Below are 71,280 nucleotides of genomic sequence, written 5' to 3' on the forward strand. Positions count from 1 at the left end.
CTTTAGCCTTTAGCCCCCCACATTTTATCTGAAGTCTGTGATAGGACACAAATCCAGTCTCCTGCATGACGTGAAACATGCTGTGCTATGTTCTGCCGTGGACACACTTCTCCCTGCAGTGGTACTGAACATTAGCACTGGACGTAAAACGTGGGGTGCAGAATGTAAGTCCTGGGGGTACTGGGTTATGTAAGTGTGCAGTTCAATTTCACTTCTAAGGGAAGTCATTGTATTCCTGTTCTGATCATTGTGTATTTCTAAATGCTGAAATCTCAGCTGATCAGTTATCATGATACATGTGTGTGATTTCTCTACCCTCACTGTGAATGCGTCCTTTTTGTACAGGGTTAGAATTAGGAGAAACAATATGGCTATAAAAAGAGATAAAACACAATGTTAATGTACCGATGTATATATGATTTAGATGCAACACTATAGTTTCTTCAGGCTCAGGTCCTCTCATGGTTCACATCAGTTCTACAATAAATTTATAATCAATCAAACTGCATTAAATCAAAAGAGGACGACACTGAGTTCATCACATCTGATCTTCAATAGAAAGAAAAAATATCTGCTTTATTCACACCTCGTCTCCCACCCCTGTCTTCCCTCCACCTGGCTCATCAGTGTGTGTGTGTGTGTGTGTGTGTGTGTGTGTGCTGGCTGTAGGTGGGCGGCTGTGCGTCCAGCTTTGAGAGGGTAATCCATCTCCATCACTTAAATGATTATCCCCATTAATCTGCTGTAAACTAATAAAGTAAACACCCCTCTCCCTCCCTCCCTCTCCTCCCCCCCTTCCCCGCCTCTGCTCTGGATGGAGGTTCATTAAGTCTTTAGTACATTAATACGTCTTCATGTCCCCCCAATGTTTCTATCACCTGGTGCTTGGGGCCCCCAGAGGCCCTGGTAGAGATTCTTTCTCTTTCTCTCTGTCTGTGTGTATAAAAAGGGCAGAAGAGAATGAAGCTGCTGGTGTGTGTGTGTGTGTGTGTGTGTGTGTGTGTGTGTGTGTGTGTGTGTGTGTGTGTGTCTTTGTAAGAGCATCACTGAGTCGAGGTGATGAGCTCAGTGGATTTAATTTTGCGGTGCGGGACTCAGATGGCCCCGGCGGTCGCCACGGTAATTTGCCTGATCAGGTTAGAGAGTCGTTGCTGTTGGTGATCAATCATCCAGGTTGTCACGGCGACTAGGGGCCCGGTCGGCATGGAGCCGCTTGTAATTGGCACTAGATTGATGTGGCCATGTTTCCCTAGTATGTCGAACAAAAGTTTGGTCAATTAAAGGTTGTTAAAATTACAACCTATTCTACACACACACACACACACACACAGGTATGAGCTACTTGTGTGTGTGTGTGTGTGTGTGTGTGTGTGTGCGCGCTGCACACACAAGACACACACACACACACAGGTATGTGAGACTTGTGTGTGTGTGTGTGTGTGTGTGTGTGTGCGCTGTACTTACAAGGAACACACACACACTCAGCTGGTAGTGTTTGGCTGTGCTGTCCCTGGGAGGGAGATTGACAGTGACAAGACAAGTGTGTGTGTGTGTGTGTGTGTGAGAGAGAGAGAGAGAGAGAGAGAGAGAGATGGGACAGTGAAGCAGCAGGAGGTCTGGTCTATTTTAAACTGTGACACTGTTTATGTTGTTGAGTGATGCCACGCTGCCTCTACTTATTACTGACTCAAACATATCATAATTCTATCACACACACACACACACACACACACACACACACACAGATAGTGGGACAGCTGGAGGTTTATGCTTCACGTTAATCATGTTGTGTAATTACAAAGTTTTCAGACCCTTTTGATCTGACTGTTGAAGTGTATTTTTCTTTTCAAATTTGAGAGAACAGAGAGGGGATCTACAGAGGCAGCTGTTGCGGAAGAGCTGTATAAATGAAAATGACAGAATGTAGTTCAGTTCTTTTTCATATTTTACACAGTGAAAACTGTGATATTTATGTCCTTCAATGAAAAACGAAGCACAATAACAAATTGCATCAAGCTGTTTTAAGGTGGCGCAGCATGGAGGACAGAAATCTCCACAGTCAAACACAGACATGGTGGTTGACTGTACAATAATCCAGTCCTTAACACACAAACATGATGTATTCTAATATAAGAATCTCTTTAGTAATAATCTTTAGTCTCTGAGCCATTTGCTCCACGTACTGTTTAAAACTCCAAATTCCCAGGTATTCATGCCGCATTCCATTAGTATTCATTGTGAAGATGGTTACAGGTAGATGTGAACTGGAATTATGGTTCTTGACAATAAAAGTAATTTTGTCTTGTTTTGTGTCTGAAAAACAAATGACAGATTATAATCTTGATATAGTCTTGATAGAGCCAAACGCACATCAGTCTGTCATCTGCATAAAAACAGATATATATCTGTGTTGGGGTGGTTATATTGTTTATAAGGAGTCAAAATACCCAGCACAGACCCACAAACATTGCAGCTCAGCGCCCTGTCTTCTCCAGTGAATATATATCATTCAGTATAGCTGTAGTGGTTGTAATTGTACTATGATGTGGTCTAAAACCTGACTGCTGTGGCTAGAGAACACACTTAGAGGTAGATACGTTTCAAGGATCTTTAGAAGGAGAAAGTTTTTCTCATTTTCACAGTAATTGCTGATGTTACCAGTGGATCTACCTTTGTGCAGGGGGTGCAACCTGAGCTGCCTCCATACTGCTGGAATCTTATAGGAATGAATGTTACATTAAATATATGGGTAATGCAGGTAGAGATAAAATGAGCCCTAAGACTCAGGAGATGATGATCCATATTGTCTTTACCTGCTGACTGAATTCTGCATGACTGAAGGGCCTAAAGGAAAAAGTGCTGTCTGTGGTAAAGGACAGGCAGGTATGGTTCTTCCTGCTGGGGGAACATGCTGTGGTCATACCTACAGGATACAGGATAGAGACAAGCATCAACTTCTGAGGCTGAAAAATGAAGCCAACATTAAGTACCAAAACCTGCAGTTCCTCTAACGACCACTAGAGTCTGGCTCCAACAGTGAGTCAATCCCCATAGGCTCCCATGTTAAAATGTCCAACTTTACAGCAGAAATAAACATGTTTACAGCCTGGTACAAAAACAGTTTTGGTCTCTAGAGCTAATTTCCTCCTTCATGACACCTGTTTATATAACTCAAAAAGCTTAAAGTTATGTATAATTGAGGGCGTGGCCTCTTTGAGTGAATGGTGAGTGATTGTATGCTTCCCTCAAACCAACATGCGTCTCTGCTCCACCCACGCCCCACCTCTTTGACCATTTTTGGATTACCTTGAAGTCAAGGACAGAGACACGATGGTGACGTGGAGCAGCTCACTCTGAGCTTCAAAACTGCTCTTCAGAAACCTGTGGGTGACGTCACAGAGGCTACGTCCATCTTTATTTACAGTCTGTGGATACAGGTTGACGATCAGTAGGATCAGTGACATGATGTTAATCCAAGAGTGACAAGGACGAGATGAAGCAGTTGCGTGTTATGGAGGCAGCATGGCCTAAGTTGGTGGGGTTACAGAATTCAAGCTATAGGCTAAAAGTTTATTTCTTCTACTGAGATGGAGACGGTCACAGGTGAAGGCCCTCTCTGAACAGAGCCACAATGATTGACAAAGTGGGATGGCTAACCTGCAGCAGGACCTGGACAGCAAGGGGAGGAAATGCTCATCAAGGACATATTCATGTTACAGTTTCAAAACCAATTAGCTGATCTTCATGTGTAAACTTTAAAAACTGTAAACTGTGTAAAAATTCCCAAACTATTTCATTATAGGTTCCCAAACTTGTCCACAAAGTATTTCAACACTGCACTTGTCTATTGAACAAAAGCTTTTAAACTGATGTTTGTATCCTGGGAAACTGCTGGAACTGCTCTCAAGGAGCCCTGGCAGTTTGTGCCTGTAACTATGGGAATGCCTGTCACAGCGGCCATGATGCTGGAGTGAACTTTCCAGGTCGAGGTCGGGGGTTAGAAGCCATCATAACTCCTTGGTGAGTATGTTTCTCCAGCTTCCTGGAGCTGGTCGGAAGCGCTTCACTACATGCCTCTCAGGCCTGTCACACTCAGAGATATTTATGAGCTGGAAAGCCCAGAGTTCACACACTCTGTCAGACAAACTGATGCTGCTCCATAAATACATGGTAGGCCAACATGGGATGTGGTTCCTAACTCTGCTTCTTAGGGCCCAAACTGTAGTTTTCACCTGGACTAAATCAGTGAAAACCAGTAGTAAATACATGAATGAAGACCTGTATCGGTAAAGTATTGTTACTGCTAGCACTAACAGTAGCAGTACATTTACTGTGCTGTTACAGTAAGTAAACAAAAGCTATACATTTTTTTCTGTTAGCATCAATGGTAACGTTGCTAGCAGGAGATCACTATATTTCAGGAACTCAAAGAATGTTAATGTAGCTGCATCTGCTTGTTGATATTTCATTTGGTGAATATCACTTTTGTCTGGTTTGTATATAAGGGCAGTTTGTTATCGCACAGTTCAACAACATAAGGAGGTGAATATGTTTTTCATACCTACCTCATTTCAAGCAGTGGTCAACAGTGATTTGCAGCGCACAAAAAGGTCAGAGCAGCTCAGGGTCAAAGTTCAACAAAGCTAAACTTTTGGTGCACCACCACTACACTTGATTCACTGCAGACATCCACTGCAATGCACCACAGAATACTGTGATACTACGATACTGTGAACATGCCTTTAAACACCAGAAGAAGTTTCAGGTAAAAAAAAAAAAATTAAGGGATTTAAGTTCTGCTTTATAGAAATGACATCATTTACACCAGTGATTCATTAGTCAAGTCAGCACTCAACATCATCAGTGAAGTGATCGCTGACTTTAATGAAAAATCAATGTGGTCAAACTGTCAACAACTCATGTTGGTTTTTAGGATTTAGACCACAGTCCCCCTATTAGTGACCTCTGGCCTGGGGAATGCATTATGTCAACGAGGGTCCTCACAGCTAGAGTAAGACAAGAATGTGTATGTGTGTGAAGATGACGTGATAATGTTTGTGAAAGGTGTGTTTTAGTGGAACGGGCAGTTGCGGAGAAACGTGTCAGTTGCTAACTTGAGTTTTATTTTGTGTATTCACGACAGAGAAAAAGAGAAATGTCAGAAATAACAACTTGTGCTTTGAGAGGGAGTTTGTGCTGGACCTATTTTCTTGACAAACCACAGTGTATCCATATTTTCAGTACTTGTTTTGATGACAAAGACGTGTGTCTGAGTCCACACAGGGAGCTGCTCAGTAACTCTATCTGGCTGCTGGATGGCAGTGTTGTGTCTAACACCATCTGTTTACTGGTTACTTGCTCCACGTTGGCCTCTGATCTGGACTGACCCGAGATCTGCTTGTTTTAGGTCCGGACAGTCCATTAAGCCAATTAGAGTTCACCTCTGACCTCTGAGACAGACACACACACACACACACACTCTCACCTTCTAATATGTTTGTGTGTTTCCTCTGTCTGCCAGTGCCTTTTAAACCCTCCCCACTCCCCACATGCACACACACACAAGCACGCACACACACACACACGCACGCGCGCGCACACACACACACACACACACACACACACACACACACATATATAAATATTTTATAAAACTGAAAAATGTTAAAGTGGGTTTCAGTTGAACTGTTTCCCTGAAAACCATAGAAACCACAACGGTGCACACACAAGACAATGGAAAAACAACAGTGACTGCTGCACTTGAGTTTGTCAGTGTGATTGCAACATAATGAAGTGACAGAGTGAGTCTTGGCCGGACTTAGACAGATCTGTTAAAATGGTTTAAAGAGGAGGAGGAGGAGGAGGAGGAGGAGTAGGAGAGGAGAGGAGAGGAGAGGAGAGGAGAGGATGTGTTGCAGCCGCAGTAGGAGGAGGAGGAGGAGGAGGAGGAGGAGGAGGCCTTGGATCAGTTGCTGCAGCTTCTCTCTGCTCCCTGAGTGAGGCTGAAGAGAAGCTGCAGCTTGATCTGGATCTGAGCATGTCATTAAGGCAGCAACACACACCCCTGGGGCTACACAGGCACCAGCCAGTCTGTTTTTGAAGTGTGTGTGTGTGTGTGTGTGTGTGTGTGTGTGTGTGTGTGTGTGTGTGTGTGTGTGTGTGTGTGTGTGTGTGTGTGTCGGAATTGTTTGAAAACGGTTTTTGATGATTGTGTGTTTAAATTCTTTTTGTGTTTCCTTTATTTGTAAATTACAAACATTAAAACACAGACTAAAGGTTTGCTACAGGTTTGTTCATGTGTCTGTTGCTGTGACTGAACATCATGACGAGTGCTTATACTTTAAAATGTGGAATGAGGAAAATATTGTCCTTTTTACTGCACTACATTTATCTGACAGCTGTAGTCACTGGTTATTTTACAAATTAAGACTTTTGCGTACAAAACATATGAAGAGTATCAAATCTGATGCACACATTACCTAACAATATGAACCAGAACAGGTAAAAGATCATTTGCTTGACAGAAAATGAATCAGGCATTACTTTGATAATAATTAAAAAAAAATTTCATGCCAAAATATCAAAACATTTCATGCTTCCAGCTTCTCAAACGTGAGGGTTTATATTGCAAATATTGTGAAGGTGTCACTGTTCTACAAACTAAACAATCAATCACATCAATTCATGGAGAAAATTACCATAATTAACATTAGTTAATCCATAAGCCAAATGTTTAGTGACAGTCCTATATAAAATAGTTCAGTTTGAGCTCCATGTCAACCAGGTGCATCAGTAATAATCTAATGATTTAAAATGTAATAGTAAAGAAAAGCTATTGTTAGGCTAAGCTATTTCAATTCAGGACTTTTACTAACTTTTACACTGTGGTATTAATACTCCATAATACTTAATACTTCAGTAATCTGAATGCCTCCTCCACCACTGCTCTGTTCACATTACAGTTTAGCTGAAGGACTGTGTCTGGGTTTTAGTTTCCCAACAACTTCAACTTTATTATCATCCCAGAGGACATTTGGTTTTACATGCAGGTTTAAACACACCAACAGGTCCTCCAACACCACCCATAGAAGCGTTTCCTGAATTACCACACGAATGGTGGCAGGAGACACACCGCAAATAAACTGTTAAAAATTCAAATATATTAATGAATTAAAACACATTCTATCTCTTTGATGACGTGACAGTGCTGTACTAAAGGTTCGGTCAGGTTTAGGCAACTGGATACAACCTGGTGTGGGGAAAGATCATGCTTAAGATAAGTAGTTTGTTGAGGTTTGAAGACCTTTGTTGTCATGGTTACAATAATGAACACGTGGCTGAGGTTATAGAATGATTGTTAACTATCTACAGGAGATGAATATTGGTCTCGCATGTTAAAGCCCAATGTTTGGTTGACCTGTCGATCCAACAAACACTGTTTTGTGGTCGTTAGATGTTGCTGAATAATAACATGTAACTGTGGCTCGTGCTACACAAGCTGCTACACAGACAATGGAAGGACAGTGTGTAACACACGGGTCATACACTGATGACATGATGATATCGATGTTGTTTCTTTCACCTTTAGAAGAAGAAGCTTCTAAGAAACACCAAACACAAGAGAAAACACATCTGTAGGTTTCATGCAAAACGGATGCTGTCAGATGAAGACAGGTCGTCCAGGGCTCAGACTGTCAGCAGGACCTGAGTGCTCCTGTATGAGTGCAGTGAAACCAGAGAGAGGAGTCTGAGTCCAGCAGGATGATCCCATCATCTCCCAGCTGCCTGCACTGGATGGATGGATGAGAACTGGAAACCAGAATAGTCACCACTCATCCCACCCAGTCTGACACGGACGGCAGGAAGCACACACTCGACCCGCACAGCCTCCAACAGGACGGAGGCACCCGTGATGCACTGGGAGGATAGTAGGGGTTGTTGGGGCCTCAGGGTGCTGACAGGGGGCTACCGTTCCACCGGACGCAGCCCACCTGTTAGCTCCGTCTGTGTGTGTGTGTGTGTGTGTGTGTGTGTGTGTGTGTGTGTGTGTGTGTGCGTGCGTGCGCGTGCGTGTGTGCATGTATGCGTGTGTGCATGTGTGTGTATGTGTGTGTTTTCTTGAGTGGAGCTTCATAAACCCTGAGTGAAACCAGTTTGTGCTGACAAAATACAATGCAAGAAAAACTGCAAAACTCAGGGTAAAGTACTCAGCTCAGTGTCTCTGTGTTAAAGCTGAAAAATAGACTAACGTCCGAAATATTTTAAAGGAGTGAAATGATAAGTTCTTTATAGCCACGTCTATCGGGGACGTCTAGCTCACAACAACATGGGTATGATTCTGTAGTTTCCTCAGTCCCACTAACACAGCTAACTAAATCACACACTGTAGCTTTATATAAAATATAATCTTTATTTATAGAGCCCTTTTCTAAATCCAGGTTACAAAGTGCTTCACACAAAGCAGCAGAAGAAGACATGCAGGTCATATAAGGCAACAGAGCTGAAACAAGCAAATCAGAAATACACTTAAAGTGTTTTAGTATGATACTGTAGTACAAATAAACCAAAGGCAGTGTCACCAGCAAGAGGATGATCAGTAAAAATAAAGAGCTGAGGCATCGGGACAATAAAAACACAACCAAATGCAGTTTCACCAGTAAAAGGGAAACCCACAAAAAGCTAAAGAGAGACACATTAGTACCTTAGGTAGGTTTTAAGAAGAGATATAAAACTGATTCTGTGGCGCTGGTTTCCTCAGGCAGCTCCTTCCAAAGCAGTTTACCTTCACTAATCCTGAGGCAGCAGTGAACACGACAAACCACATCTTTACACTCACACCAACACTGAGCGTCTCCTCACTAACAAGAACTATCTAAACCTGAACTGATATATGTCACCCGTCTGAGCCAGAGAGATGCATTGTTGCTGAAAACTACATCAGTGAGTCCCACTGTTGCACTGGGCGACATGGTCCGTCATCACCATGAACACACACTGTAGTTTATTTTGGATCAGTCACACACACATCCTCCTGCTGCACCAACTTTTCCTCCTGTTCGTTTGATTAAAAAAAACTAGTCAGGAGCTGTTTTAGGAGATTTCTGAGTTTGTTTTAAAAAATGAAAATATATATTTGTGCAACCTTGTCTCCTACAAGTGTTTCAATAACTCATTTGCAACAGCAAGTAAGTTTTTATAAAAGCATAATTATGACTATATTATTTTCTATGAACATAATGAGGATATGTTGTTATTGTGTTTAGTGAGAATATATCAGTAAAATTTTCACAGACAACATGTTTGTTTTCCATCCCAGCATTATTCAACTGCTCATGGTTCGGTTTAGACTCTCACTGGTTTAATACACTAAAAGTTCACAGTGACTTCAGACACAACCTGTTTATTATCATGTAACCAACACCACCATCTTTTTCTAACATTTGTTGTGTAAACCACAGACAGGACTGCGGATGTGAACTTGGTTCTCTGGTTTCTCATCCCTCCTCCACCACAACAACCTCCTGGTGACTCTGCTGCTGTTAATACATGTTGTGCTTCGTTTATGCCAAAAGAGGTTTTGCAGTATATGAGCGTGATTTCGAGGAGACAGGGCTGATTTGTGAGGTGTTTTTTTTTTTTTTTTACATCTTCAGAAGGAACCGATGGATCTGGGGCCACAGCCAGAGGAGGGAAATCAGAAAACACTGAAACAGGCACTAACACATTGTTGGTTTGGGTTTTTATGTGGGATTTGTTGACAATAAGAAAATAGAATTACCCCAGCCTTTTACTTTGAGTAAAACTGATTCTCTGGCACACAGAGGAGCTACGATAGCAAACTCAGGCACAAAGTTCATCTATTATAGGATGTAAACAGGCAAAAATCTCTGGCACACAAAATGAATCTTTGACTCTTTTCTTCTTTTTTCTTTGAATAAATAGAAAATAGAACAAAAAGGTAGTTAGCAGTTAGCAGACGGTGTTAGCGGTTAGCTAGGTAGTGAGTTGTTGTAACTGAAGAGGTAAAGAAAAGAGTTGAAACCACAGCAAGTCACACTGACAAACATCCCAGTATCTGTCTGACACACTATTAAAACAGCGCTGTGACTTTTATGATGTTTTCCTTTCGGACAAAAACTCAGACGAAGTTCGATCACTGTTAAAATAAATAATATGTTAAGCTCAGAGGACCTCTGTTTTTATGGTTACAGTATGTTCCAGAGAGTCAGCTCAGCCACGATCACATTCACCACCATGTGTCTGCTGTCAGTGTCCCACTATGGGACGTGGTGTCAACACGCTGGCAGACACACGGAGAGGTGATTAGTGTTGTGCTTATGAACCTTTGATTCTCCACATGATCACACATATAAAAACACTTGCCGTTCCTCCAGCGTTCAGGCTGTTGTAATTATCACAGTGACATTCACACACGGTCACATTAGACTGATGCTTGTCATAGTGTGTCTGTGTGATAGATTGTGTTTGGTCTAAAGAGGACGTTTCACACTGGCCCCGCTGATGGACTTCAGTATCACAGCTCTGTTGTTGTGTCTATGACTTCAGGCTCTAATGACACATGTTGCCCTCAGTTGTGACCACAGAGCCAGGAGCCGACTGAGTGCTGATAATAATTGTGTAAATGTTATTATCAGTTGCTGAATATGTCACCATTTATAATGCACTTTAAATCTCCATTGATACCCGTCCAACAGAGATGGTTTTAGGTTTGGAGGCTCAGGATCAGTTCATGTGACCTCTTCTTACTGACTGTGTTTTCTGCAGGTTATTCATGTCTAATGTCTAATAATGGAATAAACATGGAACATAAATCATCACACAGCTCAGTAACCTTTACACAACACACTCTGACGTAACGATGTGAAAATGTGTGTGTGCACTTTACGCAGGGAAACCACCATAATAGATCACAGTTCGCAGTTTAGTGAGGGACTGTGATGTCACAATGTTCACAGTGTTAATTAAACTGTGAGGTCCACACAAAACAGTCAAACAGGCAGATCAGAAATACAATTAAAGCATTTTAGTATTATACTGTAGTAAAAATAAACCAAAGGCAGTGTCACCGGCAAGAGGATGATCAGTAAAAATAAAGAGTTGAGTCATCGGAACAATAAAAACACAATCGAATGCAATTTCACCAGTAAAAGGGAAACCCATAAAAAGCTAAAGAGAGACACATTAGCCTTGAGTAGTCTATGAGATTAAGTCAAATTAAATCAAATCGAGAAAAGCTCTATGATGGAAGCAGGTTTTTAAGAAGAGATATAAAACTAATTCTGTGGAGCTGGTTTCCTCAGGCAGCCTGTCTCATCTGTCTGACACCGTCCCTGTCTCACACTGTCTCACCCTGTCTCACCCTGTCTCACACTGTCTCACCCTCTCTCACCCTGTCTCACCCTGTCTCACCCTGTCTCACCCTGTCTCACTATGTGTCATATTGAGTTACCAATGAGACAGCCTCACTATTACACAATAAGTTACATGTCCCACTTGGTGTATTCCACAACAGACCTGCTGTGTTAGGATACAATGAGACAAATGAGTGAAATATTTAAAAATGCTTGAGCCAGCTCTGTGTTACAGTTCTCATCACTGTCCGTCTCTGTGTCTCTAATCATGTGAACACTAAATACTGGTCCTCAGTGTCAAATTTTGACAAGAATGGGACCAGAACCACAGTTCATAAATGAATCTACTGTAAATTCTCATGGAGATGCTGGTGATTAATAATACTATCAATAAATGAAAATAAATGAAGGCTGGTGGCTAATATAGGGAGAGGGGGAAATTACTGCAACAACAACAGCTCACCTGATTACTTCAGTGTCAGTTTCCACAGCACAATCCTGTCATACTCACCACTCTGCTGCTTCTTCAGCAGAAACACCTGTTTCACTCACCTGTTAATTCCAGTTCGTCCTGTCAGTATCATTGAAACACTTCCTGTCGATTTTTCAAATTAAAAGGCTAGAAACAAGAGGAAGGATGGAGTCACAATCACAGCGGTCTTTCATTGGATGGAGGAAAGCAGGAAAGTGAAAAGACTGGAGCTGAGTGAAAACAGTGTTTCTGTCAGAGAAGTGAAGTGAGAGCAGCAGAGTGGTGAGCATGACGTACATTACACAGGTAAACATGGAGGATGGAGCTAACACTCACTGGGGAGCAGGTGAAATTAGGAATAAAATTGTGTTTCTCTATAAACCTGTTGTAAATAAAGACCTGCCTCTCTCTGTGGCTGAGTAGCATTGAGTAGATAAACTATTTGAATATTTTACTCTCTGATGAAAACCAGTGATTGCTCATGTTACATGGGGACGTATCGGAGGAGCACTGTGTCTCCTGTCTCCAAGCTCATGGTGGAGTATCCACATTTAGAGTTCAGTCACTCTGATTGATCGATGCCAACATGGATCTTCCTCTGTGGAGGTTCACACAGCAGCCATGTGTAATCGCAGAGTCAGAGATCACAGTCAGAAGAGGTTTCCTCATCAACATCTACAAGCTTCATCTTCCGCTCCGAGAGCTCAGGCCAAACATCAAGCATTCCCAGCTTCCTCCCCGTTCCTTCTACACAGAGCCAACAGTTCCTCCCATCAGCTGCTCAGTCTGTCCTCCCCGAGAGGTCAACAACACTGGGCTTGACCGACACCAGGCCTTATATGGGTAAAGTATGGAGAGTTGTGGGTCAGTGGATCTATTACTGAGAGCCCTGGTTTGGATTCTGTTTGATGGTACAGACCTGTGGTTTCTCTGGGTGTCCTGGGACAGGTAGGGATTCATGTCAGTGACCACGACCCTGGTTCGGGCCTGTCCATCTTACATCACTTCCTGTCAGCTCTCCACTGTCTAATAAAGACAAGATGTCCAACCAGTCCTCCAACCTGAACAACAATACAGGATTTGTTCCAACCCTCTGATACGACCCATAACAGTGTCTCGCAAAGCGGCAGCCCCATGGTACGAGGTGTACCTGCCTTCATCGCCATGGTTACTATAATAACAGTCATGACTTGCTTAGGTTTAGTCACAAAAACTACTTGGTTAGGTTTAGGAAAAGATTGTGGTTTGGGTTAGAATAACTACTTCCTTAACATTATTAAATTATTATTGTTCATTTGTTATTAATTGTTTTTATTATCATATTTTATTATTGTTATTATTATTATTATTATTATTATCAACAATGAGCTAATGGACACATGAATTTCCCCTAGGGGATAAAAAAAAGTTTGTATCTATTCATCTATATATTAGACGATGTTTGTTGTCATGGTTACAATAATAACAATGTGGTTAACTTTCGTCATGGATAAAAGAAACAACATAAACTGCTACTTTCACATGGGAATTCGTTTTGGGAAACAGTTTTGTTGACCCATCCATCCACCACAACCTCCTTCTGACGTGGACTTTGGCTCTCTTTATACTACCGCACTTGTCCCTTTGCTCCTGTCATCATTACTACGACCACTAGATGTCGCCTAGCAACAAAACCGAACTATGGGTCATAATAACCTGCTGCACGGACGACCTGTGGGCCTGTTTTTACGGGACAGTCTCAAAATCCCCAAAGACAGGTGTGCTGGTCATCTATCACATTACTACATTACACATTCTAACGTATGACTGCATGCCACATTAAACATTAAACTCTTTTGATATTTTTGATATTGTCCTCTTTGAGCCACTCCTCTTTCTCTTTCTCCTTCTCTTTCCCTTTCTCTTTCTTTTTCTCTCCACTCCCTCTGCCTCTTCATGTGCTGACTGGTTTCCATTAATCACCTGAAAATGGGATTTCTGGAAGTCCTTGACGTTCAGATGATAAGTGCTGTGATAGGGAGCTGTCAGTCTCACAGGAGGAAGGAAAACAGCAGCCCTCAGCCTCAGAGAGGCCCAGAGAAGTAATGAAGACCATTACAGTAGCGATGTTTTCCACGTGAGTCAGTGGACAACAAGTTAGCTGATTACTTTTTCTCTGAGGTTTATAAGAGACAGAGAAAAGTTTTTTATGTGCTGACGAAGAGGATGAGGTCATTGTAACTTTCATGATTCCTCCAATGATCTGGACTGTCTCAGGGCCGCGGTAAGATCAGCTGTTGGTCCTCTATTGACACACCACCCCCTCCTGCTGTCCTGTGTGTATTGTGCATGAACATACAGCAGACCATCCAACCAGCATCACGGGCTGAAATATCCATAACTGAACCCGGTTTTTGTGAATAGTTGTTTCAGGTTTCTCGCTGACATGGCAGAGCTAAACTCACGCAGCACACCTCATCATGTGTGATGAAATATGATCTGTGAGGTCCGGTTCTAAAAGATGTAACAGATTATGGGTTCCACTTTCCTGAAATAGGGCACAGACGTGAAGGCAAGAAAACACAAATGGGCACGAGCAAAAAAATTTGGTCGACCACAGCAGCGGACGACCAGAGAGAGAGAGAGAGTAGCACAGAATAGGCAGGTGGAGTCAGTGATGACCAATCACATGAGCTCCTCTCATCCCCTTTAAAAGCACCAATGGAGGGAGAGAAAACATTCGTCTGGACAATTTAAAGTTCCAAAAGAAACACACAATGCCCTGATTATCATTATACACTGACCCAAATCCTCCGTCAGTGCTGGAGTTAACAGGCAGCCGACTGTGCTGATGCAGCAGCTGCTGGAAAAACAGCAGGGCCGGTTGTAGTTGTGTAACTGGTCACCGGAAAATGTATTTAACCTTCGTGGTTCTTCTTCTCTCACTCATTTATGTCTTTAAAGCACAACAAATATGAAAACTATCGAAGTATGAAATATATCAGTCCGGATTTTAAAATGAAATAAAAATGTAACAGCTCTGACATCTTTAAACAAACAGATACCACACAGGGTTTTGGAGATTTCCTAGTTAGTGATTAGGAAGATGCACAAAGTCGGTTAACGTTAAATCTTGTCTGATGAAAAGATTTAAACATGCAGTGAAGGTGGAACAGCATCCACTGAAGTTATGCAGGGTGTTTCTGCACAGATGAGATCATTTTATCCATTTTTATCATTTATTACCTCTAGTCATCCTGCACCCTGACAGAGCCCACTGATCAATCCACTCGTGTTCCTCAGCCTCATTAACTATGTATTAACTAACATTAACTAATATTTTGATGCACATCAATCTGCAGTAGATGACAAAAAACGTGGGGCAAAACCTAAAGAGCTCACACTTGATATAACTGAGAGGTGCTGTTTCGTGCATCTCTGCAAAGTAAAGCCACGAAAATTGCCATGTGTCTGTGTTTGTGATAAGAGGTGGTTATAGTAACGCAAACGCAGAAATGCCAAAATAAGCACCAAACACCAGCAGCAACTATTTTATCTTGAGGTAAACAGTAAAAATACACACCCTGCACCCCACCACCAAAGCAGGGTGAAGTCTGACAAACACACTGCAACACACAACCACAACAGCCTGTTTCCCTGACACTGTGTACGCCCATGTATGTAAGTCTTCAACGTGTGTGTGTGTGTGTGTGTGTGTGTGTGTGTGTGTGTGTGTGTGTGTGTGTGTGTGTGTGTGTGTGTGTGTGTGTGTGTTTCCTCCTGGGGGGGCAGAGTCCATGCAGTGCAGGTTCCCTTCGGCGTCTCGCCGTTTCCCTGTGTTACTAAACAGGATGATCAGTCCCTTGTCTCAGCGTCTCTGTAGCTCAGCGTGTTATTTCAGAGCTGACAGAGAGAGGCTCTTTTTAACTTCTGTCAGTCTCACAAAAGAATCCAACAGCTCAGAGTTCACTTCCTGTTCAGCCAGGACCCAACAATCTGCAAAGGTGCACACCAATCAGGACACATGCTGAGTTCAAGTTCTCATCCCAGCTCTCATGCAGTTGCAGCTATCCTAGCTAAGCTTCAAAAGTGTTTACCTGTTCTTACAATGGTCACACCTGTAATCACAGCTAATTTTAACATTTACATTTTCTAGAGAGAATTTAAAGCTGAACCAAAAAACTGGGGACAAGGTGACAACCAGGGCAAGGTGCTTGGCTATAGGCATGAGAAGGCCACCACATTGGGTGGGACTGTGACCTTCACCAGGGCGGGGACAAGGTGCAACGGGGCATGGTACAGTGGCTCTGAGAGCTCGAGGCACTGCACATAGACAAAACACAAGAAAATTCAGAAAATATCAAACAGGCACAGGTGACAACAGAGACGTTACCAGGGGGCATAAAAAAAGTGATGTACCTGCTAGAACGCACTTGTTGTTTAATGCTTTGTGAATTTCTAAGTTAAAAGCACTGACAAGTTCATCCCAGCAGGTTCATCACTTTTTCATGTCCCCTGGAAACACTTGTTACTTGCAGACGACAAGTGAGTATTTGCAGCATGTATTGTCAAATTGATTTCTGAAGTTGCATGTGTTTAAAGTTGCAGTGCGTTGAGCTCTCAGAGCTGCTGCGGCATGGCCTGTTGCTGCCAACACAGGGGGGGGGGGGGGGGGGGGGGGCGTGGCTGCCACAACCCGGTGGTCAGGTCTGCGCTGACGCCGTGTTGTTCTCACAGTTTGTGCACTAACTTCATTACTGAGATCTGCTCACAGCAGGTTGAAAGCAAATCTACAAACTGGCCTCTTTTTCAGTTACACGTGTTTATACTGTGCTGGACAGTAAACGTTGTTCATTACTACAGATCACTGCACGTAATCCATGATGGAAACAGCTCTCAGCGTGTACTACTCCACCAAGTTCCCCACAACCCCTCTGACCAGCGGTTAGAGAGAGCCCGTCTTGCATTGAGAGGGAAAGCTGAAGGAGCTGACGACAGAGAGATGGAGGTCAAGGGTCAAGGACTCAGCAGGTAGACCCCCTCCCCCAAACACACATCTCACTCCTTCAAGAAGGGAGAAAAAGACAAAGCAGGAGCCACAGGTTGAAACAGGGAGTCACAAAAATAGTTAGATGGCTCAGGAGACGTCAGTGTGTCCATACACACAGTTCAGCACATCCAAATATACATATCAGTATGTGTTTACTGCCAACTTATTATTGTGTGAACAGAGACTAATATTAGAGTAACATCAAAAACAGTGTCCATGGTTATTCATTTCAAAGATGGTAATGTCTGTTCATTGGTCTTTATACATGCACTGTTCACTACAGGTGCTGTGCTGATGGAGTGTTATCTGCCCACACAGACATTTTTGTTGTCTCTGTCTCCTCCGTCTCTATAAGCAGCTGGACATGGGGTCGAAATGGAGATTTTTGCTGTTCATGTGAAACAGTTGGAGCCTTGTATGAATTGAATGTTGATGTTGACATTTCTTGATGGTTCCATGCTCTCTACACTCTGCTTCAGGCCCACCAGGCTAAAACTGCAGCTCTGCAGTAAATCCATTAAGAGACTGTCTTTCCAAAACAACGACAGCAGGTTGAAGAGAGATTCATTTTGACACACAAGACTGTGGTCAAAGACATGACTGGTTATTACCATGGCCATGATCATTACTTAACCCTGGCTGAGTCTGACTCAGAGCAGTGACAGATCAGACAATGTGTCTATGAATCATTTTTGTAATTGATTGATTAGGAACAGTTTGGGAAGGCACTGATAAACGATCATATGATCAGACCAGGACACACACACGAGCAATTATGGAAGGTGCAGTTACAAAGGACTCATGTTATAATATGTTATGTTGGATGACGTGTTGTTCATGAAAGTTCTGATGATTTATTTTTTTAGTTTTTAAGTGTTGATCTTTAAGATAATTTTGCTGCTACTGAGAGAAGTTTCTAATATTTTGTCCATTTTAAATACATGAGTAAATATGGAAGAGGAATAGATACATGACAAAAATTTAATTGGAAAAAAAAAAAAGAATTCTGACTTAAATCTGAGAGAAAAAAAAATCAGAATTGAGTTTGAAGTCTGATTTATGAGGGGTTTTTAAAAAATCTGTGAAATAAATTACAATTATGAATTTAAAGTCAGAATTCCGCGATTAAAGTCAGATTTTTATTTACTTTAAAGAAATACATTTTTCACATGTAGCCCTATTCTGCTGTAAAGAAGGGCAGACATGCTGTAATATTAGATACACTTCATCACAACAAAGTTTAACAGCAGCACTAAACAGCCATCAGTGATCATAAAGGTGCAACAACTCTAACTGAACCTTCATGCAGAGGTTCTATTCCATCAGGCAGAGCCAGTCTGAGCTGAAGGTCAAACCAATAAAGCTATACACTTTAATGTGAAGCCATGAGAGTCAGCAACAAAGCCCACTGACCTGGAACTGCAGCCTGTGTCTTTTTGTGAATGTGGAGTAGTGAATTGTTTTGTGTGTGTTCTTTAGACATTTCCAATGTCTGTTTTTCTTTTTCTTTTTCTTTTTTTTTTTTTTTTGGAATTATCCTTTGAAATGTTGTTAACATTATGAAGATCCCGTTCCTGCCCCTAGAACATGAGCATGGGATCATCCTACAGTTTCCTGTGTGAAAGAGTTTCTTATGACTGACAGAAGAGTGAGCGGTGAGGTGTTCACTGCTCAAGAGGCCTGCGGCTCTGACAGAGACTCCGCTCCGGTCATTTTGTGGCTGCAGAGTTTAGGCTGACTTTCTGATGGACCGTGGCAGCTTCAGCCACCGGGATTTATTCGCCATGCGGAGCTTCTGCTGTTTAAATCAATACGCGTCTCCATTTAAAGCGAGGAGATAAGTTTGTTTTAATCCCATAAGGACACTGGAGCCGCTGAAATGAAAATGCTCGCTCGATAATTGAGTTTGAAAAGATGCCACAGCCAGTGTCACCGTCAGGCATATTAGGCCTCTGACCACCCCGCGTCTGAATAGACACATACACGGCTTCCTGTCTCAGAAACCCGACACTGGAACCATCTTCATGACAAATTAATTATCAGTTAATGATCGCTCAATTATTATGGTTATGTCATAATGTAGCCAATAGAATCAGCTCCAGATTAGATTACAATCCACCTTTAAAAACAATTAATTATAATAATAATTATTATTATTGTTATTAATTTACATGTTACCTTCATTTTGCCCTTTTTGGGAGAAAAACAAATAATTTATTTGCCATGTGATGATAATAAAACAGAAGACCTATAATGTGTTCCATAAGAAGCTGTTGTTGGTGAGTCACCTGGTGAACCTGTCTTTAACCACAGCTCAGTGTTCGCAGCCACATTTCTCCGCCATTGCATTTCATCTCAGTAATTTTTCGCCGCTCTTCCCGCTCCTTAATGCTCATTATTGGTCCACATTTAAACGAATAGGTGCAGCTCGGTGCGGATAGGCTGCTGTCTGCATTAAAATTTGATGTCGGGTCAATTGACCAATGGGAAGCGTTGAAAGCATATCAAATATTAATACTTTAATGCCCCGTGTTAAGTAATTACGTCCCAGTGGCTTTTAGAGGGAGAGAAAATCAATGAGCCACATGGTTGAATATTTCATTTAACTGTTATGCAGTCGGTGTGTTTGTGTGTTTGCAGCAGCGGCGGCAGATTAGCTTGTCGTTAATGGGAAAAACGCGCTGCACAAAAACGCAGCTCGTTATTTATGATCTACGATTAAACATAGTTGCATCCATTTGTTCCGCTGGCCTACAATAAATACCCCTCTCATTTAAATCCGCTGCACAGCCATTGATCATTTCCGGATTCATTAATATTTTTAATGAATGTTGCCTAAAGTCAAATAATGACTTATTACTTATTTGCATTATTAAAATGTCACTTAAACTCTGCGGCGGGTTTTCAGTCCTGCAGAAACACTGGCGAAATGTGCAGCTCTGCCCTGGTCTCACACAAACAAATGAAAACGCATCAGTGTTTTTGCAGCAGTGTCATCACTCTAAACATGAATTAATAATGACTCCAGCTCACAACAATATACGAGTAGCGCACATTAAACATCAGTCATTTTTTCACTGATTTATATCGGAACATTTCAAGCCATTAGGCCAATTTATTAGACTCCAAATTTCTGCAGCGCGGATGAACACAGACCAAGTTGCAGCCTAATAAATTATATTAATTATCCCCTTTGAGGTGTGTTGTGGTGGTTTCATTGAATTAATGCTGTTTATTTGCTTGAGCTGAATAATGTCAATAACGTTAGCAGCTTTACAGTGAGCTCAGTTCATGGACAGATGGCCCGTCCATAACTGCCTATTGGAACAGCATGCATGCAAATGCTGAGTTATTTTAACCAACCAACTGCTCCATGCTGCTGGGTTATAGGTTATAGGTTTGACCTATAAATATAGTGACCCAGCATGTTGCGTTGAAGATGCAGCCAGAAATCGTGGGCTGCATCATTCTTCGCAGTCGCTATTTTTATGCATTTTAGGCTACCAAAACACAATGAGAAACATTAAATTGAAATCAATTTTATACATTTTTGTACAACTTTAAACATTTCAAATGGCTAACATGATATGTTTTGGTTGTAGCAATAAAATAGTGGCTTGAACATTATGCGCTTGTTTCATCGTTTCATCATTTTATATGAATTTTAATTGAATTTTAACATTAACAGCAGAAGTTGACTGACATTAAATAGCCTAAAATTCAAATCCCAGTGACAGTGATAACCCAGAATTTCGGTTGTTTTTTTTCAACCCACTTTTTGGTAGCTTTAATTCATCCACATTGTCATTTTTGTCCATTTTTTTGGGTAACAGACTGGCTCGGTCTCTTTTTGACCCAGCACTGGGTTACCACAGTAACCTAAATTGGGTTACTTTTAGCCTTGCAGTTTATAGAGTGTGTAAATGTGGATTACATGTTAAAGAGATAATCTGCTAATTCTGGTTTTAATCTAGTCTGTTATATATGTCTAAACAATATGATCTAAGGTTTACAGCCTTAGTAGGTACAACAATAATAATTTATACATCACATACTCAATAGTAGGCTAAATGTTGGGAGACAAAAATAAAGACTTGATCGGGACATCCCACCCAAGCCCCCGGTCCTCTAATCCATACATGGTTAAAATGATTTATTGATATTTGATGGTAATAACGCTCATAGAAAGATCGTTGGAGAAAAACTTCGGTCGGTCATTTACATTGACACTTTTACATTGAAATTGTTTGTTGAAATTCATCGTGTCAGAAACCTTCAACAAAAAAAATGGAAAAAAATAACTTCAGAAATTGTCCTCCTATAATAACCCAGATATTCTGGACGGAGTAACGAGCTCTGATAGCAGAGAAACCATTGTCAACAGAGAACCGACCGACTGACCGAGGATCAGCGGAGACGCTTGTTGGAGGTGTTAAACTAAAGCTGAGCAATGGTTTGTGTGTGTGTGTGTGTGTGTGTGTGTGTGTCATTGATCTTGTCCACCTGTTAATCAGTGTTTTATGAAGTGCACCAGAGCTCGCGCAGCGAGTCTTTAGGCCTAAAATCGGGTCTTAGTCTCGCGCTGTCTATTTGGCACTTTGATTGATATCCTCCCATTGGGGGTGGGAGGACGAGGGGGGAGGATGGCCGGAGAAGCATTGAGTGGGCAGTGCAGTGGCGGGTTGGGGAGGGGGTGCAGTCCAGCCTTGCTCTTCTCTATGTGCACACACACCTCTGCGCCCACTAGATAACGACCGGAGCTCGCGCAGAAGAAGAGTCCAGGGAGCGGCGCGTGGAGCAGACAGTGTTCCTCGCGCCGGAGCCGGGGGGAGCTTGCGGAGGCCATGGACCACATCGGGATACTGGGGGCGCATTTGCAGCAGCACGCGCACGTGGAGCCCATCAGCTTCGGCATCGATCAGATCCTCAGTAACGTGGAGCAGAGCTGCATGCTGGGAGCGAGGATGCACGAGCCGGACTACGGACACCCAGCTTACAGCGGCGGCGCGAGCGGCTGCGGGAACGGCGGCGGCTTCGCGTGCGGTAACACCGGATATAGCGGCACCGGCAGCAGCTCGTGCGGGATGGCTTCCCTTGGCGGGGCTTATCACATGAACATGGGCGTGAATGTGAACGGAACTAGTGTGAACGCCGCCGGGGTCATCCGCGTCCCTGCACACCGGCCTCTGAACGGCGGGAACTCCTCCATGCCGCCGATGAGCGGGACCATGAACAACCTGACCGCGCTCACCTTCCCCTGGATGGAGAGCAACCGACGCTACACCAAAGACCGCTTCACAGGTAGGCTGTGTAAAATGAAAAAAAAAATCCTCCTATAAAACTATTTTTAAAAGGCCAAAATTTATTGTCTAGAAGAAAAAAAAAATACAATAGAGGCCTCAGCTTTTTGTCCTAAATCATTTCACTAGGTTCAAAGCAAAAACACACAGAGAATTTCACTTCACAATTAAATAAGTGATCAATAACTCATAAATGATGACGTCTAGGCTATTATTCAGTCCGTGATTATTAGGTCCCCGTGTAAAGATGCTTTCAGTCTGTCAACGTCTTTACAATTTCTCTTTTATGGCAGTTTTACTTCTTGATCTTTGCCTTTCACCCTCTCAAAATGTCTGTTTTGAAATGTTAACGTGAAAAAAAAGTTTATTGTAAGTTTTTGTGTCAACAGTTTTTTATTACAAAGAGAAAATGGCTAAATTTAAAATTTAGAAAGATATTGGAGACTGAAGCACATTATTGTTATTAGGGCCTATTATGATGATTATGATTATGATTAATATTATTATCATTGCTGTTATTCTGTAAATATTTTGTCTGACATTTTACAGTGTGGTGTTTATTTTGTGTGTCATAAAGAATGTGAGCTGTGTAACTGTAACTCTTCTTCTTCTGTTTCTTTAGCTGCTGCATTACATTCACCCTGAACCCCATTCAATTTAAACTTCAGCATATTTACAACTGAAGACTTGACTGACTTGTTTTGTCCCAACATTGTTGGCTGCAAAAATATTGTGATATATTATTTTATCAAAATTTCACTCAGGCAGGAAACAAGTTCTCCAACGGTGTTTGAATATGGATTCAACATATATACCCACAGGTTCTCCAAGGGTTCTTTGGTTATGGCATAAATACGAAAAGAAAGTATTTTAATATTTACATATTTACATGCATATATTAAACTTCAAAACAGATCAAGTTCTCCAAAAGTTCACCAAGGAGTCTATTGTTATGGCATAAAAATAAATAAATGGAAAACACACAAAGTTCTCCAAAGGTGTCATGGTGTAAAATTATTATAAATATTTAACAGTGTGGCTCTTGCATAAACTGTTGTTTAAAGGACAATAAGGGAATAGACATGTTGTTTATGTTGCAGCTCTGTTCATACTTACATTTTAAGATTAAATATGAACTGTGTCATTCTTTAAGAGCTGTATCTTGTATAATGTTCATGCTCTGCTGCTGCTGCTCCATCAGTGCTCTCTGCTTGTTTTCGGTCTATCTGCCCTGCACACCCTGCTTTAACCTGTCCTGTACTTCTCTGCCCTTTGACCTGTCCTATCCTATTCTGTCCTGTCCTGTCCTGTCCTGTCCTGTCCTATCCTGTCTTGTTCTGTCCTGTCCAGTGTCCCTCTCACCCCTCACTGTAACACGTCGTGTAGGTCATCCCTACCAGAACCGGACGCCTCCTAAGAAGAAGAAGCCTCGGACGTCCTTCACCCGCCTGCAGATCTGTGAGCTGGAGAAACGGTTCCACCGGCAGAAGTACCTGGCGTCAGCTGAGCGGGCAGCTCTGGCCAAAGCCCTGAAGATGACTGATGCTCAGGTCAAAACCTGGTTCCAAAACAGACGCACCAAATGGAGGTGAAACCATCCTTCATTTGACAAGACATTGTTTGTTTTCCTTGTTTCATCACTCACAGCAGATGGTGAGCTAAGAGTATTTTTGAAGCCTGAACAACTTTTTTTCATGGAGGCTGGAGGTCCTCTTGGTCCTAAGGGAGGTTAGAGGTCCTCCAGTGGATGTTAAAGGGTCAGGAGGTCCCATTAGACCAAACTTGAAAAACTGTTAAAGACTGTTTAAATTGACTGGTATTGCTAGGAGCCCAGTATGAAGGTTTTATACTTACTGTATAAGTAATGGCGTTTTTATCATTAGCTTCCCTCCCACCACAGTAGCCATCTTCTTATGTAGTCTTATCTGCAGTTCAATACACTTTCACAATAAATCATAATAAAAGATAAGCAATAAGCACTCAGTGTCCAGGTTATTAGGTCAAACTAATGCAGTCTAATACAACAGTCCAGCAGTACTCAGTACTAATGTTCAGCTGTGCTCAATCTGCAGGCTGGAGTTCATGGTGCTGTGCATTATACAGAGAAGTGTTTCTGTTGTTTAGCAGGGATATTAATGGGTTGGACAAAATAATAGAAACACCATGAAAGGAGGATTTACTGCAGGACTGTTGTATTGAAGTGCATCAGTCTGAGCCTGGTGCACTGAAGAAAACTGAGTATGTAAAAAAGCCAAAACTCTTAAAATGCAATCTGTGTGAATGGGTCTTGATATAAAGAGACTCTGCTCCTTTAAATTTAACCAGGTTATTGTACATCTTTAAAAATTTCACAGTAAAAAAGCTTCAAATAGGAAGAACCTCCACGATTCCGTGAGAAAAGAAAGAAAATAAACATCATCGTTGTTTAAAAAAAGAAAAAGAAGATATATTCTTATTTGTTTGCTTAACACTATTATTTTTCTGGCAAATCATTTATTAAAAAGTCACGGTGAAAGAAATGTTAAAATAGACGACGATTAAAAGAAAGAACCCCAGCATTTTATTTAAAGAAGTGGACGTATAGACCTATGTGGGTGTGTTATACAAATAGGCCCATATTTAAAATGATCAGTGATAATTCTTAGCACCTTCCATAAATAAAACATCAAGTTTTGATGTAAATCACAGTAGGCCAGCAGCCCTAAAGAAAACATTTGCATTGATAAAAAGCACTAAACATATCGCGTCATCATCTTTATTTTGTTGAGATTCTTCGTTGTTTCAGAGTTATTTATAAACTAGAAGAGCGCAGACCTCCGCCCCGGCCAATGTCAAATTCACTGTATGAATAGTATTTTTGTCTGGTCCATGCCGCATCTCTACAGCAAGGTCGGTGTGTAATCCTGCTGACAGACAGACAGACAGACACGGGTGAAAACATCTCCTCCTCCTCGGTAATAAAAGGCAATGAAAACAAAATGTGGACATAAACAAATCAAGGCAAAAACACCGGGCAGTAAATAAGAATCCTTCGGACCGTGAAAAAGGATTTTAGGCCTAAATGAATATTATTTAGTCTATTTCTATGTTATGCAGAAATAATAATTGTTAATGTGACAGTAAAGAAAGGCAGAAAATGCTTTTAACAATGAAAGAAATCTTTGAAAAATAAAATGAAAATGAATGAAATGATATCTACTTACTGGACTGTGTACCTAAAGCTAATCCTAAAGCTGCTTGTTTTATTATGCTATTGCTGTTTTTATATAAGGCTACCAATTTTATTTTTCAGTGACAATAATAAAGCTTTCGATTTTGTAATAAATTATAGGCTAGATGGCTGGATTAAAAAGTGACGAACGCACAAATTGAGGCAAGATGAGGACACATCTATATATAGAGAGAGAGGTTATATATATAACCTGTTGGTGTCTATATAGACTATACGGTAAATTCTGCGTGCAACATAAAGCTCTGGTTATAATCTTCTGAGTGATTTGTTTTTATATAGCTTAAGTAATTTATAATGACTCCGTTTGATGAAGCTGTAGACACCGTGGTCTGTTTGCTGCATGTGTGAGTCCGCGGTGTTTCCTTGTCGCTGTTGCAGGCGGCAGACGGCGGAGGAGCGGGAGGCGGAGCGGCAGCAGGCCAATCGGATCCTCATGCAGCTGCAGCAGGAGGCCTTCCAGAAGACCATCAACCAGCCGGTGACCCCGGACCCGCTGTGCCTGCAGAACAGCTCTCTGTTCGCCCTGCAGAACCTGCAGCCCTGGACCGAGAACACCGCCAAGATCAGCAGCGTGTCGGCCTGCGAGTAGAGCCAACACACGGCCTGCAGCTGGTACCTGCGCCGGTACCGAGCGACTGCTGGAGGGCAGAGACAGCGGCGGCGGCGGCAGCCCGCTGCGGGGCACCGTGCAGAGGTGGCCCCCGGTGCAGGACACGGTTTGATAGATGCTGGTTATCAGGTCACCTCCCTGCTCTTATTATCACCCACTCTCTGTCAGACACACTCTGCTGCAGCTAACAGCTAACATGCTTCTCATGGGCTCACTCAGCACTACCCCATCTAACGAGGGTGTCCACAGTCTGATGTGGACCCTGCAGAGCCCTGGACTGAAACCTTGCTTCAGCCCTGCACAGAGCGGCCTGCTGGACTGATACTCTGGGATGAACAGTGCTCCTCAAAGGACCAGGACTGAGTTGTTGTATTATAGTTTCCCTATAAGAGACTTGATGTTTCATAAACAGCATATTTTCATATTTGATGTCTGCATCAGTGTCTGTATTTATCTGCCATGTTAATGGACCTTTAACTGCAAAATTACAGCACTTGTCTTAGCACCTTTGTACGAATTTGAACATATTATCCACCACATGAGAATGAAGAGGACATCTGTGTGTTTGACCATTTTATAATTTAGGCATAAAGCCTCTGATCAGAGGAGAATTTAATGGCACTTTGCAGCTACATTTAACTTTTGACCACAGCTTAGCACATTTCACATTTCCTCATCTCTTATTTTTGTACCAATGTCTTACAAACTGAATCTCTCTCCTCTCTCTCTCTCTCTCTCTCTCTCTCTGCTGAATGTGAGGCTGAGATCAAACAAACTGACCAACCACAAACAGAGACCAGTCATCAGTCCACAGGGCTTTTATTATCTTATCTGACCTTTGTGTGTGTGTGTGTGTGTGTGTGTGTGTGTCTGTGTGTGTGTGTGTGTGTGTCTGTGTGTGTGTGTGTGTGTGTCTGTGTGTGTGTGTGTGTGTGTCTGTGTGTGTGTGTGTGTGTGTCTGTGTGTGTGTGTGTGTGTGTGTACGCGTGTGTGCGTGTGCATCATGCTAGAGTGCACATGCTAAGTAAATGAGTATAGAAACATAACATCTGTTTCTACCTGTACTGATGACAATAATATATTCTGAATTAATGTGTCTTTCTGCAGAGTTGATAATAAGTAAATGAAAATGTCTTTAGTATGCAGCTGTAACAATTAGTCGATTAATTGAATAGGAAAGTTTATAAGCAAATATTTTGATAAGTGCTTCATCAGTTTTGTCATTTGTAAACAAAAATGTCAAATATTTGCAGCTTCCAGCTTCTCAAGTTTGAGAATTTGATGCTTTTCTTTGTCATATGTCACATATCACATATATTCAGGGTGTGTACTGTTTGTCAGACAAAACAAAACATTTGAACACGTCACCTTGGACATGTAACAGGTTTTTTTTTCAGTATTTATTGCCATTTTATGAACAAAATGATTTATTGCATAACTGAAAATCAGTTGGCTGATTCATGGATAATGAAAATCCTTACTTTCAGCCCTTATTTACTGTATCTTCTCAATTTTGCAGCCAAATTCAATTTTCATTTGTCTCAGTGGAAACACATTTGTAACTCGTGTTCATTTTCATGCAACTATATATTTTGTCACTTAAAGTAAAACAGTAGAATCAGTCCATTGCTTCTTGTTCCCATCACAATTATTTTTTTCTCTGATGCTGTGCAGTCGTGGATCTTCATCAACCACACACCTGGTTAGAAACATTCTACACATCAAAAAATAATGACAATAAGCAACATGTGTCTATAACGTAACTATAGATTAATATTCAACCACAGGTGAAAGTAAACCAGTATGACAGTTGTTTTTCTTCCACATCCAGCAGTTACAGAGGTGCAGCACCATCAGTGTGGAGTTGATGAATCTCCGTCCAGTGTCCCCTCTCTTCTAGCTCCGTGTTTGGTCTCCACCAGCTCCTCTTTAGCTGCCGAATGCTCCAGTATGTTCACCAGCTGTTCTCTGACTGTCTGTCTGCTGCAGGTAGTGGACAGGGACAGTTATGAAAACAGCTGCTGCTGCTGCTGCAGCTGAAAATGGCGAGAGAGAGCGGTGAAGGCGAACCAGAGCAGTAAAGTCGTGTCTGGATAAACAATGAGCTGGAACTCACTATGAAGCTCCATAAAGCAGAGGAGAGCTGCAGATTCAGCTGATAATTCCCGTTAGGTTCATCACTATTGGAGACTCCTCTCACATTCTTATTAGATAAAACTGTGATCAGACGGGATCAGTACTGATTCCAGCTGCTTTAGCCTGATCCTGAGAGTTTTGTTTTTTTGTTTTTTCACTATTTTTATTCTTTGAGCTTTTTTTGGGAACACTCAGAAAATGTTCCTAAATGAAATAGTGATCAGCACATGGACCTAATAGTTTTAATGGAGGCACAGCAGCTAGTTTTTCATGGTTAAAACTACAAAGTAAATGTGATAAACATAAAAAAAAGGAACTAAATCACAGTCATCAAAAGTCACAAAAATAAATGAAACACAAATTGAATCAATTAATTTAACAAAGGAAAAACAAGACAATACATGAAATAAAATAGTAGTGAGATAAAATAGACAATGAATTATAAGAAGAGATCTTTTGGGGATAATGTGTCAAAAGTAAAGATGGAGAAATCCACCAACATGTTATTTACGCCTCCCACTGTTTGGCCTTTTGCGTGGGTGTAGAAAGGTGGTGTCATGAGGGGCTGAACATGATGCTGGATGTTTGGGCTCGTTTGTACAAAATGCTTTTAACGTTTAATCATGGACGCACATTTTTGTTTCAACTGATCATCACGTTTATCAGCTCTCACAGTATATTCCCAGATATGGGTCAAGGCTACATGAAGAGATTTTGTAAATCAAGATATGAGTTTTGAATGTATTTTTGCATTTTTTTATCCAAGAATTTTTGGGTGTGTATTGGAGTTGGCAGTGCATGCTGAGCCAACTGTTTGGCAGTGTGTGTGTGTGTGTGTGTGCGTGTGCGTGTGCGTGTGCGTGCGTGTGTGTGTGTGTGTGTGTGTGTGTGCGTGCGTGTGTGTGTGTGTGTGTGTGTGTGTGCGTGCGTGTGTGTGTGTGTGTGTGTGTGTGTGCGTGCGTGTGTGTGTGTGTGTGTGTGTGTGTGCGTGCGTGTGTGTGTGTGTGTGTGTGTGTGTGCGTGCGTGTGTGTGTGTGTGTGTGTGTGTGTGCGTGTATGTGTGTCTGTGTGTGTGATGTGATATTCTCCAGGACTGCTTTCTAAAAGCTTGAAGAGGAATGTAAAGGAGAATTTCATCATCCACTCAGAAATATCAGCACTGAGCCGCTGGAGCTGAGCTGCAATGAAACCTCCTGGAATTCCTCCCACACACACACACACACACACACACACACACACACACACACACCATTTTACCCTGGGGAGGAAGCATGGTCACTGGAGCTGATAAAGGTAAAGCAAGTTGAGAAACACACTCACCAGCACAGAGTTTTTCTCTTCTTCTTAGTATTTCAATCAGACCAGTGAACCATAAAAACTGTCCTCTGTCCATATACTTTTGTCTACATTTTCTTGATCTTTTCTTGGCACTTTCAGTTCAATAAAGACAAATGTTAGTGCGTCTCCAGCACCAATGTTGTGTCAGCAGTTTGTGCACAAAGCAGCTCCATAAAGAAATGCTTCTCTCACTTTGGCTTGGAAGAACTGGACTGGTCCTCACAGATCCCAGACCTCAACCCATCCAGCACCTGTTAGCCAGACATCACCTCATCACCAGCATCAGGGCTGGACCTCACTGATGCTCTGGTGTCTGAATGGGAGCAAATCCCTGCAGCAGGTTCAACACGGAGGCCGTGGAGTAGCGCCCAGCGCATCAATTACTTATATTTAACACATACTACTGTGTGTCCACATGACTGTTATCATACAGTACATGCACATACTGTCACATATGACACCAGATCCCTTTGGCTGCTGTGGAGTGTTAAAGTTCATTCTTGACCTCAGTCAACTTATCAGATATTTCCAGAGCTTTCAACCACATCTTGTGCTTTTCATCGGTGGATGGAAATGGGAGAGTTGCTCATTTAACAGATACACTGAAAAATCAGAGATACAAAGAGAAATTTCAGATCTCAGTTTGTGACACTTCTGGCACTTTTGGCATTTCTGCTTTATTTCTACAGCAACAGTAGAGACGGACAGGAAAGTCAGGGGAGAGAGAGAAAGGGAATGACACGCAGCAGCATTCAGGCCGGACCCGAACCCTGGCTGCTGCAGCAAGGACCCAGCCTTAGTACATGGCACCAGCTCCAGATGAACCACCAGGCTTGCCCTTGTGTTTGTCTTTCTGAGGCACTGTGCCTCTCTTCTTGTTGTACTGAAAGTGTCACCTCAGAGCCAAGAGCTGTTCAGGGCCCTGGTGTGTATGTACACAGAAAAACCAAAAGAATGATGGTGTTTACTGTCAGACAAAATAATCTGAACTCAAAGCTGCACTTCATCTGCGTATTCCTCATTTTCAGTGCACACTTTGTCATGGAAGAGCTAAAGTCAGCTGCAGCTCTGAACTCTCTAAGTGCTCCACTCATTTCTTCTTCATTTACACAGGCGCAAAGCAAACCACGTTACTGAAGCAGCTCGGTCTTTAATTTTCAATAAATCAACATGCGCTGCCTCAACGTGCTCCATAAAATAAATTCCCTGTTAATTAGGACTGGTGTCTGTAGCATTGTAGCAGATTTAATATGGTGTGCTCTTTGGGGCTACGAGAAGCTCCAGACTGTGGAGGATTCATTCCAGCACAGGTTTGTAGGAGGTGATGCTGCCAGACTGATGCAGCTGAAAATGCACCAGTGGAGTTCATGTACAGTCAGAGCTGTAGCTGCCACTGAAGGACAGACAGGTTGTGGACTTGGCTTTAAATTTAGGTGGATAAAAGAGGGACAACATTTCTGTCTGAGTACAGTTATAAATGATGATATACAATACATCATTGTACCCAATGCACACAATACAATATTTCCAAACCTTGGAAACCTTCCAAAGTCAGGCTAGCTGTTGCCTCTGCTTCCAGTATTAATGCTAAGCTAGGCTAACCACATCCTGACCATAGACTGTAAATAAAGATGGCTCTAACTTCTGTGACATCACTCATAGGTTTCTGAAGAGCAGTTTTGAAGTTCAGAGTGAGCTGTTCCACCGTTGACATCTTGCCAGTGTCTGACTCCGCCCCTAACTCTCAGCTAATCCAAAAATGGGCAAAGAGGTGGGGCCTCTTTCTCTCAGAGAGGCCACGCCCTCAATTGTACATAACTTTACACCTTAATAAAATGTATACATGTGAGTTATATAACAGTTGTCATTAAGAAGGAAAGTAGCTACAGAGACCAAAACTGTTTTTGTACCAGGCTGTAAACATGTTTATTTCTGCTGTAAAGTTGGACATTTTAACATGGGAGTCTACGGGGATTGACTCACTGTTGGAGCTAGTGGTCATTAGTGGAACTGCAGTTTATGGAAGTTCCATTGTTGCTTAATTTTTCGGCCAATGGAGTTGGCCGCTTAGCCATGACTTTAACTCTGTACCTACACACCCAGACATGACATGATATCATCTGAACTATATCAATAAGATTTTCAGTCACTGTTAAGGAGAGGTGTGATAAATTATGCTAAAGATAAAGTAGCACTTTTTTGTAACCAAACCAGACCAACAATAAACACCTCATTATTTTTAAGTTTCAGTGCACAGAAGGTTGTTCTTTATAAAGTGAAGTCATTGCAGTTGCTGCAGCAAAACTGTCAAACTCCTCTACACTCACCCCCTGTACACCTGCTTATTCATGCAATTATCCAATCAGCCAATCATGTGGCAGCAGTTCAGTGCATCAAATCCTGCAGATACAGGTGAGGAGCTTCAGTTCATATTCATTTTAACACTCCTAGATTTTCTCTAGAGTTGTTACTCAGAATGAAGCCAAAACAAAAAGCACCCAGTGAGCAGCAGCTCTGTGTTGAGAGGTCATGGAAGAATGGACAGACTGGTTGGAGCTGACAGAAAGCCTGAGTCTGAGTGACCGTAAGAACACCTTTGGGATGTGGTAGAACAGGAGATAGGCAGCATGAATGTGAAGCTGACAAATCTGCAGAAATGATGTGATGCATCATGTCAACATAGAGCAGAGTCTCAGAGGAAAGTTTCTATCATTTGGTGGATCCCTGGCATGAAGAACTGAGGCTGTTTGAGAGCAGAAGTAGGAACTAACCCTTTTATATCAGTTTTAAATCATTATTTACATAACAAATAGTTAACAGTAGAAGTAGATGACCAGAACATGTCGAGCTTCTACACATAAGTCTATATAGTTATGAAGAAAGTACAGAAACATAACAATAATGAACCTAATAATAATGATAATAGTAATAATAAAATGTAATATAATAAAATATATTTATTTATTATATTTTTTAAATTAAATAAAAATGTATTATTATTATTATTATTATTATTATTATAGTCGTGGTACAGATCAAAGCTGATTTGCAGTACTGTGTCTCCCTCTAGTGGCGTGTAATAAACATTGCACTACCGCGTTACGCTATATTTTCCGTCGCAGGGTGATGACGCAAACTGCGTAAATGAAGCTCGACAAACAACAACAGCATCCTTGTGTAAGTGTCCGAGCAGTGCAGACTTAAAGTGTTTGTGCTTGTGTTTGAGCTGCAGACATGTCTGTTCTGCGGAGCATCTGTGCTTCAGCCAGAAGACACGTCGTCTCTCCGGGTCTAACGCTGGACCGGGTCTTCACAGGTTAGCTAACCGAACCTCGGCCACTGCTCATGGGCTTCATGTCTTCATGTCTAAAGCCTAAAGCTGTTGCTCTCGTTTTTTTACTCATGTTTCACACCGTAGCGTGTTAAATTAGGCTGGAGGTCTCTCATGTCCCTCTGTCTGTCCTCCTCAGGGTCTTCACGAGCAGCTAGCGGAGCGGCGAAGGACAAGAAGCCGCTGAAGAAAGCTAAAACCCCGCAGGGTCGGTTTGACAACCCCGAGGAGAAGAGCAGAGATGTTCTTGAAAGTGAGAATGTTGCAGCAGGAGACTGTGTCTTTGTTTGTTTGGTCTGGTTGTGGCTGTAGAACTTAAATAGACAAAAGACAATTCATTATTATATGTAATTAATTATATTTTGTTAAAACTTAACGTCAGACTAAGACCTCCCAAGGTCTACTTATTAGTATTTACCATAACTTTCAACCACATTTCACAGTTTTTCATTTTCTCAGTTATGTGACAGCATTGAACTTCAGAAGTTGCTATCAGCGTAGGAAGGCTTTGCCAATGTGGTTGAAATCTCAGGAAGAAGCTAGTGGACATTGAGTACAGAAATGATTGTGAAGGCTTAGTGTTAGAGCTGAATGCATTAGTTTCATCTTGGAGCTAATAAACTGGACACTGTGTGTTTTAAAGCCATGGTTCTCAAAGTGGGGTCTGGGGACACCCAGGGGTCCTTGAGGGGTCCAAGAAAAAAGGGGAATCATTTATTTTCACCATATTTCAGAATGTATTTTGGTCATGGGTTTTAAACACTTTTTGTAATAAAACAAAAGAGGAAGAAAAGCAAAAATCTTATCAGATGAAGGTCTGTGGTCTAATTGGTGTCAGTTTAGGGTCCTTTATGGGGGAAAAGTTTGAGAACCACTGGTTTAAAGAAGGTAAGCCATCTGAACTGAAGCACCATTTTTCAAATTTAATATTTTCCCAGAGTTCCCTGATGACGTGAACCCTGTAACCAAGGAGAAGGGGGGCCCTCGTGGACCAGAACCCACCCGCTATGGAGACTGGGAGAGAAAGGGCCGCTGTGTCGACTTCTAGCTCATTACACGTAAATCTGTTGTATCGCACCTGCATTCTGGAGATGTAGAGGAAGATGGGTGTTTCTGACTGTGAATGTATCAATATAAACATACATGTTGGAGAAAGAAACTAGTTTTACATGTGTACCTGCAGTATGTCCTGGCTGTTAATAATTTGCATTTTGCTAAACAAAAGCAAACAGAATATCAACAAAAATCCGATGTGAGGTAACTTGATGGCCAATTGGTTAGGGCACACACCACATGGGCTTAAACGCCCTGAGCAAGGAGTCCACAGTTTGACTCCCGGCTGGCTGGACCATTCCTCTTACTCTCTCCCTGCATTTCCTGTCTGTCTCCACTGTCACCATCTAATAATATAAAAAATAACTTAAAAAATCTGATGTGTGAAGCTCTAAGTTATGTTTTGCACATTGATGTTGTTGTGAAAGATCAATAAAAAGAAAAGTGATTCAAAGCACAAGTCCTCTATGTTGATTTGTTTATTTTGATCATTTATCAGATAAATCCATCAGACTGAAAACTGTAGCTCAAAACATCTGTCCATGCAGGCTCACCAAATTCATTGTTAAAGTAAAGAAATAAGTTGGAACGAGTAATTTTTGAACAGCAGAATAATGTGAACCTGTTTTCCCTTTGTGGTAACGGTCAACCTTGAAAACCCTTTCATTGCCCCATTTTGAAAATTGTCTTTAAACAGAAGTCAGGTGAATCCAGTAAGGTGCTTTCAGTTGTACCAACCAGGATGGGTGTTAGCAGCCTGGTGAGGATTACCTATGGTTTGTAATGGATCATATGTGCTTCCTGTTTGTGTTTCCAAAGACAAACAAGCTAAACCGCTATTGAGAGGTTCCACTCTTCAGTAGATTGGTTGTAACAGTTTTTTTTTTTTTTTTTACTGAATTCAATTACTCTGTTATCATCGTCATCATCATCATCGACATAATTGAAGTAGCAGGGGCAGCGCTGCTAGTGTCTGATCAATCATAGAAATTGATGCAGTTATTAGTTTTGCCGCTAAAGGGGAGTAAAGCGCCACATCAGCTCGCTCCTCCTGCTGAACACTCAACTCAATTGATGGCTGTGTTGCCTTCAAAGCCGTCAGCAAATATAGGAATTATGAATCTTTCCACTCTAAGAAAGTGAAAATAGAACTGTGAATGTTTGTGTGAATAATCACTTTTGTGTCTTTTAAATGCAGTTACGTCACAAACACACAGTGCATGTCACACACACAGTATATAGAAACAGTAGGTATGTGTTCATATGATCCGAGCAGAACGTCCGGATCTGAGGAGCAGCAAGTGAAGGCAGCACGGTTAGAGGAAGGAGGCTGAGGCGACACGAAGCTGCTACAACAACGGGACTCTATGAGCACAGCTCCGGCTCTGTGTCTGGTCAAGACCCACATATCTGTCCTTTGTCTGGTTGTTTCTGAGGCGGGCTTGTAACGGCTGCCTCAACTGGTGGACAAACACTCAGAGTGGGCGCTGGGAGAGTCAGTGACCCGGAATGTGAGGTTTTAGGAGAAGGAAGCGGTGGATCATACTGATGCGGAATTTACGAGAAGATCTCGAAGAGGAGAGTCAGGCCTACGTCGTCTTCTATTAGGTTTGTACACATTTAACTAAGAGATGTTTTAAACGAGTGTAATACGTGTTACACAATTTCCATAGTAAAATCACAAAACCAGGGTCATACTACTGCTTCAACTTTCACTTTTGTCTAGGTTTCAGGCTTTGTTGTGTCTCTGAACTGTTTGAGTAGATGTTTTTATTGTGTAGTTTGTAACATCAAAGTAAAATTAGCTTTAACACGCTGTGGTGGGGACTGACCTTACATGGACAGCTCTGTACACCACACACTCTCTCTCCGTGTAGGTCACCTGTGTTTGTTGCCATGGCGACTTCCACTGTCCCGGTGCTTCAGGGTTGGACAAACTGCGTTTGAGCATCAGCTCTGGCTATTGACTGGATTTAAACAACTGTTAATGTACTATGACGAACGCACATGTAGTTTACGTATGCCACAGCAGACTGGGAGTGCAAAAAATTCTGGCGGGGATTGGCAAAGACATTTTCCAGTCTGACAAGTCAAACAGTTTGTTTCTGCTGGTATTTTCTGGTTACGTGTCAGGGGTGTAAGATTCTCCAAATCCATGGTCTGGTTTATTTTTTGTTTGTTTGTTTTGTTTTGCTGTCTTGAATGTAAACTGGGGGTCTTCATCTCGGGGTTATTATCCATCTAGAGCTAATTAAATATCAAACTAGCCTAACTTTTCTAACTTTTACCCGTGGATACCACAGGCGTGAATAGTCGCCTGATCATGATTGGACCAAAATAGTCACATGACACACGCAGTAGGAGCCAACAAAAGAGTAACGTGTAATACTTACAAAGTATACAGCTTGGCCTACCTTTAAATAGATTCACATGTGTTATAGTGTTGATTGTGTTATGAAAGAATTGTTTTGTTACATTAGCAACATAATGAGAGCTCAACAGGAGCATCAGGGCAGCTTTTTTTGTTTTGTTTTTTGGCGTTATCCTCTTCCGGTAGGGCTGTCTTCTTCCTTGTCTTCTGACTTGTTGCTGCTGTTTGTGGAGTCTGTGTGTGTTCACACAGTGAGTGAATTGTGTTGACTAAAGTGGAAATAACCAGGTAGTGTATTTCTCTGGAGATGTTGAAGTGAAGAGCTTAACATATTTAATGGTGACTGCTGTGATCACTGCAGCCATTACTGTGGCTAATGTTTACGATCTGCTGCTGAACCACATGATCAAATAGTCAGTGCAGGCTTGAAAGAGTGGGGTGTTCTGCAGTGGATCATATTCATCATCAGAGAGTCAATCAGTTAATCAATTAGTTCAGTTAATCTTGGGCTCTTTGTTCTGTTGTAGCCTTTTTGATTGACAATTACCTCTTGAGTCTAGCATCACCCTCTCTAGGCCATCACCAAGGAAACCAGGCACACCATCACAATGGAGGATAGTCTGAGAGCTCCTCCAAAACCTGAAAATAATGCAATATGTGGTGGTCCTGTGTTTACTGAGACATTATTGTGATGTTCTGCAGTACACAATGTTCATCCCTGTATAAATGAACTCATGTAAGGCTATTTCATTTGTTAAGTCACAATCACTGTAAAGTTGCATCAGACAAGAGAAATTAGATATTTGACTGTTTAACCTTCAGTATCTTGTCAGTTTGGTGACATCACACACTTTGAACTAAAAACAAAAATGCATCAGTTTCCTCTTGTTGCAGTGTGCTGTGGGTGGTGTGTCGAGGTGCCTAATAGAGATGTAAAGCAGAGTGAAGGGGAAGCAGAACAAAGCACACTGCAGCCTGCTTTGTTACACGCTGAAGACAGCAGTGTCAGTCCATACTGAAGGCAGAGCTTAGGGTGTTCAAACCTTTCGGTCTGTTTTGACACACACTCAGCTGTGTGACATGTCGTCACCCTCCTCTAAAGTCAGTGTTTCTAACTGACCGCCAAAAGTCTAAAAACATCTTCTCAGTTGAGTATAGTCACGATCACTTTAATAAGTTGGTAATAATGACATTCACACTGGTTGTTAGAATTTCTAAAGTTTTTTTCAGTGAAACTCCTTAATTAAAATGGTATGTTTATAACTGTTTATATAGAATACAGAGTTCAGGTACTGTGTGGAAAGATCTGTACCAGGAGAGAAAATGTATCAAATAGGAAAATGTATCAATACTGAAACTCCAGTAGCTATGTATTATATATATATATATATATATATGTGTATATTTATATTGTGCCTCTGATACAGAAACATTTCAAATTATTTTTATTTCACCCAGTTTGACCGCCATGTTTGCACTCTGCTGGACAGCCTGAGCCAGCTGCTTCTCTACAAGCAGTGACAGTGCACAGTGGTGCGTGAGCAGTCCACATGATGTGTCCAGGGCTCTGAGCTGACCCACCGGACAGACGGTGTTCTGTCTCGTTGGTGCGATGAACACAGGCAGGTCTGAGCATGCAGTCTTAATGAGATCAGTCAGGTGAGGAGCATCGTATCATTACACTGCCTGGACCCACCTGCATGCTTATCAGGCCCGCTGCTTAGTGATGCCACAACACAAGGAGAGACCTTCCCCTTCACTACGCAACTGAAGATGCGTATGTGCCACTTAGATATGTGTGAAGAAGAGATTGCATTATTTATTTAATTTTTCAGTATTTCTGTGTGTCACTTGAATTCCTAGTAATTAAAGTGCTAATTGAAGCTTTAAACATTTTGTCTGTTTGTGCTACACTCGTTCATATTGTTTTAACAGTGGATGAAATGATATGTTTAGTGTCGCTCGTGGGGATGAATCCACAGAGAATCACCATCAACTCTTCTACATAGTTTTACAGTACAGCCTGACTGAAACTGAATTTATGAAGCCAACACTGATATCTATATTTTTTTGTTTCTTTATGCAAACACTGATACAGGTACTTACTACGCAGCATGTTTTACAGTGTAAAACGCCACTGCTCTCTGGTGGATGAACTCTGTAACACTCTTTCTCATATCTCTATTGACATTTACTGTTACTGATCAGCCACATTATACACTGATACCATAACATGAAATTGTTTTTACATCACATTTACTGTTTGGTTCAGTAAACAACAGTGGAGCAATGTTGAAGCGAAAGTGACAGATATTTCCCTCAGGAGCAGGTAGAGACCAAAAACAGAGCTAAAAGAGAGGAAGTACTGAGCTTAGATTCATCAGGTGGACACAAACTCCACTCCAACTGAATCATCATGTTGCTCTGTGCTGAAGAGGTCAAAGGATCAGGCTTCAGGTCGTTTTCTTGAGTTAAGTTTCTGGCATGGGCCCGGTTCAGGGTTTGATTATATTAAAATCTTTCTCTTCATTATTTAATATGAATCTTTCAGGGTTTTTTTAATTAATTATTTAGCCTATAAAATGCTAGATATTTGCAAAAAAAAATCCTAGAGCTGTTTTAAAAAATCATTTAAACATGAATCATTTATTAGAATTCTTGGAATTAAATTATTGAGTCCTGGATCAGGTTTGGGTCTCCAATTCACAGTTTTTGTCGTTGAGTCAGGTTGCTCTTAAAGACATGGGTATGGGTTTTAGACCTGTGAAAAACTCTGTTGAGAACTGTTTGCTGTAAGAAACAGGAAACCTTATACAATGAAAATATGTCAGATGTTGTGTTTTCAGCTGATTCTGCTGCCCCCAAGTGGCCAAAAAATGAATTAATGCAGCTTTAAGGTTACTTTATGTAGAATTTCTTAATTAAAATATAACATATAATTGTTGCGATAAGAACTTTTTGATTTTAGAAATAAGACAGTCAATATGAAAATGTGTTCAGTGTCTGTTGCTTTAGGTCAGAAATGTTCACAGTGTTCTTTTCCTCCTCAGAGTGTCTGTCATTGTGTTACTGTATGTCTTCATGTACTGTCCTTCTTTCCTGTGTCATTACAGGGCTCCTGTGATCCTAAACCCATAAACATGGAGTTTGTAGTTAAGAAGATACTGGGCAGAAAACTCACAGCTCCTCCAAGGTACATGAATTAAACCAGAAGAATCAAATAATACGCAGCATGTTTTACAGTGTAAAACTCAGCTCGTCACTGCTGAATCATGAAGATTTCATGACTCAAAACAGGACATCTAAACCTTTGTTAGAAAACAAAGTCTCAATGTATAACATTGAAAGTTGTTGTATTCCTTTAGTTGACAGGTCCCTGCTACATTTCCTCTGTCCAATGGAAGCCAAAGGATGCAGCCAGAGATGGAAGATGCACCTCCCAGAGTTTAAGCACAGCAGAAGATGCTCAAGTCTGACGTCAAAAGACAGTGAAAGAGGCAAAACAGAAACAGAGAGAGACAGAGGACGGTCACACAAAAGTGTTTCTCTGGCGTCCACCTCCAGGTTTATGACAGACAGACAGTATGTGATGAGGAAGCCTTTGTTCTCTGCAGAACAGCATACATCCATCTTAAAGAAGACACAGGAGCACACACAGAAGGTGAGCAGGACAGAGGATATTTATTAGAATTCTAGAGGAAATGATGCTACAAGTTTTAAATTCTAGTAACTACAGATCACATTTTACACATGTGTTTAATTATGTAAATGTAAATGTGATTTTACTTGTTGGTCTCGCGTATGATTCCCAGTCCCAGACAATCTGACAAACTGGGACCTAATAATGTTTCTATAACACTTCCAACACTGGTCTGAACTCAGTGTCGTTGCATTAATTAATTAAGACTGAAATATCTAATGTACACTTTTATAATTTATATTTATCTAAAAGAGGAAAACTGTTACAATAACCACCTGCGACAGAATATAAGAACCGCTGACAGAAAAACCGGAATGAGAATGAAATGAAATGAAGCTCGGCGCTGGTTAAGGCTCCAGTCTGCTGCTACACTCTCATGACGTACATACTGCAACACATGTCCAACACAACCGTCTAATCATGGTGCTGTAGCCGTCAGTGTCAGTCATGATACTGTGAGAAAAGTCATGATATAATGGGAAGAAGTAATAAAACAGGCAGTTCACACTCTCCATGGTCACTAATTAATTCACTTCGAAAGCAAAGTCAGTTTTAAAGACCATCAGTGATGCCGCCTGAAAGAGAAGTGAGGACACTCTTTCATTCTCAGCAGTGACTGCTCTCCCTCTGTGGAGTTGCAGCTCTATCTGTAACGAGGGCTGGGTATCCAACTTCAGTACTTTTATGGACCGACTGAATTGGTTTGATGCTATCAAGGATTAAAAAGTGTCCTAGTAAAGGAGTAAATCTCATCAGCATCAGTGAGCCAATCAGCATGCAACATGCTTGGACCAAGATTTAATAATGCTGGTGATTGGCTGTTTATTTACACCAGGGGTTTCTAACTAAACTTTTCCAAGAAACCAGAAACATGTTGCCATGGATACAGTGAGTTAAACTGTGGCTTCAACTTGAACCCTGTTTTTTTCTTTTGAGCCCATGGCTTGGAAAATGAAGTGAATGATGTATTTTAACTTCCTGTTTAACTTTCTGTGTCCTGTCACTGATCACTGACTGAGGAGCTTCTTCCTCTCTGGTTTCTCTCATGTCTGTGTGTTCAGGTCTGACTGAATCATGACTCAGATTTTTGTCTGATGTTTCAGATGTTTTTGGATATTGATATTTAATGACTTGTTAAATGATCTTATTGATCTGATTTGGTTTGGAGATCAGTTTGAGTGTTTTGATATGATATGTGAATAAATGTAATATATATGTAAGTTTCTCTCAGAGTAAAAAAGGTTGGAGACCCCTGATTTACAGGAATACGTTTGAGTGTGTAAAGAGATTTGTACTGTAATGTGTATTGTAATTTTCTTTTTAAAACTCAGTATCAAAGTGAAGGTATCAGTATCAGGACTGATATCGAAAGTGTTGGAATGATACCCAGCTCTATCTGTAACCCTTCTGTTCTGTCTGACTAGAGCCACTACAGAACATGTATATAACACCTGACACCTTTACTTTATCAGACAGATACTGTAAATCCAGCACTGTTACAGTGTCAGTGTTTAATTCTGTCAGTTTTCTGCCTTGTAGGAGGAACTCTCAGGTGTTAACAGAAGAGAACAAACTGATATGAACTTCTCGACCAGACCAGAAGAAGAGCTGACCCCAGAGAGCTTCAGCCGTTCTCTCAGAGATGTCTCACCTCCCTCAGCCTCCAGCGAAGACCTCGGCTCACCCTTGGGTGTCTCAGACCTCAGGGGCAGGCTTTACCACGAAATATCCACTTCTGGATCACCTTTCTCTGCCAGCAGATCAGCTCAGCGGAGCCTCTTCAGCTCCATCCTGGAAGTCCAGAGACTAAACCCTCCTCAGAGACCACGACTGACCTCCACTGTCCTGAATCCTACCTACAGCCCTCGCTCAGGGTACTCGAGGCCAGGCCAGATGGAGGGGAGAGGTAGGGGAGAGACCAGACAATGCTCTTCTGGAGGACACTCAAAAGGAGACTCCATGTCTCCCTACCAGGCAGACTACTGGGCCTGTGCCATCCCTAAAACCTTGCCTCCATCTCCAGACAGGCTCTCTGCAGGCTGGGACCCTAACAGGGAGTACCAGGCTTTGCTGGACTACACCTACCCCCTAAGACCAGGACAGGTGGTCAGTGAGTGGGACAGCTCTGAGCTCCAGGGAGACTCTGAGCTCCAGGGAGACTCTCTCCTGCAAACAGACCTGCAGGACTCAGGGATTGAACTGGACCAGCTTTGTAGCTCTACCAGCCTGTCAGGTTTGGACTTTTCTGTGAACGGTACAGGGCAAACCAGAGACAGAAGTCCTCTCTGTGTTGGTGATAGGTCACCTGACCCGCCAGGGTTCACCAGATCCTCAGATGGTCTGCCCTCCAGTACCCCGCTCTCCCTACCAGACCCTGTGGGTTTGTCCTTGAACAGTTTGGACTGCAGTCCGGACAGAGGTGGACTGGATCCTCACATGAGTGGTGATGATCACCGTCATCAGCACCGTGCACCATCCTCCTTCACCTCCACCTGTCTCTTTCCTCGGCCCAGGCGTGTGTGTGGGGTGGTGGACGAGGAGTTCAGGCCTCTTCCAGAGCAGCTGGAGGAGCTGCAGCTGCTGTCCAGACAGGTCAGTGCACCAGACACTCATAGACCACACTGGTGCTTTTGCATTCTGAAACCTATTCACTACAAATCACTCACAATATTGTATGAAACCCATTCACTACTAATCACTCATATGTATTATTACTGATCATTTTCCAATGAGAATGTTTTTAGATTGAATTAGGGCTGAACAAAGAATCGAAATATAATTGAAATGACAATATGGTTAAGTGCAATATCCAAATCACGGGAACTGCAATTTTTTGGTAAAGATGAAATGTGTCACAACTTATAAATGAAGCGTTGTGGTGGCACAGAGATGCCCCGGCCTACAAATCATATTCTCCAGACATTAGGGAACATACTTGTTTGGTACAAGCGCCAACAAAAGTCACATCATTGTCATTTTTATATTTATTTTCCAGTGAAAATGATATGGAAAAATGAGCGTTCCCAAGATAACAACATTGTGGCAATATGATTTTTGTTATGTATCGTTCAACCCTAGATTGAACTCATTTCACCTGCTGAGAAACTGTTGAAAGCAGCCATTTCTGCACAGTGAACAGTTCATTGCCTTCAATTACATCCTGTTATTGCAGTAACGAGAAGGCACTGCAGGCAAATATTGCATATTGTGTGTAAAGGATCATGTGAATTAGACTTTGGCCAAAATGTATTATCTTGATACAGTCCAGCTAAAATGTTGCGATATTCAATATTATCTAGGAGGGGTTTATGATATAATTATATTGTTGTATTTTATGTTTCAGATATAAGCAATGCTGCCACTAAACAGCAGTTCAAGGTTTTATTTGTCACATGCCAAAGTTCAATGTAGAGTAAACAAAGCAGTGCAAATTGCAAAAAAAAAAATTATTATTATGATAAATATTGCATATGGTGGGAAATAAAAAAACCTTTGACCACCAAATTTTAATCAGTTCATCTTTGAGTCCAAGTGAAGGCTCGTGCCAAATCTAAACAAATTCCCTAAAGGTGGTCCTGGGATATTTCACATTCAAGAGGCCAAAACACACAGTGACCTTGACCTTTGACCCAGTTCGTCCTTGAGTCCAAGTGAATATAGGCATTAAAACTAGCCTCACATCCCACAACAAGGAAACTGTGTCATCATCATCATCATCATCATCATCATTACATGGAATAAAACACATAACCATTCATTTCCAAACCTGTTGAGGATTACATCTAAGAGAGTAACAGAAAAGACTCTGAAAACTTCATGGTGTCAGTTAAAGATTTCAAAACTCACTGTTTCAAAGATCTGGGTCATGTTTGGATTAAAGAAACAGCGTCTGCAGAGGAAACATTCAGCAGGAGCAGCACAGATCAACAGACAGCTCTTACACAGAAGACCACTGCACCAAGGTCAAAGATGATGGAGGGACACACAGACAATGGATCAGTGTTTTTCAGCTTCTTTGTTCTCTACAGCTAAATACTGAAAGTATGTGGTCCCTCTGTGTAGGTGAGGGAGGTGACAGCCAAGCTGAGCCGGCCCATCACAGCCAGCTGGGAGTCTCTGGAGCCCAGAGCCACCTCCATCCTCTCCTCCATCACCCTGCCTGAGAAACAGGAGGCCGAAGACGAAGACAAGGAGGGGGGCAGTCAAGACACAGCTGAGGGAAAAGATGAGATGGACAGAGAGGAGAGGAGCACTGTTCGAACAGGTATCTAGTGTATAAGTGTACTGTTTTTATTTGTCCAGCTTCTGAGATATCTGTCTGTGAAACTTTTGTCTTTACAGAATAAAATTTAGTTGTGGCACTTACTGAAAAATTACATCTCAAAACTTCCATCCACCAGCAGCTGGTCATAGGGACTCTGAGGCAGTGAGGAGGACCTCTGGAGCCTTGGTGGAGCCTGTTGGAGGGGGACTGAGTCGGTCCAGTCTCAGGGAGGCGGAGGCTTTGGTGGAGCAGCTGCGTGGCCTCACCCTGCCTGGCAGCCAGGAAGACAGACAGCAAAGTGACTCTCTGATGAAGCACATCCAGGTAGAGACCTGATCTGTGCAGTGCAGTGTTATTATAAAAGACAGGATGATACAGTGGGACGCTGTCGTCATAGTGACACACAGTGTTCTGCTGGGTTTTAATTTGAATGCACGTTGTGATGTGACCACTAGATGTTGTGGATGTTTCAGGTCTTCTGTTCACATCTGGAGCAGCTGATCCAGCAGCTGTACACAGTGTCAGAGAAGATGGAGGTGCTGGCTGCACCCACTGCAGACATCGAAAGTGTGAAGTCGTCTCTGGCTGAGTATCAGGTAAGAACTGAGCCTCAACACCCTCTTATCCTCCAGACTGATGCAGACTGATACAGACTGATGCAGACTGATGCAGACTGACTGATGCAGACTGATACAGACTGATGCAGTCTGATGCAGACTGATGCAGACTGACTGATGCAGACTGATACAGACTGATGCAGACTGATGCAGACTGATGCAGACTGATGCAGACTGACTGATGCAGACTGATGCAGACTGATGCAGACGACTGATGCAGACTGATACAGACTGATGCAGGCTGATGCAGACTAATGCAGACTGATGCAGACTGACTGATGCAGACTGATGCAGACTGATACAGACTGATGCAGACTGATGCAGGCTGATGCACACTAATGCAGACTGATGCAGACTGATGCAGACTGATGCAGACTAATGCAGACTGATGCAGACTGATGCAGACTGATGCAGAATAATCCAGACTGATTCAGACTGATTCAGACTGATGCAGACTGATGCAGGCTGATGCAGACTGATGCAGGCTGATGCAGACTGATGCAGGCTGATACAGACTGATACAGACTAATGCAGACTGATGCAGTCTGACTGATGCAGACTGATACAGACTAATGCAGACTGATGCAGAATAATCCAGAATAATCCAGACTGATGCAGACTAATGCGGACTGATACAGACTGATGGTAGATGGTAAAAGTTGAGGATGTTTGTGGCCTGACTCCACAACCACAACTAATCTGAGGACTCACCTGCTGCTGCAGTACAGGTGAGTTCAGTTAATACGAGTTCTTGTTTATTAGATATGAAGATTAAAATATATGAAAATATTCAAACAATTCTCCCTTTTGATGCCTAAACAAAAAAAAACAGAAAAACTGAGTCTGTTATCCAGACTGCATGAAATCATTGAATGAACAGATTCACTGTGGTGCAGTGATGTGGGTCAACAGCCATAATCCGCCCTGAAACAAAACCAGGTGTTGTTTTTGAAATTCAGTGACAGGTAATCAATCACACAGATAATCTCCTTTCCTAACCACTTCTCCTCGACCTCGATGAAAAACGTTGAGGTCAGATGATGTGAAGGAGAATTCAAAAGACAAGGGAATCTGACTGCACTTACACTAGGCTTTTTTCTTTCTCTTTTTTCAAACCAACTTTATTTACAAAACACAAAAACAAAGCAAACAGGGTTGAAATGTTGAAATAAGATAACATGAAAGAGAAAGTTGAGCAAAATAATACTTAAGTACATGTTACTTAATATGAGTTTTTATATATACCGAAGGGGGGTGAAACAACATTTACAGTATAAAGTTAACTTTATAATTTACTAGAGATTCAAAATGCTTTTTCCTCATGATGACTCCTGACTGGATTTGAAAGAAAAGAAATCAATATTTATGGATTTGGAGCTCAGCCAAAGAATTGTGGGACAGCATTTCTCCTTTCCTTTCCTAAAGGAAGGTCCAGTGTTTCCTCTGCTAAAGGAGATAAGATAGGAAGCACTGAAGCTCCTTTCCTCACGTAGAGAAGTGGAGCAGCTGTGATCATGGTGCTGCTCAGAGACTTCAGCTCATTTATCTCAGTTTCAACCTTCATAAGAACAAAAAGACTTTTCAACCAAAGCCTAAGAGTCTCACATGTCTGGATGTAGACCTGGAGCATCAGCACTAATGATGAAGCACTATCAAGAAGGGAAAACAGAGAAAACACTAGCGGAGATGGTGTAACTAGAGAAAGAAAATCTTACTGTGTGTGACAGATCAGCATACCGAGCCCCACTTTATAACTTCATACACTCGGTGGTTACTCACTTGATGCACGCTGTGTGATACTGACATCATGTGACGGTCTTGTTGTCAGAGTTTTCAGAGAGCGGTGAGCAGCCATCAGCCCCTGACCTCCTGTGTCCTGCACAGCGGACATCTTCTGCTCAGCTGCATCAACACCACGTCTCCACGTCAGTCCGACACATCGTCACAACATCATCACCCACAACTCAAATCAAAAGCAACACGTTCATCTCATCATTCTTCCTCTGAAGTCTGTTTGTGTTCTCTCTCCTGGTGTCTAGTTTTAAGAGACACCCTGCAGCTGATCGAGAGGCAGTCTGGAGCTCTGCACACCTACACCGAACACCTGTTCTCCTCCATCCTGTCAGCCATGGACAGCCTGACCCAGCCCAGTCTGCCCAGTCCGGTCCAGCAGAGCAGAGAGGAGGACCCACGCCCTGTGGGGCTGCAGGGGTCCATTTTGTAAACAGACTTCAGGACACGTCTGTGATTTATTTCACTTATTTTTGGCCTCTGATTGCTTACTTATTAAAACCAATTCTGGTCTTTGATACAACAATCTTATTTAGGGATTCTCAAAAAGCACAAGTGACTTTTTTTCTACATGTTAGCATGTTGGCTATGAACGATAACAAGCTGTGGAGCAAGATGTCCAAAGATGTTCATGAAGGAAACAGGGTGTGATGTCTAAAGTGAACTGATCACATTGACTAATACAGGAAGTACTGTCTGAAGAATTACATGTTTTTATCATAATATTGCACTACTTTTTCTACTCATACTCACTGTCACTGTTGTATTTTACAAGACTTAACCCTCCTCTGATCACTTGAAGTGCCTCTGTAGCCACAATACTAGAAACACATGAAGGATGGTCAGAGTACTACACTGTGTCTGCTGTTACTGCTGCACAGGAAGAACAAACAACAGCTAAACCCTCTCTAAGTCTGACTGTGAGCAATTCAGTCAATGTACCAGCAATTTAAACGCTTTTCTAAATGGACTCACTGAATTTGAATTTAAAAAACTCAGTAATAATACAAAGGTCATTGAACTGTTTTTAAGGGAACCTTAAGGAGAAGAGTTAAAGGTGTTTTGTACAACTGTTTTTATTTCAAGGAAATGTCAACTTGGACTTGGAACAGTTAGTGTGTTGGTCCAGCCCAGTTATGCAGATCATACAGAGAGAGATAATGCAGCTTTTTACATGATGCATTTATCTCTCATTTCTCCTTTTAAAGCCAGAGCTCTGACATACAGCCACCAGCTGAGGCTGTGATGGCGGTGGAGATGGTTGTTGCTCCAGCTACAGCTGCTGCTGTGGTCGAATCTGATGCTGATTTGAACCCGTGGTGCTTCTGTCAGATATGACAGATGACAGATGTTACCACCATGAGTTGAAGAATACAGTAGCTTCAATATAATGGTCATCCAGCACAGCCACACCAATCCCTTAAACTACCTGTACACCTAAAATACAGTGGCAAGCAAGAAACACACAACACAGCATCAGTCAGTGTTCCCCACAGTGTGTCATACAAGCAGTGGCAGCGCAAAATTCAACCAGAAATTCATTGTCCCAGTCAACCCAACACTAGAGTCAGTCTCTCAGTCAGAGTCAGGTTTCCTGCTCAGTCAGAGGTTTCTTGGTCTCTCTGAAGTGTGTCAGAGAAACCCCCTGTCAATGTTAAACTAAGAAACTATAAACTAATGTGTCACAGCCAGAATCGTAACAGAGCATCTGTAGTCATAATCACAGCTACAGTCTCATCAGTTGGACTCAGCTCCACTGAAAAGCAGCAACTTTTTAACTGTTAAGTTTCATTTAGTGACTGAATCATCAGGTCGTCATTTAAAGACAAAGCAAGGAGACAGAATTAGTCATTTTAATATATTTTTTTACTTCACATTTATTGATGTCATGTCAAGTCAATTTTTATTTGTATAGCACCAATTTTACAACAGAAGTTATCTCAAGGCGTTTTCCAAATAGAACAGGTCTAGACCTTCACTTTATAATATTACTTACAGACCCAACAATTCCCACCAAGAGCTGCACTAGGCGACAGTGGCAAGGAAAGTCTTCCTTTTAAGAGGCAGAAACCCCAACAGAACTGGACTCAGGGTGGGCGGAGCCATCTGCCCTCGACCGGTTGGGTTCATAAATGATGCATCATTTATGAATAAAGTGAACCAATATCTAATAGCTGTTTTGAAGAAGGTCAATTCCTGGCACAATAGTGAGATGTCAGAAAGTTGCGTAGAAAGTTGCATTGTGTCCGGCCTTCACTCCATTCTGACCTGTGATCAGCTGGTGGACAGTCAGACACCATGTACTGTACTGTGGGACATTGCTACTTGCACTATGATCTGAGTTTCTTACAGGGTCTCACGGCTTTAACAGGACAGCTGGTCCAACCTACACACACAGCCTTAAAACATTTTTGATGTCATTCACTTGTTGTGTGTTAACGAGTATGGTAAAGGGTCAGTTCACCCAAATTACACAAGAAGTCATTTTCTCTGTTCTCTCCAGTCAGATAGTTGTAGTTTTGTGTGTCTCCATCCACAATCTGTGAATTACTTCTGTCACTAGTTTTCATTGGACCTACTTTCTTCCTCAGATACACTATCATCCTCAGAGACACAGACATGGTCATTTTGTCATTTGGGTGAACTTACTGTATCCTCTTAAAAAGCTCAAACCTTTCACTATACTGTCACTCAATTAAAGTCACTGAATAAACCTGGATGTGGTTTTAGTCTCTGTGTTCACATCATTCAATCAGGTCCGACTCGTCTATGATTCAAAGGCTCTGGCATAGACTCCATTTTGGGCTAATGAGGGAAACAGCTGCTGCCTGATGCTGCTGGTGGTGTTGGGGATGGAGGATACTGTCATGGACCGGAGGCAGATACAGGACCAGTTCCTGGGAGTGTGGAAAGTGCACAAGGTTGGTTCCTGCATTCATGTACCAAGAAGAGAGGGATAACGTTCTGACTGGACCATTCAAACCCAGAGAGGGATGTATGGAGCTAATCAGGAAGTTCTGAATGACACTCAACCCACATATACACCGTCCTGCAGACACAAGAGCTCAGAGCACCAAACGGAGTATTTCCTCGGCTAAAATTCAGACTTCTTCTCATAGCTTTGTTCTCCAGTTCATTTCTGAGCTGCTCGCTGACTCCAGTTCAGTCAGAGCTCTCAGGCCATCAGGTGGTGGTTTTCTGTCTTTCTTATACCCCCCCCCCCCCCCACATTTTTCTAGTCCCTCCTTCAGCCCTTGGTATTTTATAGCTTCTTGTGTTCCTTCTTCCTGATGTTGCTGTCGCTAGGGATTGCTACATCTTTCACCACTGCCTTCTTCTGCTGTTTGTGGATCAACACCATGTCCGGTTGGTTATCCATCACCAGTTTGTAGGTCTGGATCTGGAAGTCCCACAGGATCTTAGCTCGGTCATTCTCAACCACCTCAGGAGGTGTCTTCCTGATGTATTCCTGGATCTTAGTTGTTTTTTCCTGGACAGTGGCTCAGACACTCACCATATGTATATAGTATATGTATGTATGTATGTATATATGTATGTATATATGTGTGTGTGTGTATGTGTGTGTAGCTGCAGCCATTATGGAGTTGATGTTGTTTAAACATGTGTGTGTTGTCTTGTTCACTGTTTATATATTGTCAGTCATTTTGTTCATTGTCAGTTTTGTGCTCTTGTTTCTGGATCATTCTGGCGGAGCTGCACTGACGGAGGATAAACCGGCTCTGTGGAGCTGGATCTTAGATCCTCAGCACTGAGCTTCACTCTCCGTTGCTGCTGTTGCAGTTTGTGCTGGTTGCCAACAGAGGTTGATAAAGGTCATTCTGACCACATTCTGTAAAACAGGAATGACTGTTGTTTCTCCATGTACAATGTAAACACTCCTGTCTTTCTTTTTCTCTCCCATTTTCACCTTTTCCCTCATTAGATTTTCATTTCTACCATTTTTTGTTTTGTGTTTGTGATTTATGCAACATGGATGCTTCCACTAAAGTATCTGTCTGATCCTTTTTAAAGTAAGCTACTCATAACACACCTACTCTCCATCCATCCATCCATTTTATGTCACTTATCTGGTCATTTATGTGGACACTTATCTATGGCAGCAGGCTGAGCAAGTTAGTCCAGATGTCCCACTCCCCAGCAACATTTCCCAGAACCTCCAGGGGGATCCTGCAGTGTGTGTGTACTGCCGGAGTATGGCCCCTAGTACACTGCTGCAGTAACCCCTAAAAGACTGCCAGAGGGACACAGTCATAAACCTTCTCCAAGTCCACAAAATGATGATGCCTTTAGAACCCTGCAATGTTAAAGAATTGACCCAGTGTTATACGATCAGGACAGAATCTGCGTTGCTCCTCCTGGATCTGAGGTTCAACAAGCAGTCAGAGCCTCCTTTCCAGCAGCTTTCACAGGGCTCAATCAGCAATCAGTGTAACACCACACTAATTGCAGCACACCCCCTGACCCCCCATGTTTAAAATACAAACCACCAGCCTGGTCTGCCAGTCCACAGGCACTATCCCTGACCTCCACGCAACACTGAAGAGGCCCAACAATATCCAGAGACCTTCAGCATCACAGGTCAAATCTGCCCCTTCATAGAGGACATGTTAATCAGGACCAGGAGCTTCTCTTAAGTTCTCTTTCCACCACACAACAATAAACCCAGTCCAGGTCAACAGTTGTCTTCTCTCCTGAACACAGCTTGGGCCAAGCCCTGCTTTCCCTTCCTGTGTCGTCTGATGGTTGGCCAGAACTTCCTTGAGGCCAACAGAAAGTCCTCCACAGCCTCCCTGAACTCCTCCCACAGCTGAGTTTTTGTTTCTGCAACCACCGCAGCCTCAGCCCTGCTGGACCTCTGGTGCACATCTGCTGCTTCAGGAGACCCCTGGATGAACAAGAAATTCTTCCAGAAGTGGGATTGAAGAGCCTCAGCCAGACATATGGCCAGAGATCTGGGATCAGTATGACAAAGATATTTCAGACTGGTCTGTAGTTTTGGTCCAGTCTTCATTTTGCTCACAGAGCACAGATCACGCCTAAGACCAATGCTACCATGGTAACAATCAATGACACCTGCACTGAGCAGTAGCACTCAACAAGAAAATACAGGAAAACATTGCTCACAATGTGTGGTTTGCTAACATTGTTATGGAGAGAGCAGTGAGAAGGGAAAGAGTTCATTTCATTGTTTCACTCTTCACTGAATTTCCAAGGTGAAATGTTGTAACTGTTGAATTCTTCCAAAAGAGGAACATTTCCTGCTGGGGTAAACAGAGCTCAGCAGCTGGATGCTATTTCTTAGTCAGCCACATTTATTATAATATGATTTAATCCAGTGTACCACAGTGTGGTTTAAGATAGTCAAGAACTAAACTGCTTTGTGCAACAGAGGAATTTAGACTCAGTTTCTCTGACTGTTTGTTCTATCAAGCCACAGTCTGTCATCAGTGTTCTGTGTTCTGGTACCAAGTGCACTTATGAATCACCCTGTGCGGGTACATGATGTTTGTTATGGCCAATCCACAGCTACCACATACGTCCAATAACAAAGCAGCACTCAGGTGCAGATCACGCAGTGCTGTTCTTCCCAATCAACCCCCTCCAGGTTTCTTTTCCTTTGCCCATGTGAGTGTTGAAGTCCCCCCAGTAGACCCACAGAGTCCCTAGGTGGTTTCCTGTCACCCACCAACTACCCATCCTCCAGAAAATGCTGGATACTCTGAGCTGCTGTTTGGTGCGTAGGCACAAACAACAGTTTGAACCTGCTATGTGTGGAAGTGAATCACAGTTTATCTACTGGTACTGGTTGGTCCTGCTCCACCTCCACACACTAGCCCTGGTTCCTTCCTTCCAGAGAGGTGACATTCCACGTCCCTTGAACCAGTCTGTGATGCTGAACATCAGCACACCTAGGTCCCTGCCTTTGTCTGACACAGGGGTAAGCCACACTTGTTTTACAGGTTTCTGGAGGGTCAGTGCGTTCCTGTTTGGTGACGTGTCCCATGCAACATTTTTTTAAAAGTAATTTTTGGGGCATTTTTGCCTTTATTCGTTGAGAGATAGACAGGAAAGTCTGCAGCTAGGACCAAGCCTACGTGGTACACACTCTACCAGGTGAACCACCGGGGCGCCCGCCCCATGCAACATTTAACACATCATGTTTTAGAGAACTGCTGGCTCAGACACTTCCTCTCTCCTGACGATAAGTGACGCAGAATGATTCAGGCTGTTCCTCTGGTCAGCTGCTGAACTCTGTGGGATTTCCTGTGAAATCTGCTGACTCGTGTTGGAGCAGAAACTAGGCCAGACTCCAGCATTTTTACAACTGAGGTTAACTGGCTAATGAGTATGTCCAACTACACACATGTATGGCCATTGTGTTGTGTGACCTGACCTTCGTACGCAACCACACAATGGAGCACTGTTCTTATCCATACAGCAAACACTGGTCCCAGAGTTCCTTTAAAACTGAATTCAGTTGCCTTTATTAAGAAAACAAGAGAACATTGTATTTTATATATGCAATTCTGTACTGAGATCACACAGCAATTTGCAAACAGACCCCATGTAACTGGCAGTAGATATGCCAAATGAATGCAGAATAAATAATTCAAACAGGTAATCTACACAGACAGCGCCTCCCATTTCATACAGTCTGGTAGTACAATATTTATTTTAAGTTGAAGTGTTACATGTTGAGCAACAAACTTACAGTTGTCTTCAGCCACAGATTTAATGCAGAGAAAAAGAGTCAAGACTATCCCAATAATGTATTGAACACTACAGAACTAGCAAATCAGATCTTACATATATATATATACATATTGTTTATGTACATATACTGTTGCACTAGACTTTAGATGCTGGACAGTGAGACACTGCTGTGCAGAGGTTGATGAGAAAAATAAAAAAACACCTTCAAATGAGAGACAGACAGACAGACTGACTGACACATGGTGATATAAACAGCAACATAATCACAGAGGGAAAAGAGAAACAGAAAAGATCTATACAAACAGAAACCTTAATGAAACCGATTCATTTACCAACCCAGCTGTAGGAATGCAGAGAAACACACACACACTCTCTCTCTCTCTCGCTCTCTCTCTCACACACACTCCTCTCATGAACCTGCATTCAGAGGGCCAAATAAAAGTAGTCTCTGAGAGGTCTGAGATGGGGTGGGGTGGGGTTGGGGGTCAGGGCTGGGTCATCAATAACAGGACAGTATGACAAGAAGGATGCTTTATTTGTTTTTGGTAGTGCGGCTACAGTATGTACAGTACAAATACAGGCAACTTCATCTTGTTCTCACATACACATTGTGAATCATGTCTTCCCTGTCCTGTCTGGTTGTTGGAGGGTGGGTGGGGTGGGGGGGTTTTACTGGGACACAGTGGAGTTTAGAGGAGGTTGGCGGCCGGGTTGGGGTGTAGGGGTGTTCAAAGTGGAAGTGGTTTTTCTCTCAGCAGCATCCTCCTGATGAAGGCTTGACAGTAGTGCCGGGGGTCAGCTTCACGTTGGGCTTTTCCCCTCCTCCGGCTGTCGCCCCAGGGCCCATCCTCTTCTTGATCTCAGCAGCCATCGTCATGAAGGCCTGCTCCACATTGGTGGCATTCTTGGCGCTGGTTTCCAAAAAGGGGATGCCCAGAGAGTCTGCAAACTCCTGGATAAACACGAGGGACAGAGGACACAGGTTTACGCATCTCCTAAATTTAATAGTGCAAAGTAACTGCAGCAAAAGTGGATGAGAAAGAGCTGGTACACACAAAAAAGATGTCATGTTGATCATGTGGGTTACAGGATGTAATGAGGCTCAATGTGAACACTGTGGGATGATGTAGAGGTTAACCCTGAGGTTAGCTACGACCTCAGCCTGTAGCTGTAAGTCTCATCTGAGCAGGTTGTTTCAGACACAGCAGTCTGCTACACAAGTTTGTTAAAATAATGTCACTCTGTTCACTAAAACATCCTGCTGGTGGAATAGGGTTGTTATTATTAAGATCTTAATATTTTTAATATTTTTTTTTTAACTGTTGCATATTGTAATTTGATTTTCGTACTTTAGCAAATAAAAGTAAGAACGTTTAACTACTGAACGTTAAATATTACTATCATAATCCATGATTTTCTACTTATTTTCAGTAAAAAGAGTTAATAAGAGTTCCTCTGTGAAGACACAAGAGAATCTTGTGCACCAGGTTTATGTAATAAAGTGTGATTTATCATTACTGAGGTAACTGTGAAAAATGTTTGTTATTGATTCTAGGTGATACTGCTGATGTGCAGTATGTAACTGACACAGTGATGTGGAAAGTTGAAGCCTGAGAATGGACTGTTGAGTAAAGTAGGAGACATCTTGTGTCCAAGATCAACTACTTGCATATTTATAGATACTGAATCTAAGAGAGAGGGAGATGACACAGAACTGCACCGTCTCCATTTATAGACAGTTTGGCTGACTGTGGAGTGATGAATATCTAAACTCTGACTTTACACTTCCAACTTAATGCAAATCAGCAATTCTTGACCTTAAATCTTATGAGTTTTCTTTTTTGTAAGTCAGTCCAACTTTACATAATGACTGGGTCAGGTGTGTGAGGGGAGAGTAGAGGAGGTTTCAGCTTCTTTCTCAAGCTCTTTTTCATTCTTGACAAAACCACTTCTGTCACTGTTCATTGGTTAACTTCTGGGTTAACTTAACGCTTTCTACACTAAATAAGCACGTATGAGCAGGTTTTTTTAAACACAGGTAAACACACTAAAAAAGGCAATTGACTCCTTTCACACTGTCAAGAGTTTGTCTTTCTGTTCAGACTGAGAGGACACAGGCGCACAACTGCAGGGAGCAACATCATCACATGCAGTTACAGAGCACACATACACACACACAGACACAGGGGAGAATGAGTGAGCTGCTAGCTGCCTGCAGACAAGTAAAATGGATCAGTCGCGTCTCATCCCCGGGCTGTTGCTTCTGTCAGTGTCAGAGCCTCTGTGTGAGACGCTTCCATCTGTGACTGTGTTTTTAAAAACTTATTTTGGGGCTGCAGCTCACACTTTCATCTGCGAGTGCAGTGTAGCTGTGGTGCTTCTGGTGTAACAGCACTATGCTGGACAGGTGATGGGCGTGTTTACAGTGTCTGTGCTCTGAGAAACGTTAACAACAGGAAAAGGGGCGAAAATTAGGGAATTCACCCCAGTGTAATGTTTACGTCACTGCCAATAAATACCCCGCGACTACTGCAGAGTCATTTGACCTGGGTGTGAATGCTGATTGTTCCCTTTCACACCGACAACATCAGCCAGATGTTAGTGGGTGTTAGGGGTTTTTTTTGTCTAATGTAAAAGGGGCTTTAGTGCAACATCACAAGTGTCTGGATGGATGACAACACCCTGCTTTCCACTGAGGCCATTCAGAACAAGAACAAGTAGAAGTACTTCATTTGTTGCATGCTGAAGCCTTGAGGTGAATACTAAGTGAAAAGAATTTGTTTGTACTGCTAAAAGCACAAAAACATTTGAAAAACTCACCAGTTATCTCTTAAATTGTTTCTACTCCATTTTGCTACTATATATCTACTGTGATGTAGATACAACCTGGCTCATAGCTAGACCTGTTCCTGGCTTTCCCTCCAGGCCCTCAGCTGGGAGCAGCCTTGTCCGAGTCTGTTTCGGTTTCTCATTCTAAAAGGATTTTAAGTGTTAAGGGTAAGCCATCTACAGCCATCTTAACTAAGACACCTTTCAGTAATTTCCTGAACGACACAGCACAGAAAATAAGATCTATTTTAAATACAGAAGCCACTGTAGCATGAAAAAGATGACATGCAACAGCTTGTGTGTGAGTGAAAACACCCAGGTGCCTTACCTTTGCTGTTGTGTAGTCCACCACCTTCTTTGTCGTCAGGTCACACTTGTTCCCGACCAAAAGCTTGTTGACATTTTCACTGGCATAGCGGTCAATCTCCTGTAGCCACTGTTTGACATTGTTGAAGGACTCCTGAGGCAGGAAACAGATTAGCATTAGCACTGAGCTAAAATCTGATACTACAGGACCTCAGCAGCCTTGACAGAGGCAAAATTAAGCCTTAATGCAATATGGATGTGTTCTTAAGACCAGTGTGCGCTGCTCTTAAAAACACTGTGCTGACAGGAAGTCAGTTTGAAACATTGCACGGCTAGAACACGATATAAGAGCAAATCAAAAGGCACGGTGGAGTGATGTTTCAGCTGTTGAACTTTGAGCACTACACAGAAGCTATGGATCCATTCACAGGTCACATGCTTGAATACAGAGGACTTCAGTTTTGCATTTAATGAGGCCAAGTGGGTCTAGTTCCTCATTTCTCTGTCCTCTGAACATACAGAGGACAGTGTGGCTGCAGCATGGACTCTGTTCACAGCTGCTCACAACTGTTTCTAACTAATGTAATCTACATAAGGCACTGTCCATGTTACGTACAGTGCATCTAATGTATATCTGCCCTCTGGTTAGGACATGGTATAAAGTCCACAGCAGATGATTACATGCAGAAAACCAGTTACTAACAGACTTAAATGGGTAGACCACATTATATGTGTCAAACCCACGTAGACAGTCCTGCTGAGGCCTTCTTAGGTGTGAAGAATGGTAATGTATATCATTTTATTTAAACTAAACCATCACCACCACATGGTTTCAAGAGGATCCTCACCTGGAACTATAACTATTTCCTGATGTTTAAAGACTACTTGTGCATCAGTTGAGATTTTGCCCAGGGACCCAGAGGACACAATGTATTTTCTGAGCTACCATGAGACTGCATGTATGGACCATGCTCAGAAAACACTGGGAGAAACACAGGTGGTCAGGTTATAGACACTTCAATCCTTTATATCTAAATGTTATTTTGGGTTTTTCATTTTAATTTAGAGCACGTGTGCTATCAAACACCTGCTGAGCAAAAGAAAGTCTCATTCCTGTGAAAACATAGAGCCCAGAGGGCAACCTTAACACAGATGTATTCCTGGCCAAATATAGACCTGACATCAGGTCACATTATTTCTAGTGCAGCAACAACACACCCTGATAGCACACAACGTTTCAGTGGTCCACAACATCAACAGTAAACATCAGTTTGTTTCTCTGACTCAAGTAGTTCTTGTGCAACACTTCCACTTTGACCAGCAATCAAAGATCATACAGTGTGAAATCCACTGAGTAAGAGGAAGATGGACTCATTTCCCCTCATCACAGGCCAGAGAACAAGGATTCAGTAAGGTGAACACTGGTTTCTCACTCAAATAGAAAGAATTTCCTTGGTCTTTTACACTTCTATATCTGCACACAACACCAGACATCCAACCAACAGACATCCAGCTCTGACTGAAAGCAACAAACAGGCTCCTCTTTGCTGGGGGGTTTAGAGGATCTAATACTGTGATCTAAGAGGGGTCCAGAGAGACCTCAGCAACATGAGGAATGGTTCTTTCTCTGCATTGCAGTGTATGAGAAACAAGCCAATCCAACTATGTCTTGTCACGGTGCGAAGTTCAACCATTAATAAACAGATAAACGTGTCTTCCTGAGGTACAATCTCATCTGTTAGTGTATCAATGAATACGTTGTGGTAGGTATGAAAGGTGTGATGTTATACTGACCTGGTCTGTGACATCGTACACTACAATGATACCATGAGCACCTCTGTAGTAGCTGGATGTGATTGTACGAAACCTCTCCTGGCCCGCTGTATCCCACTGTCAAAGGAAAAACACGAATACAACCTTTTAAACAAAGGATTAAATAAAAATAAAAAAAACAACAAATTATTGATTAACTGCTTCATTTATTTTTTTAAGAAAAATTGAGAAACAAGTCCAAGTGTTCTGTGATTCCAGCCTCTCAAACAAAGGGTTTCCTGCTATTCTTTGTCATATATAATTGTAAACGAAACATTTAATGGGTATTTGGACATCTGCCCAAACCAAACATTTGAAGATGTCACATTTGGCTCTGCAAAGCTCAGACTTATCTGAGCACTTGAAAATAAAAAATGGCAGATCAATCCATAATGAAAATAATCGTTAATTGCAGCACTACTATTTGTATTTAAAAAAGCTGCTGATATTCTATATTTTTATTCTTGTCAACAAATCCCAAGAGCAGACTAAAACCAACACTGAATGTCTCCTACACACAAGAACTGTGTGTGTATCAAAACCTGATATATCTCATTCCTCAGTGCTATAGAGCTCCATTAATGCCCAAACACTAAACACATCAGTGAGCCACACTGTTGCACTGGGTGACATGTCCCTTCATCACCATGAACACACACACACACACACACACACACACACACAAACACTGTAGTTTATTTTGACTCAGTCCGACATACACCTTCCAGCTGCCCCAAATACTCACTACAGCACCAAGTGAGTTACTTACAATCTGAAGTTTAATGGTCTTTCCATCCAGCTCTATGGTTCGTATTTTGAAATCCACACCAATAGTGCTAATGTAACTTTCCGTGTATGTGTCATCCTGCAGAGAGAAACAGAGTCAGTTAGATCGTTCACACAACCTGTTCACTTCCTGCTTCACTACACATAAACAGTACCATCAGTCATTACTAGCACAGGGTGTTGGTAAGTGAACTTTTTCAGTAGTAAACAAATTGGAGCATATTACACTGTGAATGAAATGAGTTACAGACACATGTACACATCATATCCTGTTAACAGTAAGTTTCTAATTGAGTTCATAAGGAACCCAGTTAAGATTGCTAAGATACATTGTTGTCCAACTTCAGTTTGCATGAAATCACTGCATAATAAACCTTGAAATACTGTTCAACTGACTCCTGCTCAAGCAGAAAATTGAGTTAACATAAAGACAGTGTATCTGCTACTTTGGGGAAACTTACTGCGAATCGGAGAAGAAGGCAAGACTTTCCAACACCAGAGTCACCAATCAGGAGCAGCTTGAATAAATAGTCACTGTGAGGGAAGAATGAAAACACACTAGTTAGAGGACATTCAGAAATGGTTAACCAAGTAAGTGTGTTACAGATTACCCATTTAAATAAATAAATGGCTATGATAGTGATGGCCTGCACACACTCAAGTCTGATTCAAGATCTCAGGTTGATTCTTTAGAACAGTCAAGGGGTATTTACCTCAAAAACATCAGTTTGAGTTGCAAATATGCACATGCATGCAAATATGCTGATCAGAATATGATGATCTTAGTGTCATTACATCATTTGGCAGAGTGACTGGAAGGTCTGCAATTTACAAGAAAAGGAAACACTGAGGACAATGAACCCTGCTGAGCTCAGCTACATTTTCCGAAGGACTTGCAGGAAGCTGGTTGATCATGTGATTGGACATATAACGCCAACTGAAAGCAGAGCAGAGGAGTACTCTTTTCTTAGTATGTTGTACCTCTCTACCCCAGTTCTGAGGTTAGTCTAATTCATGCTTACTACAAATGCAAAACAATCACAAAGAGACTTGAAATAACCACAAAACTACAAAGATGCTTGAAATGACCACAAAGAGACACAGATCAACCACAAAGAGACACAGAACAACCACATAGAGACACAAAACTACTCTAAAAAGACACAACACTACTACAAAGAGACACACAATAAAGATTAAGATTCGGCACAATAAAACAGAGATTTGAAACACAAAGAGATGCAAAACTACTACAAAGAAACTTGATACGACCACATAGACAAAAAACAACGACAAAGAGACACAAACTTTCTAAAAAGAGACACAAAACTACGACAAAGAGACACAAAAAAGCGAAAAGAGACTCAAAACAACCACAAAGGGAAACTACTTTTGTAGTAACGACAATTGTTGTAGTCTCATTTTGTCTCTCATTCAGTCAGGGTGTCTTATATAGTAGAAGGGAGTGACCTTTCACCTGCTAAGGGGCCCATTATATCATAATCTGTCCATGGCTGATAAAAAAGCTCAGTTGTGCCTGCTACTGAGTAGGAACTTCATCTGGATTTTAACCACAGAAACCTAGTTCTACTTTTGGTTCCTGGGCAAGACCTCCTGCCCCCCTCTGCAAAAGTCCCTGCTCCGAAGGTGGTACTTTCCTATGACCCAGACACAACTGTATCAGGGTGGAGTTAGTAGAACTGAAGACCACACTGAACACCACAGGACAGCAGAAGCACCAGTTACTGCTAGCATTAACAGGATTTAGGATGGCACTTCTGTACATTATTGCTGTTGAAATGGAAACTACTGAGCTGACTTCCTTACTAGTTCTTAAAAAAAAAAAAGCATTGAGTCATCTAGAAAAGAAAAAAATAATCAAACTAAAACTTGCTTTGCTCATTGTTTCACAGTGGCTCCTCGCAAAAACCTTCTGACATTGATGTAAATATCTGGCGCACAAATGTGTGGGCTCTTATTTTCTACCAAGCTGCTACTATGCTTCTCAGTTCTTTATATTGAGAGTGAAGGAACTTTTAGTCCCAGGGATCATGTAGTCTGTTTTTGTAGTGTACTCTGGTATGTGCTTTACAGATACTCACTTTTCACTCTCAAAGAGTATTGTTGGGGGCCAATTACATACTATGGGGTGGGCTTTCAGCTATTACATTAATCCTGCCCAACAATCCACCTTAACTCTATGATTCAACACGGCAAGTCTAGGCAGCCTGCAGCCAACATACAGGTCTAAACTACATCCTGCACCACTTACAATTACACTCGCATAAAATTAGGCAATATAATGATTATCCTTCACCTCCCCATAAAACATGCACACACACAGACCAATACCCATGCATGCAGATATACAAACTTCAGACAAACCACTTTGTCTGTCTTATATTCAGTTTGTCTGAGACCTGCTAGTGTTAAACCTTTTTCTGTGTCTTAGATTTCCTGCTGACCCTTTGCAGCACCACACTCCTAATAAGGCTGAGAAAGAAGGCTAAGCAGAAATCCAGTGGCATGGCAAAATAACAAACAGTACACTTTTCTTTCAATTTCAAGGACTTCTCCTGCATGTTATGGTCCCGAGGTGTGAAACCCCTGAGCAAGGACACAGACTTCTTGATTTGTTGTATATGATTATGTGCTTCCCTCTGGTTTCAGTACAATGCTGGTGCCATGGTTAAAAATACATCCCACTTGTCTTATTAACACACAGCCTAAAATGTAACCTGTCTGATAGTGGTAAAAACCCCAAACTAACAAAGTATAGTAATATAAACCCACTGATATTCCATCAGTAGCATCAGTAGAGGGAAAGCGGTGTCTCACACATCAGCTGAGCCTGGTAGTATCCTGCCTCCCAGGACCGTCTCAGTTTCTCCTTCTCATTGTAATAAAATCCAGTCATTCCCTTTTCATTAAGCCTGTGACTGTGGACAATGGCTGTCCTTATGCGAGGTTGACCACTCACTGCTCAACACAACTCTGACAATAACACAAAAGTTGAGTAACAAGAGTATGAAAAAAATCTAGGATTCAAACTAGGTAAAGGTTGTTACCTTACTTAACACAACATGTTTATCTGACATTAAACCTGCAAAGTCCAAAAAACTTCATTGGTCTATTCACCATGGTTCAACAGAAAAATCCAAATATACCATTGATAAGTGTCAAAATGTGCAATTCATAAATTCCTACTGTCATTTTAACTAAAGGTGTGGTATTCAGCAGACTGAATTAAAAGGTACACCATAATGTGGGGTAAAGATGCCTCCCTTTCATTCTGACACTGACTCTGTGAGTGTCTTGGACCTTGCCTCTGAGTATCTGGTCCATACCAAGGAGGTGAATCATTAATACAGGATTAAGCAGTGTACAGAGAGGAACGTGAATTAAATTTCACCATTTTGCATGATAACGTTAAAAAATATGTCAAATAAATAAATGGCTGCAGTCCAGAAATTCTGCCATCCACCCATGAGAACATTTCTGAATGGGAAAACCAAAGCCAGAGAAAGAAAGCTTAAGTAAGTGATTGCTCAACACTGCTGTGGTGAAACCAGGGGCTTGTCCTGTGGCATGTGACCTACACATGACTGCTTCTGCGCTACTAGACCATCTGACTGAAAACTGAGTCATGGTCAACACCAGGTAAAGCGTACAACCAGTTACCTGGGCGTAAACAACAGATGACGGTTGCTACATTGTCTGAGTGCGATCAATAACAAGGTTAAATATGTGGGATATCACGATGACACACACAGACAACCTGATAGTTATAATCATCGGCTGTCTACAAATATAATAAATGGATTATGATTATTATGATTTTAGCGAGCTAACTCTTGGTGTCTGATAGCTACATAACACTAGCTGTTGACCATCTAAGTTACAGGGAGCAGTCACAGCTCTGTCCTGTATTTACATCAAAGAACTGAGACCAGAATCACTGAAGCTGCTGCAGCTGGAAACAACACCTGGACTGTGAGGACATAACCAACATTTTAGTGTTTATTTTGTAAATATATAAATCTATCTAAATATATATGGAATAATCACCGTATCTGATGCAGGCACAGGTGGATATTAACGACAGCTGATGATAGCTGCTAACTTAGCTCAACTGCTCATATGAAGTTATTTCCCAACGCTAACTTACGTGTTAGCACAGAGCTAACCGTAAGCTAACCTTAGCTCTGAGGTCCAAAATGTAATACACCGTTTTTCAGCAAGATACTTACTATTCTGGATTCATTGTTGACTCGATGTATGACCTGTCTCCTCTCGTGAAATGTCTCTTTTTATCAAATGAACAGCGCTGTTTGGTTGTTGAAAATGCGTTAGCTTACTCTGCTCCCCAAACCGCGGCCGGCTACTTGTTTCTCAGTAAAAACCCAAAATGGCTGCAGCTCCGACCAGGAAACAGCTAACATTAGCCAGACGGTTTAGCCGAGTCAGGAGTAACGGAGGGACGGTGTCTAAAAACAGACGGTGGACCGTCTCTACAACCGTAGACCTAATGGGAATAAACAGAGTAGATGTGTCTAACCGGGCCGGTTGTCTCTGAGTGTGTCGGTGTGTCGTTAACGTTACTGCAGCAGCGACCTGTCAGCCCTCACAGAGATTACGTCATTTAGTGAAACGTGGCACACAGGACTCACACACTGCCCCGTGTACACAAGTACACATTACACACAAGTTCCGGTCTAATACTTCAACATAAACCTCGCCCTCATGGACTTTGTACTATGTGCATATGCCGTACAGCGAGGCTTTTATTTACAAAGACATGAGTACTATTTCCGGTCATATCCCAGTTACATCTGATCAAGTTTGACACACTAATTTATCTTCCGGTAACACTGGACATTGCTGCTGGAGTATATTTCTCACAGTATTTATCAGTGTAAATACTAAACAACATTAGAAATGACCAGTATACTGTAATAGTATCATACACGTCTCCCGTTAATCCAGAAACTTCTGTCCTGAGGTCAGGAGTGTGTCATGTTGTGTCATTACTTAAGAAACAGGTGTGACCTGGTAGCTCATGTCAGCACCTGCACACAGGTACGCTACAAAGAACATGAGCCATCGGACAAAAAGCTGCTGCATATTTTCCACTGACTCATGTAAGGAATCAATGTGTCATGGTTTGTTTTTTGCAAATTAAATTTTTTCATTCCTCATTTGGCAAGGACAGTTGGACAGACAGGAAAAAGCGACGTGCAAAAAAGTCAAAATAAAAGCTAAGAGGACATTAAAGTGTAATATCAAGCATGCACAAGATCCATACCAGGGTAATGTTAGAAGAAATATAATAATATAAATGAATGCATACAGAGGCTACATAATTAAAGATCTTTAATTTTTCTTTTTTTTTTTGTTCTTTTAATGTAGACATGAAATAGCTCTTATCCAAAAAGAATGGGATGTGATGTATTATTTAGTTGCGTAGCGTGAATTAATTAACCAATATATGGAAATAGCCTGTATGGTCTTTCATACACAGTGTTGTCTAAAGTGACCAGCAGAGGTCGCCCCCTGAACAGACTGTTGTTTCACAGCTTCAGGAGAACAGCGGTCAGACTGAACTGTCAGGAACTTTTCCTGCTTTTATCTGTCAATAGTAACTTAAATGTTGGTAATCTGAAATATTCATATGCATTATATTTCCATCCCTCACACAAAGTAATTTCATCATTTTGTTGTCGTTTGTTACATTATGCAGTTACTTCAGTTAGCCTAGCTAACAATCGCTAGCATGCAGTTACTGTACCTTACATGTTATGATTGCTATTGATAATGGTAGTGTGACATGAGTGTGTTTTATGTGCTGCAGTGTCACAGTGTGTTCAATACACATTCACATTAAGTGTTTACTTGTTTGGGTTTGTTTACAGTACCTACCCTTTTACTGTAAATATTAACTAGCTACTTAGCTAATAATCAAAGTACCTCCAAGTAATAATGGCATGTATTAGCCCATCTGAAGCCTATAGGTTAGATGGCAGCTGTTAATGGTTGTAGATATATCCATGTCTTCTCTGTATCTGAATGTATAAAAAGATGTTATCAGTGTAGTTTACTTAACTAACAGTGTTATGTTACTGTACTCATAAGTATGCACTTGTAAGTATGACCATGTCTGCAATACATTTTTGTAACTAATGTTATTGTTTTTACTTCCATGTTGTATTTAAGTGATCACTAAAGAACAAGTAGGCCATGGGGGATAGATAGTTTTTAGGGTTTTTTTTGTCCTTCTGGAGGAGACAACAGACCAGCCCCAAGGCAGCAGAAGTGGCCTGACCTCTATCAGATTTACTGCTGTAAATCACTTTTAGTGGTGCCTTTATTTATGCAATGAAGTAATGCTTATTTGTTGTTGTCTTCTACAGGATGAGTCTGGAGGAATTCAGTCAGCCACTGCTGGAGCTACAGCTTCATTCTGGTTGTTGATGAGCTGAACATAAACCAGTGCAAACACACTGAATTTCCACTTCCTCTTCCACTTCCTCCTGGAAGGCCTGAGCAGGTGGAACCAGGATCGGGGGACTGTGGTGATGACCAGCCGTCGTCTCTCCTCACCTCCGGGGATATGGCTCACTGTGAACAACAACAGCCTGAGGATTGGTGATTGGGAGGCTACCGCCACCGTGCCACAACCCAGTCTCTCCTCTGCACTTGATTCAGGATCTCCTGATGAGTCTTGGATTTGTACCTTATTAATTATGTGTAAGGAAAAAATAAAATCACTGCCTCTGCGTTTTTTCCCACTTCACTGTCCTCAAATTTTGTTGCTCATCTCTGTTTCTTTTTTCAGACTTTGGATGACTCTGGCATCCCAGGTGTGGACAAAATTGACAGCTTGGCAGGGTATCTGAGCTGAGGGAACAGCCGTGTCATCAACCGGCAGGTTAGGAACTTTAGTTGTCCTGCTACTTTCCCTCTGTGCCCTGTCATACATTTTCACACTTGCACATGTGTTTGTCTTCTCATGTGTTGTTGTGTTCTCTCTCTGCTCAGGTTGCTCTGTGACAGAACCTGCTGGACTATGACAGGTAGAGGGTGTTGCGAAGATGCAGATGTTCACTCCATGAGTAAAGTGTGTGAAGAGGCATGCACTCAACACCATTGACCCGTTTGATGCGTCCCCAGCAGCAGGTCTGCCCTGCTCCACCCTCAGGCCGAGGCCCTCAGCTGGGGATTCTGGCTCCAGTCGTTCTAGCTCCAGTTATAAAACTTACAAAGTACTGCACAGCACGTTTAAAAAATGCAGGCAGTTGGAGACAGTGGAGACTGGACAGAGCCAGTACAAGGGCTTTGTATACTGCCCCTCTGTAGAGGCCAACTTTGTCACATTTTCAGATACTTCCATTAACATATTAGTGAGTAAGGCCTGTAATCTGTTGAGGATTATTTACTCTATCACTAAAACATGAATTTATACTGTCTCCAAGCTGACTTGCGTAAGTGTTGTGCCAAATTTGATTCTGCGCCAGAATTCGACTCCCTCTTGCATTTAGTGGGGCAAGGGTGCTGCATAGGTCCATAGCCAGGTTTTTGCGGTCGACCAGCTCAAATCTGAAAAGTGATGGGTCAAAGGGGAAATCATATGTGGTAACTGTAAGGATTAGGACCTTGTGGTCCTTTTCTTTCCATCTTATCCTCTGCTGTTTTCCCCTCCATGTATTTGTTTGTCCCCAGTTTGTTCTCTGTGTCTGTATTTGTGTATGTCAGATGGGTATAGCTTCCTGGTTCCTCCTGCAATCCTATTCCCAATCCCTGTGCTCCAGATCCTTACATCTACAACCCTGCCGCCTGCTACGCTCAGCCCAGCCTTGTCTCACCTGCTTAGATTTCTGCCTGTTCGCCCTGCTCACTGGATTCTTGTCTGCTTGCCTCACCTGTCTGTCCAGCTCTAGTGGATTCCTGGCCGTGAGCCCAACCTCTGCCATCATCTGCCATACTATCTACAGTCTTTCGCCGCCATCACCAGCCCTATTCCCCACAATCTCCATCATTTATAACAAAAGACTAATAAGAGACCAAACTAAAACCTCACAGAAGCACTACTGTAGCATTATCTTTCAAACATGAACCTTGAGTCTAAGACTGATTTTACATAATACCATATGCAGTATTTAGGACACATTAAGCAGTTTCACTGCCTTGTGCGGTAGTTTGAACAGGAGAATAATGTATAATGCACTGTACAACTGTACTGTACTAGTAGTGTAACGCTGACTTCTTGGTCAGTAGTGTTCTCCAGTCTCTCTGGGCTGTGGGCGACAAGCAGACTACAGTTTTCTTTTAGCTGTCTTCTATAATCACCAGCTCACCTGCTCTCTCATCAGAACATGTACATCCCAAAGACTGTCACACCTGTCCCCCTGCAAACAATGGCAGGTGGGAACCAAAAGTGCTTCACACTAAAGCGGGTTGTAAATAAGCAACTTAAATATTACACCTACAAAATTGTATATAAAATAATAAAGTGCTGCAACTGATATGACATTATATAATAGAATCAATGCAGTAATGCATTAATTATTATTATAATAAACTCAAATAAATGTACAATAACTAAGGTTACAGTAGCTTCACTTAATGCCAGATTGATTTATTGTCTTGTCATAAACGTTGCTGGGTTGTGTGCGCAGGCATTTTCTGTCATTCATGGAGGAGTAAAGAAACCAGAAAATATTCATATGTAAGAAGCGAGAATTAGAGAATTCATTTTTTTTACCTTAAAAATTAATCAAACCCATTATTCTATTATCTAATTTCCAGCTGAGGTCCTCAACTTCCATAACTGGCCATAGTAGTATGAAACCAAAGATAGATTTTTTTTTAAAAATGATTAAGTTATTACAAGGCTGCATGTCTTATATGGCACACCAAAAGTTACTGAGAAATGTCCCCATCACACAGCTGGCAGTTCTAGTCTCACAAACCAGTAAATACAAAAAATGAAATTCTTTACATGCCCGCTGGTGCTGCCCCCATGGTATCAATATAAGCCTTTCCGGTTTGATTAAAAGCCTTTCACCACTGATATGCAAAGAAACAATGTTAATAGTTGCCCAATCTGTCTGGCAGTGCAGGCGAGTAACATAAGCATTATCATCAACACAGGCAACTGATAAATAAAACCTAATTCAGTAAGTAGTACAGTTTGATGCTGTGTTTTTAAAATAAATAAGAGAGAATTTGTTATTGAATTTTTGAATTGTACAAAATTAACACTTCTCTCTCTCCACCCACCCCAACTGTCTCTTTCTCTTGAAATGAACACAACTACTGGAAAGATGGGAAGAGGGACTCTTATTTTAAATGGCACAACCCTCTATGTGGACTTCATGGAACAGGAAGCAGATGTGCCCACCATGACTGAAAAAGACAACTGGTACGGGTTAGGGTTAGTATCAGTACCCCGAGCTGGTGTAGAACAGCAAATGTCCCTCACAGACTACCAAGCTCTATGACTATTTATAACTGACTTTTCTTCCCATTGTTTACAAATGGCTGAATCGCAGGGTTCTGGATGTCATTTGCATGACTACTCTTGTCTCTTGGAAACCAAATATCAATCAACAAAGCACAAGAAAAATTGTAGCTGTTACAGAGAGCTCGTACAACAAGCTACAGAGGAAGAGGGGAAGGACCAGGTCATAAGCATTGCATTTTTCATGAATAAACAAACCTCAAACAGATTTGAGACACAGATGATGAGACCTAAAACGTGTTTTTAAAAGGTAAATTTGTCTTGATTCATATTATTGATTGTAAAAGATGTAAACCATGTAAATACCTCACAATTAGGATACCATAAAACTGTACGTTCAAACTTTAAGCCAGTAGCTGCTTTATTATTGTGTGTGCAGGCATTAAAGACATGAACCACCCAAATATTTAAATGTGCCAGTGACTTTATTGTCTGTATATTATTACTCTGCTTTTTTGCAGCGTACAATGCATCTGACAAGTCACCTTAGAAAATGTTTAGTATCATTTCAATGTTATAACCCCAAGTTCTGCTTCCAGCTGAGTCCAAATCACCATACTGTTTAATGTATTATTATACTGTACAGCCATTTAGTGAACTCTGACTTGCTACACAATTTGACTCTTTAATTCCTGGTTGAACGTGTTGAATTGTAAGAGCTAGTGGGAATGAGGGATGTGTAAATCAGTTAGTGAGGGTGGCCAGGTGTGAGGTGTGTGTGTGTGTGAGAGAGAGAGAGGGAGAGAGAGAAAGAAAATATAGATAAAAAGAACTTTTAAAAATCTTGTCATGTAATTTCATCAACCATTTATTTAACGGAGAGTGGGGATGTTGTGCTGACAGGCCTCATTGGCTACATTGATAGTTATTTTGAGGTTGGTAACGGACTTTGACTTTGAAGGAAACTAACCCCCAGTTCCCCATGAGAAGAAAAGCCCACTACACAATGTTTCACATATGTTACTCATGTGAAAGTTGAAACAATACTAGTTTAACATCTACTTCTACCATGTATGATGTATGAAACTCTGTACTGCAACTGGTAATGAGTTTTGGTGATCTGTTTTGGGGTGGGGGGCACTACAAGTGTTTTGTTGTATTATAAATATATATAAATAACACACTGTATATAAATCAGATGCACTGCTGGGTTTTTCAAGGCTTATTAAAACAGCTGCTGCAGTGTTTTCAAAGAGCTAAGTATTATTATTAAGTCAAACCCTTCCACTGGTGACTGATGGCACCACTTTCACTAAAGTTATCAAAGAATGTGTTTGCAGCTGCCACATTGCACATTTCTCCTCGATGCAATCCCCCTGATCTGTCTTGCTGTGGTGATTCATCAGTGTTTTATACTCCAGAGAAAGGGCAGAGGAGAGGTCGAAACCCAGGGCCTGTGGGGCAACAACCAGCACGGGAACCCGTGAGGTCACTGGAGCTTGCATCACCAGCTGAGGGCCAGAGAGTGGAACTGTCCCGTAGGTCAGAATGTGCTGCCTGATTTTCCTGTAGTCCTCCAAGATGAGATCCAATCTGAGCACTGTGCCAGTCCCCCTCTTTGTGGGACTGTGGTGGATGGCACAAAGCCTGACACAGATGGGCAATCAGGTGGCAGCAATCTGGCCACTGGGCAAAAGGTTAAGTGGTGGAGAGTGTGAAGAGACTCCCTGGAGTGAACTCCTGCTGCTTCTAAGGAGACCTGTGTTCAGCCTCCTCTGGTGTATGGCAGCAAACATCACCCTCTACCTGGCGTAGTCCAGCAGGTTTTGTCACAGAGCAACCTGAGCAGAGAGAGAACACAACAACACATGAGAAGACAAACACATGTGCAAGTGTGAAAATGTATGACAGGGCACAGAGGGAAAGTAGCAGGACAACTAAAGTTCCTAACCTGCCGGTTGATGACACGGCTGTTCCCTCAGCTCAGATACCCTGCCAAGCTGTCAATTTTGTCCACACCTGGGATGCCAGAGTCATCCAAAGTCTGAAAAAAGAAACAGAGATGAGCAACAAAATTTGTGGACAGTGAAGTGGGACAAAACGCAGAGGCAATGATTTTATTTCTTTATACAGAATTATCAAGGTACAAACCCAAGACTCATCAGGAGATCCTGAATCAAGTGCAGAGGAGAGACTGGGTTGTGGCACGGTGTCGGCATCCTCCCAATCACCATCCTTCAGGCTGTTGTTGTTCACAGTGAGCCATATCCCCAGAGTAGCTGAGGAGAAACGACAGCTCACTGGTCACTGCTGCGGGGCCCCTGATCCTGGTTCCACCTGCTCAGGCCTTCCAGGAGGTACAAGTGGAAATTCAGTGTGTTTGCACTGGTTTATGTTCATCTCATCAACAACCAGAATGAAGCTGTAGCTCCAGCAGTGGCTGACTGAATTCCTCCAGACTCATCCTGTAGAAGACAACAACAAATAAGCATTACTACATTGCATAAATAAATGCACCACTAGAGATGACTTAAAACAGAGATACACCAATGAATAAACACTTTATTTCTGCCAGATTGGTGTTCAGAGCAGGGCTCAGGTTCCTCACAGAGGACGGGGGTGGAGAAGAGCTGGGGGTCAATGAGGTAGACTGTGACCCACCAAAGTGTGATGTAGTGAACTGAAAGGAGAAACAGAGCTAATCGCACCATAGGCCAACTCTGAGGCCACAGACTG

At 42.0% G+C, this 71,280-nt stretch overlaps 4 protein-coding genes across 8 annotated transcripts; 3 read left to right on the top strand and 1 right to left on the bottom strand.

Moving 5' to 3' along the window:
* Positions 1 to 21,611: 21,611 nt before the first annotated feature.
* On the top strand, positions 21,612 to 26,916 carry tlx1 (T-cell leukemia homeobox 1). Of its 2 annotated transcripts, none has more exons than XM_022743907.1 (3): positions 21,612 to 22,174; positions 23,524 to 23,761; positions 25,784 to 26,916. In XM_022743907.1, exons 1-3 carry the CDS (start codon positions 21,718 to 21,720, stop codon positions 25,992 to 25,994), a joined length of 906 nt encoding a protein of 301 aa, XP_022599628.1. In that variant the 5' UTR covers positions 21,612 to 21,717; the 3' UTR covers positions 25,995 to 26,916. The 2 variants fall into 2 exon arrangements, with proteins under 2 accessions (XP_022599628.1, XP_022599629.1); XM_022743908.1 differs by having other exon boundaries at positions 23,560 to 23,761.
* Positions 26,917 to 32,625: 5,709 nt separating this feature from the next.
* sdhaf4 (succinate dehydrogenase complex assembly factor 4) lies at positions 32,626 to 34,326 on the top strand. The gene is made up of 3 exons (XM_022743902.1): positions 32,626 to 32,805; positions 32,960 to 33,073; positions 33,759 to 34,326. Exons 1-3 carry the CDS (start codon positions 32,724 to 32,726, stop codon positions 33,866 to 33,868), a joined length of 306 nt encoding a protein of 101 aa, XP_022599623.1. The 5' UTR covers positions 32,626 to 32,723; the 3' UTR covers positions 33,869 to 34,326.
* Positions 34,327 to 35,218: 892 nt separating this feature from the next.
* On the top strand, positions 35,219 to 48,839 carry cep68 (centrosomal protein 68). Of its 4 annotated transcripts, none has more exons than XM_022743945.1 (9): positions 35,219 to 35,481; positions 39,358 to 39,437; positions 39,610 to 39,905; positions 41,484 to 42,536; positions 44,007 to 44,208; positions 44,345 to 44,532; positions 44,682 to 44,804; positions 46,654 to 46,750; positions 46,865 to 48,839. In XM_022743945.1, the coding sequence occupies exons 3-9, from the start codon at positions 39,642 to 39,644 to the stop codon at positions 47,047 to 47,049; spliced, it is 2,112 nt and encodes a 703-aa protein (XP_022599666.1). In that variant the 5' UTR covers positions 35,219 to 35,481; positions 39,358 to 39,437; positions 39,610 to 39,641; the 3' UTR covers positions 47,050 to 48,839. The 4 variants fall into 4 exon arrangements, with proteins under 4 accessions (XP_022599666.1, XP_022599664.1, XP_022599667.1 ...); XM_022743943.1 differs by lacking the exon at positions 35,219 to 35,481 and adding an exon at positions 37,796 to 37,903; XM_022743946.1 differs by lacking the exon at positions 35,219 to 35,481 and adding an exon at positions 37,796 to 37,903 and having other exon boundaries at positions 44,348 to 44,532.
* Positions 48,840 to 53,243: 4,404 nt separating this feature from the next.
* LOC111220607 (ras-related protein ORAB-1-like) lies at positions 53,244 to 63,736 on the bottom strand. Its single transcript, XM_022743746.1, has 6 exons — positions 63,335 to 63,736; positions 59,546 to 59,618; positions 59,068 to 59,163; positions 58,281 to 58,376; positions 56,509 to 56,640; positions 53,244 to 54,303 (listed from the first exon to the last, which is right to left on the bottom strand). Exons 1-6 carry the CDS (start codon positions 63,346 to 63,348, stop codon positions 54,103 to 54,105), a joined length of 612 nt encoding a protein of 203 aa, XP_022599467.1. The 5' UTR covers positions 63,349 to 63,736; the 3' UTR covers positions 53,244 to 54,102.
* Positions 63,737 to 71,280: the final 7,544 nt, after the last annotated feature.

The sequence above is a fragment of the Seriola dumerili genome, unplaced genomic scaffold (genome assembly GCF_002260705.1).
Source record: "Seriola dumerili isolate Sdu_G_001 unplaced genomic scaffold, Sdu_1.0 BDQW01000073.1, whole genome shotgun sequence".
NCBI classification, from domain to species: Eukaryota; Metazoa; Chordata; class Actinopteri; order Carangiformes; family Carangidae; genus Seriola; species Seriola dumerili.

What these genes read in the sequence shown, in the direction of transcription:
- cep68 (XM_022743945.1), top strand. Translation starts at nt 39,642, where the DNA reads ATGGAAGCCAAAGGATGCAGCCAGAGATGGAAGATGCACCTCCCAGAG. An exon ending in CTCTGATGAAGCACATCCAG is followed by an intron (nt 44,533 to 44,681) that starts GTAGAGACCTGA and finishes TGGATGTTTCAG; the next exon opens with GTCTTCTGTTCACATCTGGA. An exon ending in CATCAACACCACGTCTCCAC is followed by an intron (nt 46,751 to 46,864) that starts GTCAGTCCGACA and finishes CCTGGTGTCTAG; the next exon opens with TTTTAAGAGACACCCTGCAG.
- tlx1 (XM_022743907.1), top strand. Translation starts at nt 21,718, where the DNA reads ATGGACCACATCGGGATACTGGGGGCGCATTTGCAGCAGCACGCGCAC. An exon ending in CACCAAAGACCGCTTCACAG is followed by an intron (nt 22,175 to 23,523) that starts GTAGGCTGTGTA and finishes TGTCCTGTCCAG; the next exon opens with TGTCCCTCTCACCCCTCACT. An exon ending in AACAGACGCACCAAATGGAG is followed by an intron (nt 23,762 to 25,783) that starts GTGAAACCATCC and finishes TCGCTGTTGCAG; the next exon opens with GCGGCAGACGGCGGAGGAGC.
- LOC111220607 (XM_022743746.1), bottom strand. An exon ending in AGACCATTAAACTTCAGATT is followed by an intron (nt 58,377 to 59,067) that starts GTAAGTAACTCA and finishes TTCCTTTGACAG; the next exon opens with TGGGATACAGCGGGCCAGGA. An exon ending in TGTACGATGTCACAGACCAG is followed by an intron (nt 56,641 to 58,280) that starts GTCAGTATAACA and finishes TTCCTGCCTCAG; the next exon opens with GAGTCCTTCAACAATGTCAA.
- sdhaf4 (XM_022743902.1), top strand. Translation starts at nt 32,724, where the DNA reads ATGTCTGTTCTGCGGAGCATCTGTGCTTCAGCCAGAAGACACGTCGTC. An exon ending in GCTGGACCGGGTCTTCACAG is followed by an intron (nt 32,806 to 32,959) that starts GTTAGCTAACCG and finishes TGTCCTCCTCAG; the next exon opens with GGTCTTCACGAGCAGCTAGC. An exon ending in GAGCAGAGATGTTCTTGAAA is followed by an intron (nt 33,074 to 33,758) that starts GTGAGAATGTTG and finishes ATATTTTCCCAG; the next exon opens with AGTTCCCTGATGACGTGAAC.